Source organism: Sturnira hondurensis, unplaced genomic scaffold, assembly GCF_014824575.4.
Source record: "Sturnira hondurensis isolate 20B ecotype Veracruz unplaced genomic scaffold, ASM1482457v3 Scaffold0008860, whole genome shotgun sequence".
NCBI classification, from domain to species: domain Eukaryota; kingdom Metazoa; phylum Chordata; class Mammalia; order Chiroptera; family Phyllostomidae; genus Sturnira; species Sturnira hondurensis.
The window spans coordinates 2866140-2938228 of NW_028081491.1; the positions used below are offsets into that span (position 1 = coordinate 2866140).

Here is a 72089-nt window from a genome sequence, read left to right on the forward strand (position 1 = left end):
TGAGAAAGAAGAACAAAGTAAGAAGGGTCACAATATCTGATACCAAACTGTATTACAAGGCCACTGTATTCAAAATAGCCTGATACTGGCATAAAAACAGGCACATAGACCAGTGGAACAGAACAGAGAGTCCAGAAATAAACCCAACTCTCTACAGTCAATTAATATTTTATCAAGTCAGCAGCAACATAAAATGAAGTAAAAATAGCCTCTTCAACAAATAGTGTTGGGAGAACTGGACAGTCACATGCAAAAACATGAAACTAGAGCACCAACTTACACCATACACCAAAATAAATTCAAGGTGGATAAAAGACTTAAATATAAGCTGTGACACCATTAAAGTCCTAGAGGAGAACATTGGCAGGAAAATCTCAGATATTTAGCAGCAACATTTTTACTGATATGTCCCCTAGAGCAAGGGACATAAAGAATAAACAAATGTGATCTAATCAAAATAAAAAGCTTTTGCACAGCTAAAGAAAACATTATTAAAATAAAAAGGGATCCAACTGCATATGAAAACATATTTGCCAATGATACCTCAGACAAGGGTTTAATCTCCAAAATATACAAAGAACTTGGACAACGCCAGTCTAAAAAGACAAGCAACCCAATTAAAAAGTGGGCAAAGGACATGAACAGACACTTCTCCGAGGAGGATATACAGAGGACCCAGAGGCAGATGAAAAGATTCTCAATATCTCTAGCTATCAGAAAGTTGCACACTGAAACCACAGTGAAATACTACTTCACACCAGTCATAATGACCATCATAAACAAAGCAACAAACAAGTGTTGGAGAGGTTTTGGAGAGAAGGGGACCCTAGTTCAGTGTTGGTGGGATTGCAGACTGGTACAACCACTATGGAAAACAGTATGGAATTTTCTAAGAAAACTAAAAATGGATTTGCCTTTTGACCCAGCAATTCCACTGCTAGGATTATATTCTAAGAACCCTGAAACACCAATCCAAAAGAACCTATGCACCCCAATATTCATAGCAGCACAATTTACAGTAGCCAAGAGTTGGAAGCAACCTAGGTGCCCATCAGTAAATGAATGGATCAAAAAATTATGGTACATCTACACAATGAAATTCTATGCAACAGAAAGAAAAAAAAGGAGTTCCTACCCTTTGCAACAGCATGGATGGAACTGGAAAGGATTATGCTGAGTAAAATAAGCCAGGCGGTAAAAGATAAATACCATATGATGTCACCTTTAACAGGAGCCTAAAGAACAAAACAAACAAGCAAGCGAAATATAACCAAAGACACTGAAATAGAGAATACGCTGACAGTGGCCAGGGTAGGTGAGGGAATTTCAGTGGAGAAAGGGAAGGGTTTACAGGAACAAGTATAAAGGACACATGGACAAAAACTAAGGGGGGTGGAAATGGGAGGGAGGTGGGGAGCACTGGGGGGTGAGCTGGGATTGGAAAAAAACACAGAAAACTGTACTTGAACAACAATTAAATAAATTTTGAGAAAAAGATATACTGTCTAACTCTTTTATAGTACATGAACTCTTGGTTATTTAGGAAGTGAATATCAAGTTTATGCTTTTTTCCAGTTCTTTTACTTTACTTTTTCTAGAGGACTGTGCCACAAGGCATGAGGAATGTAGCCTAGCCCCTGATTTGAAAAACTGATGGGGAGTGAGGTCAGCACAAAGGACTCATGCTCATGTATATGTTCTCCTGTGGGGAATCAGGCCTTCATTGTACCTAGGCTGCTTTGAGACTTGCCTTTGCTAAAACTCCCTCACCCTGAATTGAGGCAGGAAACATTTACTGCATATCTTTAAAGTAACTTGCTAAAATCAATGCTAAACCTCCCAAGGATGAGTGTAACCAGTTCGACCATTTTTCCCTTTGCATTTGCAAATATCCTTCTTCTTTGATGTAATTAGCAACATCCTCTCCTTTGTTTTCAGTTAAAGGAAACCACCTAAAGTGAACCTGTGTATAGTAAATGAGGACCATCCTCAATCTAATGTGCCCAGAAAAGCAATAAAAGCCTGTCCAGGCAAGGGTTGGGGCCCTCTCTCACTAAGAGAATGGCCATGCCATCCCTTTTTCTCCACAGGACTTCTGTAGTCTGTGTGAATTTGTTTGTCGCATCTACAACACATGGACTCCACAGATTAGAGTTCACATCAACTTCCTAAATTATTAATAGTGTTTTGGTCTTTTAACAAAATATTCACATTGGCAATGGAAAGGTAAGTTTTTGTTGTTGGTAACATTTTTTAAAGAATTAATTATAGAAATATTTTTCAAACTAATAACTCAGTGAAGGTTTAATATATATAGTTAAGTTTAACTTAAGTATGATGCTGTATCTAGCATCCATTTTCATAAGTAATGTAAAGTTGACTACAAGGATACCAAAAAGCAAACCAAGATACTGGCCTGCTGTGAAATAGAACAACCACTTAAAATGAAAAATATAAATATTTACTTGACAAATTAACAAACTGAGGGAATGAATGAGTATAGTTTCTTACATAGCTCATAAAAAGAATTAATAGTCAACTATTAGAATTGTCTATTGATACAAAATTAGATTTAAAATCAAATATCAAGTGACTCCTTTATTTCTCTTTTTAAAGTTACAAGTCAGAAGACTATAATTCAACAAAGGATCCCTTGCTTGACACACTAACATGTCTGAGAAACCCACATATTGAGACGTTTAAATGTGGACATATTAGAATGCACAGGGGAGGTGAGCTGGAGGAAGGACAGAGCTGAGTCTGCAGATGCAGTCCGGCATCCAGGGAAGCCTCAGCTGATGCAATGTTTGTGAAGGAGTTGGGCTACAGCCCTCACATGGAAGCCTAAAGAGTTAGGAGGGGCAGAAGTAACTGCCTGAGTGACCAATGCCCATTGCAGCTAAAACCCAGTGACAGGGGCAGAGATACAGCAGAGCAGTGTGACAGCTTCAGGCTAGTGAGCACAATTACTAGCAAGAAGGCAAAACCACAGACTAACAAACCTCTCTCGTCACCCCTGTCATACTTGCTCATGGCAGAGTGCATTGAGGACAGAACCTGGTAGAGGCAGCAGTGATGTTTTGGATGGCACAGTGCAGCTGGCATTCTCTGGTTAGGAGAAGGCACCACAGGCCCCGAATCCCATTGCTCATCATATCCTGAAACAGGGGTGGTTCCCTGAGACCGAGGTCACCCACACAGACAGGATGCCTACCACCTTGGGGAATATGGGGCATTTTCCGCAAATTAGGTGACATTGACTCACTGAGGTCTTATAGGTGCTAGTAGGTCTGGTTAGAGAAAATAAAAATTTGCACTATAGCACCATCTACTGGAAAACAAAAGAAAAAATAAAATCTGCTGAATTGGTAAGAGCCAAACAGTACAAAAAAATAAATAAAATAAAAGAGGTTACTATCTCAAATACCTAGACAGAAAAACAATCCATCAAGTGCCATGAATAACCAAGGTGGGACAATAGAGCAGAAAGAAAATAAAATCTTCAGAAACCAAACTCAAAGATATGGAAGACTGTGGTTTAAATGACAGAGAATTCAAGATTACAGTTACAAAAAACCTCAACAAGGTATAAGAAAATTCAAAAAGGCAGTTCAATGTGCTCAGGAATAAAATTAACTAACAAAGGGAGTACTTTACCAAAAAGACTGAAACTATAAAAATGAACAAGACAGAAATTCTGGAGGTAAAGAACTCAGTAAATGCAATAAGGGATGCATTGGAGAGTATTGGAAACAGAGCAGACCAGATGGCAGACATAATTAGTGTTCTCAAAGACAGAAATCTAGAAATGACTCAGGTGGAAAAAAAGAGAGATACTAAAAATTAACAAACGAAAGAATTTTACAAGGACTATCTAATTGCATTAGGCAGAGCAAAATAAGAATAATGAATATGCCAGAAGGAGGAGAGAGGGGGAAAGGAACAGAGAGCCAAACAAACAATCAATGAGAACTTTCCAAATCTGTGGAAAGAGTTGGACCCTCAAGTTCAAGAAGATACAGAACAGCTAATAATTTCAATGCAAAAATACTTCTTCCGAGACAAGTATTTTTGTTTTGTTTTGTTCTCAGCCAGCAGTATTATGAACTGTCATTCCTGGGTGTTTTAAAATACAGCTTTTACTCATTATCTGAAAAAAGGAAATTATAGACTCAGCAATTTCTTGTCACTACCATAAAATTTATTGCATGACAGTAAATAATAGACAACCAGACTGGGACAGTACAATGTGTTCTTATAAAGAGAACCCTTACAAAAAGACATCACACATCCATTATTACCTTCAATTCAAAGTTCCTGCCCATTCAGTCCTCAGGAGCAGTTTGCACAACTGGAATTTTCATGATTACCAGTACTGTAGCACAAAAGTGGGATAATAAACCAAGGCAGATCCCATTCCTTGAACATTCAGTGTTTTAAAAAAGAAAGCAGAAAAGGATATTGTATTATCATTTTTAACTCATGAGTTTGACCCAGTGGAAAGGCTAAGAGGATGACACATTTTCTTTTTATAGAGCACCTGCTCCCAGGAAGCAGACAGGCTGGCTGTTAAGCGCCTGCTGCCCAACATAGTTTGGGAACAGGACCTTCTTCAAGGCAGAGAACCCTGCGACTAACACACTGCTTCATTTCTGTTAGGACAGCACTTCAAGTTTTATCAGAGGAGACTATAAACGAATGATAAATCCTCCAAAGGCTTACATGATTTCAATGACTATTTCTTGAACTTATGTATAGAGCAGTTAGAACATAAATCACAAGATGAACATTTTATATTTAGTGCACTATTTCTAGTGATTAGAAAACACGTAGGGTAGTTGGTATCAGAGGACTCTAAAAGCAATCTCAACTGTGGTCAGGTAGCTCAGTTGGTTAGAACATCGCCCTGACATGCTAAGGTTGCAGGTTCCATCCCCAGTCAGGGCACAGACAAGAATCAACCAATGAATACACAGATAAATGGAACAACAAATTGATGTCTCTATCTCTCTGTCCCTTCCTTTCTCTCTCTAAAATAAATTTTAAAAACTCAAAGTAATCTCAAATTACATGGAACTCAAATTCTGTTGAGTGATTAGGTCTAAATAGAAATGAACTTTCGCCCTGGCTGGTCTAGCTCAGTGGATTGAGCGCGGGCCTGGGAACCACACAATCGAGGTTTGATTCCCAGTCAGGGCACATGCCTGGGTTGCAGGCCAGTTCCCAGGAGGGGACTCACGAGAGGCAACCATACATTGATATTTCTTTCCCTCTCTCCTTCCCTTCCCCTCTAAAGATAAATAAATATTTTTTAAAAAAAAGAAATGAACTTTCCTCATTTAAGGCATATCTGGCTTTATTATTATTAATTACAGATGAGTGANATCACAAGATGAACATTTTATATTTAGTGCACTATTTCTAGTGATTAGAAAACACGTAGGGTAGTTGGTATTAGAGGACTCTAAAAGCAATCTCAACTGTGGTCAGGTAGCTCAGTTGGTTAGAACATCGTCCTGACATGCTAAGGTTGCAGGTTCCATCCCCAGTCAGGGCACAGACAAGAATCAACCAATGAATACACAGATAAATGGAACAACAAATTGATGTCTCCATCTCTCTGTCCCTTCCTTTCTCTCTCTAAAATAAATTTTAAAAACTCAAAGTAATCTCAAATTACATGGAACTCAAATTCCGTTGAGTGATTAGGTCTAAATAGAAATGAACTTTCGCCCTGGCTGGTCTAGCTCAGTGGATTGAGTGCGGGCCTGGGAACCACACAATCGAGGTTTGATTCCTAGTCAGGGCACATGCCTGGGTTGCAGGCCAGTTCCCAGCAGGGGACTCACGAGAGGCAACCACACATTGATATTTCTTTCCCTCTCTCCTTCCCTTCCCCTCTAAAGATAAATAAATATTTTTTAAAAAAAGAAGTGAACTTTCCTCATTTAAGGCATATCTGGCTTTATTATTATTAATTACAGATGAGTGAGAATTAAAAATAGAATAAAACTTCATTCACTAAAGATCCCAAAACAGTAAATAATGGGAAGAAAATAAAAATTAGTGCGAGTAATCAAAGCCTGTGGTTTTTCTTTAAATCATTTATTTAATCACAATCAATGCTTTTTAAATTTGTTTAACAGAGTTTCACCACCTACTATCTGACCCTAGATGCTCTTTAAAACTACTCGTTAACTATAAATTAGTCATTAGCAAAACGAAAACAAAAACCAAAAGAACAAACTAATAGAAGACTAATAGATTAGAAAAAAGCAAGTTAGGTCTTTTCTTTTTCTTCTTTTTTTAAGGGAAAGATCAATTTTGTGCATTCATTGGTTGATTCTTGTACATACCCTGGCTGAAGATCAAACCCACAACCTTGGCACGTAGGAGCAATGCTCCAACTAACTGAGCAACCTGGCCAGAGTAATATGAGTTAGGTCTTAACATCCTTGTATCAGTCTTTATTAAAGCTATTAGTCAGTTTATTTGATAAAATGATTACCAGTGTTTATTTCTGTGCTCAGGTGGGAGAGCCATAAACATAAACATCACATGAAGGAACTTGATAAACCTGTCACAAGTAGCACCTCAGAGGAATGAAAAACAATGAGCCCTTCCTAATTAAACAACTGGGGCCTTAATATTTCAGCATTGTATTTCTCAAATCCCTTCTCATGAGCACTAGACTTATTTTCCTATTTTGGTTGAAATTTGTTTTGAAATTTTTCTTTCCTATGGACACTTAGCAGAAAAGAATTTACTTACTGCCAGTTATTTATAAACAAACAAAAAACTCTTTGATTTGTAGTTTTAAAGAATAACTCCCAAAGTTCTCTTCATAACTGCCATGACATTTTTGTATTATTCTGTTCTGTTAAATTTTTTTGCCTTTTTTGTGTTTTTTGTTTGTTTTTGCTTTTGCATTTAAGATGACTAAATTTGATTTTTTTGTTTGGAAAATCCAGCAACTGAGACCTTACATCTTTGTTATTAATTCTTCTAATGTGAGTAAGACACAGGCCTCATGGCAGAATGGGAAAGCACTGTAAGCATTATCTCAAAGAACAAGAGGGAAGCATGAAAAAATATAAGCCAGTGCTTGGAAAAATGCCACAAATTGTGAAAACCTGAGATCATGGTAAACAATGTGAATTTTATTGGGCAGCACTTGACAAAAAGCTCCCTGGAAGAGAGTCTAAAATTCATTTCCAGTGATATCTTGTAGAGACATCATTTCGAGGAGGAAGTACCATAATTAGCTCAGAAAATTACCTGTCAGGGAAAGAGAGCTAAATACCTCACTTTTCTGTGATGATGTCCAGTAAGGACTGAGTTCTCTTCAGTGTTTGTCTAATCCTCTCAGTGGGCAAAAGGTTCTTGTCACCCTTCTACCCGTGGGAAGTGATTTACTCCTAACTTGCATGCTAGGCAGGAGAGTGGAGGGAATGTAGAAGGCAGTCATAAAAGCATTGCAGGGGCATCTCATAATAAATGTCTAGAGAATTTGTAATTTTTTTAAATTAATTAATTATTTTCTTTTTATCCTCACCCTAGGACTTTTTTTTATTGCCTTTAGAGAGAGAGGAAGGGAGAAAGGAAAACATAGATGTGAGAGAGAAGCATGGATTGTTTGGCTCCTGTATGTGCCCAGACCGGGGACAGTATGGGTCAGGTCTGGGGGTCACACACTCTGAGGACTGGACCTGCAACCCAGATAGGTGCCCTGACTGGGAATAGAACCTGCAACCCTTCACTTAGGGGACGATGCTCCAACTAACTGTGCCATACCAACCAGGGCTAGAGGAGCTGTCATAAAAAAAAAAAAGACTTTGAATTAACTAGAGTCCTGAATTATTTAGAGCCTTCTAAATCCTACCTACCACCTACTTAAATCACTCAATTTTTCTCTCCAACAGAACTTCAGGAAATTAAAGAGCTGAAAGCCAAACTCAAATACTATTGCAGTTCTACTTTTGAAAAAATTCAATCTTTGTGATAAACTTGTATGTTTCATTGAATGATCCAATTAATGATTTAAGACTAATAAGAACAAACAATCCAGTTAAAAATGGGCAAAGGACCTGAACAGACACTTCTCCAAAAGGACATACAGTGGGCCCAGAAACATATGAAAAGATGCTCAACATCACTAATCATCAGAGAAATGCAAATTCAAACCACAGTGAAATATAACTTCATACCTATCAGAATGGTTATCATCAACAAATCAACAAATAAGAAGTGCTGGTTAGGATGTAGAGAAAGGGGAACCCTTTTGTACTGTTGCTGGGAATGCAGATTGGTACAGCCACTGGAAAGCAGTACGGAGTAAAAGAATTTAAAATATAAGTGCCTAATGACTCAGCAATCCTACTTCTGGAATGTATCTGAACAAACTCCAAAGACTAATTCGGAAGACCCATGCACCTCTATGTCCATTACAGTATTACTTACAACAGTCAAGATTTGGAAGCAGCCCATGGGTCCATCAGTAAATGAGTAAATAAAAACAGCTGTGGTACATTTATTCAACAGAATATTAGCCATGAAAAAAAGAAGGAAATTTTACCCTTTGCAATAGTATGGATGGACCTAGAGAACATTATGCTAAGTGAAATCAGCCTGTCAGAGAAAGACAACTATCACATGATTTCACTCATATGTGGAATCTAATGAACAAATGGAACTAACAAGCAGAACAAAGACAGACTTAGACAGCAGGCTGACAGCTCTTGGAGGCGGGTGTTGGGGTTGAAGGAATTGAATGAAAAAGAAAAATAACTCATAGACATGGACAACAGTGTGGTCATTGTGCGGGGTAGGGGATAGGTGGAGGTGGAAGAGGGTATATGGGGCATAAATGGTAATGGGAAAAATATAATACAAAATAAAGTATTTTTTTAAAAAAGAATAATGGTAATAAAAACAACAATCAGCTCTACCTGAACATTCACTATCCAAAAAGTAATGATATGATGCCTTGCTTTGATGCCTTCTGTCCTTGTTTACATAGAAAATGAGACAAACACTAATAGCCTGTATTTGTTCATATTTGACACTGAGTTCATCTGGTGCAAATAGAAAACCTTGGTGCAAACAGAAAAATCTTGAATTTGTGTTCCCTAGAGGCCACCATTTACTATGTAAACCCCAAGAGCCCTTTTGGTGCTCTTGCTGGGACTGTACATCCAGCTGGCATACAGCCTAGCCAGCTGCCCTCCGCCCAGCCCTTCTAATGGTTATGTGGTCACCTCAGAAACCCCACGCTCACTTAGTGACCAGGCTCTTCTGGGCCCTGACACCATTCTCCTCTGGCTAAGCGAGTATCCTAATGTAAATGGGACTGTTGCTCAGAGACCTGAAACATCCCTCACCTGACCGCCACTGTTTGCTTGTCTGGTATCAAAAGCACCCCTTCTTACAGCATCACAGATCACCAACTGCTATGAAAATCAACCCGATGTCCAGATGTGTATGTCTGAGCATCTTTGTGTGTGTGTCTCCATTTGAAAAACAAGGATGATTCCAACATCTACATCAGGCAGTATTAGTAAATTGGGATTTGCTCTCTAAAGTATAAGATAGTCATGGCTGTAAGAACGCCCAAGGCAGGGCCTTGCACATGGTGATGGGAAACAGGTGTAATATTCAGGGCTCTTGCCAAGTTGTATAATTATTCCCTTAACAGCTTTGTCCCATGTTCATACCTTCATACCTGGGAACCTAGAGCATAATTCTTAAAATGTTAAAAAGATACATGTGCTGGAGGAGGAAAAAGAAATAATTTCTCTATTTGTTCATCCAAATGGTTAAATGAACTATGATCAAGAGCTGAGGATATAAAAACATTTGCTTCAATTTACACAAAGCAAGGTAACATCTAAAGTTACATTAAGCAAGAACACACGTGTGGCATCATTTCTGAAAAACATATTACAAGTTCTCAGGCAATCAGTTGCCAACATGGTGTAGTAAGAAGATTTCATGTCTCAAGTCTTAAATCAGGTCCTGGGTGCAGGTTTCCTAGGCTGGGAGATATAAGTCAACAAATGTCTCTATGCTTTAGTGGCTTCATCTGTAAAACATGAATATTAAACCTCACGGGTTGTGAAGAGTGAATGTGACAATGCTTTTGAGAACATACTGTCAGTGCTATTCAAATGCTCTTGTTTAAAAATTTATTTATTTTAGAGCAATGTGAATTGGTTGTTGAGACATTTAAAAATTCTTCACCATGAATGCCAGGGTCCAGAGAGCCTGACTCACATGACACTGATTCACAAATGTTAGCCACACCAGCTCCGGAGTATGAGCGATAAGAACTGTGCTTCCAACATGCTGCTGCTGCTGGTTAGGCTTCCTCTCTTCCTCCTTGCATTTCTCCCCAAAACCCAACTGCCACCCCCACCAGTAACACAGACCATACTTTGGGCATGAGGGTAGATTGAATACATTTTTGTAGTTGATTTATACAGTTAAGCACCAAACACAATTAAGCTTCCATGTGGAGAAGACTTGGAATTTCCAGCTGGAGTTTCCTGAGAACTGTCAAACAAATACAGTTCTGAAGACAGGTATATTTGGAAATTAAGGACTTCCTGGGCAATATTTTTGCATGTGTATATCTGGAACAATTTTTCTTTAAATTAGATTAGGGATATTCACAATTAAAGCAATACCCTGGCTAGTGTTTAAAGCTTTGAGCAAGTAGTAAAATCATGAATGGTGATTCTATTTATATTTTTATTACCAAAGTTTAATCAATTTATGAGCATAGGGGAGCTTTTTCAATCAAATAAGTTATCCATGAAACAACCTACAGAAGAATATAGTGAACTACTGAACATATTCTCCCTAAGTTGAGAACAAAACCAGGATGTACACTCATACCACATCCACTCAACATTGTGCTGGAGGTCCAGACAGTACAGGGTGTCAAAAAATAAATGAAAATTATAAAGATTGAAAAGGAAAAATAGAAGCTAACTTTATTTGTAGATGGTGATTGTGTATAAAGAAGATTCAACAGTCATGGAGCTTGGCCAATGCAGTTGGAGCATTAGTCACTCCACTTGTCCTAAATTCCTATTCTCCCCTCAAATGTGGCAGCCTCAGGCTGGCTGTGCCCCAAGGGCCTGGCTCTCATATACCCTATTCCTGGAATTAGATGATTCTTGACCCCTCCCCATGTCCTCAGAACTCTAACCAAGGGATTCCTACACATTACTCATCCACAGACAGATCAAACAAATTTCAGCTCCAGCCTAGCTAATTACCTGAAATAAACCTAGTGGTTAGTACTATTATTCTGGTTTAGTTTCTTTTTAAAGATAAACTGAAACCAAACAGGGTCAAATAGCTTTTCAGAGATGACATAGATAGCAAAGCAGGAATTCAAATCTAGCTCTTTCTTAAGAGAGCTTAATCATCTTTGTTCTTGCAGGCTGCATCCAAATACATACCTGTTACCCTGTCTGATCTCCCCTCAGACACCTGGGAAAGTCTTACTCTGATTTGTCCAAAGAGTGAGCCCCAGATACTCACTCCCAAATAGAAACACTAGGGTAGGGATGGACAGCCAATCCAAAGTAAGGAAAAGGGCTGAGTAGGGAAGAGAAGGAACCAGTGAGCCTGGCAGCAGGCCCTGGAGGGGTACTGGAGTTGGTGGAGAGATAAACTTGAAAAATCTGCCACTGGGGGCCTGGCCAATTGGTGCACTGGCGTGGGTTGCTGGCTCTCATTGCCAAAGTCAATCCCAGACAAACTATGGAAATGAGAAGAAACAAACAAGAATCAATTACAGGCTTTCACTTTTCAGTCTAGAGTATAAGGAGCTTAGAAGTCTTCACTCCTATCCTCCCCCTCCTACCCTGTTTGTTACAAAAAAAGTAACAAACTGAAAAACAAAAACTTTTCTTAGACCCATAAGAGAATTGAGGTCATAGGTGAAATGCTACCTTTAAAATTAGAAGACAGGCAGGTACAGAGATCACATCTTACCTTAGTAGAGCCAGCTGCCAGAGCCAGTACTGCTGTAAGAGAACTGACTTTGTAATTGATGAAGTGCTACTGTTAAAGACTCCAGGGAGTCCCGTCATGGAGGTGGGGCACACTTCCATGACTTTCCTCTAGGAGCTTTATTAGGTTCTCAGTGTGTAGATTAGAGAAAATGCCCTCCTGCTTCCCATATTGGGAGGGAGAACGTAATCATTTTGAAATATGTCCAGAGCAGTCTGTTCTACTTAACAAAAGCCTATCCTCAAGAGAAATAGGGACATAAAGGAAAGAATAAACAAATGGGACTTCATCAAAATAAAAAGCTTCTGGATGGCTAAAGAAAACGTCAGTAAAATGAAAAGGGAACCAACCATATGGGAAAATATATTTGCCAATGACACCTCAGACAAGGGTTTGATCTCCAAGCTATAGAAAGAACTCACACGACTCTACTCCACCAAGACAAACACTCCAATTAAAAATGGGCAAAGGACCTGAACAGATACTTCTCCAAGGAGGACATACAGAGGCCCAAAGACATATGAAAGTATGCTCAGCATCACTAGCCATCAGGGAGATGCAAATTAAAATCACAGTGAGATACAACTTCACACTAGACAGAGTGGCCATAACAAACAAATCAACAAACAAGTGCTGGGAAGGTTGTGGAGAAAAAAGAACCCTGGTGCACTGTTGGTGGGAATGCAGACTGGTGCAACCACTGTGGAAAACAGTATGGAATTTCCTCAAAAAACTAAAGATGGAACTTCCTTTTGACCTGTCAATTTTACTGCTGGGATTGTACCCTAGGAATCTTGAAACACCACTCCATAAGGACCTATGCACCCCAATGTTCATAGCAGCTCAATTTACAATAGCCAAGTGCTGGAAGCAACCTAAGTGCCCATCAGTAAATGAGTGGATCAAAAAACTGTGGTACATTTACACAATGGAATTCTCTGCAGCAGAAAGAAAGAAGGAGCTCCTATTCTTTGCAACAGCATGGATGGAACTCAAAAGCATTATGCTGAGCGAAATAAGCCAGGCGGTCAAAGATAAATACTATATGATCTCACCTATAAGTGGAACCTAATCAACAAAAGAAACATGGGAGCAAAATAGAAACAGAGACTTGCAAGTAAGAACAAATGGACAGTGACCAGAGGGGAGGGAGGAGAGGGATAACGGGGGAAAGAAGAGGAAGCGTCGTCAAGAAGTATGTACAAAGGAGCCATAGACAAAGACAACAGAGGGGTGGAGGACTGAATGTGGAAGATGGGGAGAGGGTAGGGCAAGGGAGAGTAATGGGGTCGGGGGAATGAGGACAGCTATAACTGAACAACTAATTAAAAAAATGAAATATTATTTATTCACTTCATTCCCCCATTATCTCCCTCCCCCTCTCCTCCGACCACTGTCAGTTTGTTCTTTAGTTCCATGTCTCTGGTCCTATTTGGCTCATTTGTTTGTTTTGTTCATTAGGTTCCACTTATAGATAAGCCTTAGAAAACAAGGAAACCCTGCCTTTTCCTACACCATGGATGAAACTTGGGAACATTGTGCTAAATGAAATATGTCAGTCATGAAGAGACAAATGCATTATTCAATTTTCTTTTTTAAAGTGTATTTTATTGATCATGCTATTACAGTTTTCCCAATTTTCCCCCTTTAGCACCCCCCTCCACCCTGCACCCCCAACCTTCCACTGCTCCCCCTGGCTTAGTTCATGTCCATGGGTTGTACGTATAAGTGCTTTGAATTCTCTGTTTCCTATACCATTCTTGACCTCTCCCTATTTTATGCCTACCAAGTAAGCTTTTTATTCCCTGTACCTTTTCTCCCATTCTTCCCCTCTCCCTCCCCACTGATAACCCTCCATGTGATGTACACTTCTCTAATTCTGTTCCTGTTCTAGTTGTTTGCTTAGTTTTTGTTTTTGTTGTTTTTCCTGTTCTTTTCTTTTTTTTCAGGTTTGATTGTTGATAATTGTGAGTTTGTTGCCATTTTACCGTTCATATTTTTATCTTCTTTTTCTTAGATATATTTGCCAATGATACCTCAGACAGGTAAGGACTTCTTTGAAGTCCCTTTAACATGTCATATAATAAGGGCTTAGTGATGATGGACTCCTTAAACTTCACCTTATCCAGGAAGCACTTTATCTGCCCTTCCATTCTAAATGAAAGCTTTGCTACATAGAGTACTCTTGGATGTAGGTCCTTGCCTTTCATGACTTGGAATACTTCTTCCAAGCCCCTTCTTGCCTGCAAAGTTTCTTTTGAGAAATCAGCTTATGGCCTGATGGACACTCCTTTGTAGGTAACTGTCTCCTTTCCTGTTGCTTCTTTTAGAATTTTCTCCTTATATTTAATATTGGGTAACTTAATGATGATGTGCCTTGGTGTGTCCCTCTTTGGGTCCAACTTCTTTGGGACTCTCTGGGCTTCCTGGACTTCCTGGAAGTCTATTTTCTTTGCCAGATTGGGGAAGTTTTCCTTCATTATTTGTTCAAATAAGTTTTCAACTTCTTGCTGTTGTTCTTCTCCTTCTGGCACCCCTATGATTAGGATATGGAACATTTTAGGTTGTCCTAGAGGTTTGTAAGACTCTCTTCATTTTTTTGAAGTCTTGTTTCTTCATTCTGTTTCCTTTGGATATTTATTTCTTCCTTTTGTTCCAAATCGTTGCTTTGAGTCCAGTTTCCTTCCTTTCACTGTAAGTTCCCTGAATATTTTGCTATACTTCACTTTAGGTATCCCTCATTTGTTCTTTCATTTTGTAACCAAGCTCAATCAGTTCTGTGAGCATGTTGATTACCAGGGCTTTGAACTCTCCATCAGGTAGGTTTGCTATCTCCTCATTGCTTAACTGTCTTTTTGGAGTTTTGCTCTGTTTTTTCATTTGGGCCATATTTCTTTGTCTCCATGTACCTGTTAAGTTATAAGGGGGTGGTGCCTTGGGTATTTACCAGGGCAAGGCAACAATCTTTGCTGTGTTTGGCACTGTCTGTGGGGGAGGGGTCAGAGAGGGAACAATGCAATTTGTTTGCTCAGCTCTAACCCCACTTTCCAATGAACTCTCATGTGAGACTAGGATTTTCTCCCACTGTGGCAACCCCCACCGTAGTCCACAGTCAGCTCTGAGTCTCAGTTTCCCATTCAGACAGCCCCACCCTGGAGGTACATTGAGTCACCCAGGGTCCTTTTAGCCAGCCCTGCCCGTACTCTCTGCTACCTCTCCACAGGTTCTCTCCATCCGCCTGTCTTACCCATGCCATTGGTTGATTGTTTCTTTAAATCCTTGGTTGTGGAGTTCTATGCAGTTTGATTTTCTTCACTTCTGGTTGTTTATTGATTTTAGATTGGCTGTTATCCAGCTTTTGGTTGTGGGAGGAAGTGAAGGGTTTCTACCTACACCTCCATCCTGGCCAGAACTCTTCTTCCACTTCTTTAAAGTTTCAAAAACAATACAGGGCCTGGCAGAAGTAACACCCGCATCAGTGTGGTTGGTAGGGTAATAATACGGGTGTAATAATTTGTAGTTTTAATTTGAACATTCACCTAAAATGTCTTATGGTGTGCTTGAGTGTGATATTGTTATGTTATAGGTAATAAAATATTTTGTAATTAAAGAGGGGTGTTATTTGTGCTGGACCCTGTATAAAAATCAAAAGCAGAATGATGGTTACCAGAGACTGGAGGGAAAGGGAAACAGGAAGTTGTTCAATGGGTAAAGTTTCATTCTTTCATGATAAAAATGTTCTACAGATCTGTTGTACAACAAATTGGATACTGTTAACAATACCATACTGTACATGTAAAAATTGTTAAGAGGGTAAATATATGTTTGTGTTTTACCACAATAAAAACAAAAGAATAAAAGAAGAGGGTCAAATGTGTTACAAAAAAATTCCCTGAACCCTTAGGAAAAGTGATTAAATACCAAAAACAAACAAAAAAGTGTCAAATGATCAATATCAGGATTGAAGGAGGAAGCATCATTACAAATCGTACAAGCATTAAAATGACAATAGAAATTCCAATAAAAAAATAAAGTGTTCACCAAAATTCTAAAAAGTTAGATGAAAGGCAAAAATTCCTTTTAAAAATAAAACTTACCAAAACTACAACATTTCTAATGTGGAATAGCCACATTTCTGCTAAAGATATTAAAATCATAATTTAAAACTTTATAAGAAAAAATATTCAGGACCACTGACAAATTCTATCAAATACTTAAGTAGGAAGAGATGAGAATACTTCCCAAAAGTTCACTTTATGGGGCTTGCATAGCCCAGACACCAAAAACAACCTGAACAAGACATTACAAAAAGGAAAATCACAAGCCAATATCCCTCATGTAAAAATTCTTTAAAAACATTAGCAAGTTGAATTCAGCAATATATTATGAGGATAACATATCACAAACATGTGAGATTTAGTCAAGAAATGCAATGCTAGACTTCCAGCCAAGGTGGAGATGTAGGTAGACATGCTGTGCCTCCTCACACAACCAAAAGAAGGACAAAAACAAATTTAAAAACAAAAACCAACCAGAACTGACATAAAATTGAACTGTATGGAAGTCCAACAACCAAGGAGTTAAGAAGAAAAATTCATCCAGACTGGTAGGAGGGGCAGAGATGGGGAGAAGGGCAGCCAGGCAGAGAGGACTTGTGCAGCAAGGCAGTGGTTGGAGGACCCAGTGAGGCAGCAGCTGGCAAACTGAGGGTCCCACATTTGCATGGAGATAAACTGGAAGGAACAACTGGAAAGTGAGACAGGCTGCACAACTCTGGGTCCCAGCAAAGGGAAATGAAATCTCAAAGCCTCTATGAAAACACCTGCAGGGGGTGAGGCGGTGAGAAAAACTCCTAGCCTCACAGGAGGGTTGGTTGGAGAGACCCGCAGGGTGCTAGAACATACACAAACCCACCCACCTGGAAATCAGCACCAGGAGGGCCCAATTTGCTTGTGGGTAGCAGGGAAAGTGACTGAAAACTGCAGAGAACAGAGTGAGCAGCACTGTTTCCTCTTGGGCCCCTTCCCTACACAGAGCGTCCAATGCAGAGACATGGGTTGCCTTGCCCTGGTGAACACCTAAGGCTCTGCCTCTTACTATGTAACAGGCATGCTGAGACAAAAAAAATGGCCCAAATGAAAGAACAGATCAAAGTTCCAGAAAAAAATACAACTAAGGGATGAAGAGACCTATCAGAGCCAACCTATCAGACGTACAGTTCAAAACACTGGTAATCAGGATACTCACAGAAATGGTTGAAAGTGAAGGCTATGAAAAGTGAAATAAAGGAAAATGTACAGGGAACCAACAGTGACAGGAAGGAAACCAGGACCCAAATTAACAATTTGGAAGAGAAGGAAAAAATAAATGTTCAACCAGAACAGAATGAAGAAACAAAAATTCAAAAAAAAAAAATGAGGACAGGCTTAGGAACCTCCAGAATATCTTTAAATGTTCCAACATCCAAATCATATGGGGGCCAGAAGGAGAAGAACAACAGTAAGAAGTTGAAAACTTATTTGAACAAATACTGGAGGAGAATTTCCCCAATCTGGCAAAGGAAATAGACTTCCAGGAAGCCCAGAGAGTCCCAAAGAAGCTGGGCCCAGGGAGGAATACACCAAGGCACATCATAATTACATTAGCCCAGAATAAAGATAAGAAAAGAATCTTAGAGGCAGCAAGAGAAAAGGAGACAGTTACCTACAAAGGAGTGTCCATCAGACCATAAGCTGATTTCTCAAAAGAAACTTTTCAGGCAAGAACAGGCTGGAAAGAAGTATTTCATGTCATGAAAGGCAAGGACCTACATCCAAGAATACTCTATCCAGCAAAACTTTCATTTAGAATGGAAGGGCAGATAAAGTGCTTCCCAGATAAGGTCAAATTTAAGGAGTCCATCATCACCAAGCTCTTATTATAGGAAATGTTAAAGGGACTTATTTAAGAAAAAGAAGGTAAAAATATGAACAGTAAAATGGCAACAAACTCACAACTATCAACAATTGAACCAAAAAAGAATAAGAAAAAGAAAACCAATGAAAACAAAAACTAAGCAAACAACTACAACAGGAACAGAATCAGAGAAGTGGAGATCACATAGAAGTATTTCAGTGGGTAGTGGGAAGGAAGGAATGGGGGGAAAAGGTACAGGGAAGAAGCAGAATTAGTAGGCACAAAATAGATGGGGAGGAATAAAAAATGGTATAGGAAACAGAATTCAAAGCACTTATATGCACAACCCATGGACATGAACTAAGGCAGGAGGAATGCTGGAAGGTTGATGGGGCAGGGTGGAGGGGGGGTGAAGGGAGAAAAAATGGGAAAACTGTAATAGCATAATCAACAAAAATACTTTAAAATTATACAAAAATAAGAAGTAAAAATGCAAACAGTATGGCTAAATGGCAATTAAATTAATTGAAATAGAATTCCAGAAAGTTATCAATTGACCCAAAGAAGACAGGAGTAGCAACAGAGGAACAAAAAATAAAGGAGGCAAATAGAATACAAACAGTAAATGGAGAGACCTAAATCTAACCATACCAACAATACATGAAATAAACATGCCAGTTAATTAAAAGGAACAGATTGTCAGAGTGGATTTTAAAAAGCAAGCTCTATCATATACTGTCTATAAGAAGCACACTTTAAGTACACACATGCAGGTCAGCTCATAGAAAACAGATCGAAAAAGGCATAGATGCACACAGTAAGCACAGAAGATTGCAGGGGCAGTATATCAAGCTATATTTCAAAAGAAAAAGTATTACTGGAGACACAACATGTTTCATGATAATAAAAGGGCTGATTCATCAAAAATATACCAAAGGTAAATGTATATATATGTTGTAACAGTGCTTCAAAAATACATGAGGAATCATAGGGGAAAAGTGGAGGGACTCACATGAATAAGTATAAAGGACACATGGACAATAATTAAGGTGGGGGGCAGAAATGGGAGGGAGGTGGGGAGCACTGGGGGGGGGGCAGGGCAGGGAATATAAAACAGAAAACTATACTTGAATAAGAATTAAATTAAAAAATTAATTTTAAAAAAATACATGAGGAAAGAAAAACAGGATTAATGGAGAAACAGAAAATTCCACAATCCTTGTTGAAGAATCAAACACACTCACAGTAATTAATAAAATGATGAAACTAGGGCCCTGGCTGGTGTAGCTCAGTGGATTGAGCACAGGCCTGCGAACCAGAGGATGGCGGTTCAATTCCCAGTCAAGGCACATGCCTGGGTTGCAGGTCGGTTCCCTGCAGGCCAGTTCCCAGCAGGGGACGCATGAAAGGCAACCGTACATTGATGTTTCCCTCCCTCTCTCCTTCCCCTCTAAAGATAAATAAATAAAATCTTTAAAAAATGATGAAACTATTGCTAAATAAATTGATAAAAATAAATCATAAGGAAATAAAATATCTGAATGTAACAAGCAACTTGATCTAACAGTATTAGAACAACACTCAACAACTGCAGAATGGATTCCATTCTGGGGACCAAGGCACATTCACCAAGACACTGTATATACTGGGTTCTGAAATAACTGCCAACTTACACAGACTGATAGTGTACATTCTTTGCTGCAAATGGAATTAAATAAGAAATCAGTAACAACAAGTTCTCTAAAAAACAATCCCAAAGTGTCCAGAAATTAAATAGAGATTCAGTGCAGCAAAACTGTATTTATCAAGTGTAGACAACTCTGTCCTGATGACTTTCATTATAAAGCGGAGCAGAGATGAGGGTAAAAAGGAAGGAGTCAAGATCCCCCTCTGGACAAAACTTGCAGTGGGTCTCACTGACCACAGAACAAGATCCACATCTATTATCTGCCACCCATGGCCGTCTCCAGTAACACCCTAACCCCTTCCCACCTGAGATCCCATCACTGCCCCACAAATGTCGCTTTCCAGGAAGAAAGGACAACCCCTGATATCCTCACATCTGGGTGCTAAGCAGTCACCTAGAAAAAGCCAGGAACCAGACAAGGTACCTGTTCCTCAAAAAACAAATCATCACCAGTGATGATGATCAGAGATATTCAGACAGTTGGGATGCACCATGCTAGCCCCAGCATCTTTATGTACAAGTGCTCTGGGACATATTCTGCCAGAGAGCACTCAGAAATCTTTGCACTAGAGAAACATCTAAGCTAGTTAACAAGGATGAATGTGTGAAACATAAAGGTCTGAGGGGAAAAAAACTGCACAGATTAGCATAGATTCCCATGTGCCTGTAAACCAGAGTCCAGTTGGAGTAAAGGATGAAAATTATTCTGGAGAGGTTATTTAGGGGGCAGTTGAGGATGGATAATCATTATCCCCACAAAGTACTCTCCCTGAGCACCCACTTGTGTGTGCCAGGCACCCTCACAACTTCCGAAGATCACATTTCCACTTCACGACCCTGACATCGCTATTAGCCCTATTTTACAGATGAGAAGGGACACAGAAAGCCGGCAAATGCCCAGGGTCACAGAGTCAGTACTAGTGTAGCAGAGCCTCAGAGTCTGACTGCAGAATTTGCAATAAAGAGAGGAGGACCTTTTTGTAAGAGGAAGATGAACTAGAACATGGGGAAGGATTATATGCTGAGCTAACTAACATAAAGGGGAGGAGAAAGGAGGGGAGTAAGAAGAATCGACAAGACTTAACAGCTTATTAGATTAGTGGGAAATCTAGAAAACTCAAAAAGGTACAGCCTGAACTCATGCAGTGTGTGCCAAGAGGGACAATCCTGCCATTCACAAGATCAGCAGGGTCAGAATGGGTGAGAAGAGACAAGGTGGGATTCAAACAGCAGAATTCCCCACATTGTCCTGCACATGCCTGAACCTGGGCTGTTGAGAGCAGGCTTTGAACTGCAGCAAGACAGTTTGTAACAACTAGGAAAATTGAACACAACATTAACATTATGTAGTATTTATAAATCTGGGTTAATTTTGTTGGAAGATTATACACACACATATACATACATATGTTGTTTTCTTTAAAGTCACTATTCAAAAGAGATGCACACTGAAGTATTTACACAGAAGATGATTTCTGAGATTTGCTGCGAGACTCTTCAGTAGAGAAAACTAAAAGGAAGAACAGAATGTTGACACTTGCTGAAGTTGAGCAAGGGCACATGGGTGCTCTTACAGTATTCTCACTACTTTTGGCTGTATTTGTAAAATTTTCATAATTTTAAATTTGATAAGCCATCTCTAGTCACATCCCCAAAGGTAAACAAACAAACAAAACACCTTATGAGGAGAGGGTTTAACCTACAAACACGTTCTGTTGGTGTTATTAATGTCATCCACAAAAGTTCATGTCATTAGGGGCTGGGACAAAGACTCAAAAGAAAGTGAACAAATGTTTTACTAGCATTTGTTCACTTTATCAGCATTAGATGCATGAGACAAATTTGAAACACAGAGCACCTCCTTTTAAATTTTCATTAAAATTTTGAAAGTTAAAGGACAGAGAGCTCCATGGTAAAAGTTACTATACCATTTCCCTACCTATACAGTGGAGATCTACTACATAATGTACAAAAATGGATGAGTAAATAAACTATGGCAGTGCACAGAAAGGCACACTGCCAACACAGTAGTGCTCTTAAAACACTACCTTTACCTCATTACCTTTGTAATTTACTACCTTTGTGTTGCCAGGGCTCAGAGGCCCTGAGAATACAGTTGCATCAATATCAGAGAGGGAGTTCTCTGGAGATGTTGGGAAGCCCCTGGGAAACAATTTGCAGCTCTGAGCCCAGAGGGAAATACTACACTCATGATACCAAGGACAAGCAAAACAATGCACCCTCCATTATGATCAAAGATACCACAGGAACATATGGAAGCGCTGCCCATCTAAGAAGAGGTTGCCAGGTCCCTAGGACAATCCCTCTGTGTGTTGCAGGGAGTATGGGGTGCTCCAGGGCAGACTTGAGCAGAGAGAAGCAGCTCCAAGCTCCGGATTCTTTGCCCATCCAGAAGACAGGCTGGAAACCCCCAAGCCTTCAGCTGGGGTCCTCTTCACTGAAGTACCAGAACCAGAAAGGTTCTATCTCTCTGCAGAGTCAGGGTGTGGGTCTTAGAACCAGCCTTCTGTGAGGTCATGCTGACATCATCTGTATGCCTATGGAGTTTAGTAAAAACACAGAGTAACATTACTGAGCACTCAGCCTGTGCTAGACACAGGTTTTACCTCTTTCCACTCTGATGACACTTCAGTGAGAGAGGGCACACCTGAATGTCAACCCTCCCTACAGAGGCAGAGATTGTGATGTAAGCCTGGCATAAGCCTCTGGGTAGAGATAGTGCCCAAAGAGATGCACTTGCAGATTTAGGGTGGCAGGACAAGTTCTCATTGATAAATGGTGAATCGGAATGATGAATCCATGGAACCCCACAGCTACTTCTAGGCTTGCAATGTTTCCATAATGAAAAATTAAAAGTAAGAACTTAAGTGTAGATGTCTTACACCCCCACCCCCACTTCCAGTAATTCAGGGGGGCAGCCAGCAGCCCCACGGGGCTTGGGAAAAGTTCTCTGCCCATGGGCTATGTTCCACTTAATCTACCTAGGACTCTTGCAAAGGCCCGGACAACAGAGGAAGCCATCTGGACACAGGGACGCCCTACGCACCTGAAATACTGACCTCATCAGGCCTTCCAATATTCCTAAGGCTCTGATCCTAGTTGCTTGGCCAGTTTGCTTGGCTTCAGCCGTCCCTCAGTACCTAAGTCAATGCTTCCCCTACAACTAGAGTTCTAGGGGCCAAGCATCGCAACGGTGGACACCACCTGGGCACGCGCCCCTAGAATACCCAGGAAGGAAACCCGAGCTGCATGCCCACAACTGTGGGGAGGCCTGCTTGGGGCCAAGAGAGCGTGTTTCCCAAAGCACCCGAATTATTCCTTACCCAAACTAGCAGGAGAATCAAACCTCAAGGAACCTGCGGCCTGTGGGAGACTTCCTCCACCTGCCACCATCCTTGATTTAACTGACACTCCCTCCGAGGGAGCCTAGGGCCATCAGGGTTTCGCCCACCAGAAGCGTCAAAGTAGGAAGACCACACACCGAACTACACCCGTCTCAGGCCCTCGGAGAGCGCAACGCAGAGCGCCCCAAGGGCAGGACTACAATACCCACAATGACCCAGGGCGCAGAACTACGCTACCCACAGTGCCTTTAGAGCGCCGATCTGCAATGCGCGCAGGGTCTGGAAGGGGGGGAATACTGTAGTNAACGGTGGACACCACCTGGGCACGCGCCCCTAGAATACCCAGGAAGGAAACCCGAGCTGCATGCCCACAACTGTGGGGAGGCCTGCTTGGGGCCAAGAGAGGTGTTTCCCAAAGCACCCGAATTATTCCTTACCCAAACTAGCAGGAGAATCAAACCTCAAGGAACCTGCGGCCTGTGGGAGACTTCCTCCACCCGCCACCATCCTTGATTTAACTGACACTCCCTCCGAGGGAGCCTAGGGCCATCAGGGTTTCGCCCACCAGAAGCGTCAAAGTAGGAAGACCACACACCGAACTACACGCGTCAGGCCCCCGGAGAGCGCAACGCAGAGTGCCCCAAGGGCAGGACTACAATACCCACAATGACCCAGGGCGCAGAACTACGCTACCCACAGTGCCTTTAGAGCGCCGATCTGCAATGCGCGCACGGTCTGGAAGGGAGGGAATACTGTAGTCAAAATGTTCCAAGGCAGAGTGCAGTATCCCAGAGGCCTTGCGATTCGAGCCTACGTTCTCCGACTGGGCGGAATACGCTCCCCCAACGCCCCAGGGCACGGGTACGCCTACCCACACAGCCCCACTGGACCTGTATCTTCCGCCAAAAGCTCTGGTACTTGTACCTTCAGCCCTGTTGATCCCGTGTGTCAGAATTACAGCCAGCTGGGCTCTGGACGAAATTGAGAAAAATCAGACAACTAAAAACAAACTGACTTTGGAGTACCTGAGAAGGGTGACTCAGGCTTGCACTAAAATCTTTCATTTTTTAAATTTAAAATGTAATTTTTAAAGTTATTTTTTAAATGAAAAGATAGTTACCTGGATGTTTACTTGTCTTCCATCCTGTAGATTCAGCCCTGTGTTATTAAATTTAGATAGCATCACATGATGAATTAACTTCTAACAAATGTCAAAGTTACTGGCGTTTTTCTTTTTTACAGAGAAGATTATGAAGTTTTTTTTTTAAGAGAAAGCACAAAACTAAACATGAAGACATTTAAAGGTACAATAATTAAAATTATTTTACTAAAAGTTATTGATTAGCTATGCCACAGCCGAAAGTTCAGAAACACATCATTCTTTATAAAGAGATACACACTCTTTTTCTAGGAATCTGACGAAAGTGTTTCCAAAATACTCCATATTTGTTCCTGCTCAAAATGAAGTAACAGGAATCAGATTTAGCCTCTTGTCTGAAACAACCTTAAAAGGACAAATATGAAACGACAGTTTTGAAGATACTGTGCATAAGTCAGTGAATGGGTAAGGAACCAGGTGAGCCATTGAACTGCCCCATGGAAATTTCAAGTCACAGGACAGAGAAGGGAAACCCAAGAGGAGGGTCTTTGGCTTCAGGTATCATTTTAGTAACAACCAACACGTACATGTGCAAACCCAGGAAATAAACAATGGAAAGAATTAAAGGGAAATACCTTGAGCTCACATAGAACCTGAAACAGTGCCTGTCCTCAATAGATAGTTATAATCTTCATAATTCACATGGCATGGAGCAAAGTACAGCAGGTCCTCAAAAATGTTTCATTTGGCATCATTTCATTATAATGTTGGTGAAGAAAAAAACTGAATTTTGGTCGCAGGCACTGTGTGTGTAGAGTTTGTAGATTCTCCCCTTGTCATTGTGGGTTTTCTCCAGATACTCTGGTTTCCTCGCACATCCTCCAAATGTGCACATTAGGTTAATTGGTGTGTCAAAATTGGCCCACTCCTAGTAAGAGCATGTGTGTTTGTGTGTGTGAGTGCACCCTGCAATAGAATGACACTTTGCCCAGGGTTGGTTCCTGCCCTGCACCTTGAGCTCCCAGAATAGACTATTGCCTCCCTTAGTCCTGAACTGTAATAAGTGGTTTGGAAAATATCTTATGTGTTTTTATTCATCTTTCTTAAATATATGTATAGCTCAAATTTATTTCAATATTTAATGTAAGAGTTTTGGGGCCTTTACTTAAAAATTTGGTGATGCTTTTGTGACCTGAAATGTAGAATTTAACTCTTGTTTATATCCATTAACATATGGTGAAACTGGTTTCATTATATGTTGTTTTGCTTAAAGTTGCAGTTTTCAAGAACGTATCCATGACATTAAGTGAAGTCTTGTACTCACAAGGGTTAGCCTTAATTATGGAACAAAATTGGGCCTAAATGCTTGATTAAGATTATTTTTATATTAAATTTGAGGGAAAAGTCTGTTGAATACATTTCAGAAGTCTTAAAAGGTGTTTTCATTTTTGCATGAATTACATATGCAAAATTATACATGTTCTTATGTAAATACATTTTTAAAGAAAACTTAATTCAGGATCTCACATAAAATGAGCTGTAAATTTAATATAATCCAATTAAAACAACATTTGCATATTTTCAACACCACAAAGTGATTCTAATATACAGGGTCTGGCAGAAGTAGTGCCTGCTTGAGTGTGGTTGTTCGGGTAATAATATGGGTGTAATAATTTATAGTTTTAATTTGAACATTTCACCTAAAATGTCATTTGGTGTGCTTGAGTATGATATTGTTATGTTACAGAATTACATGTTTATGATTTTGTAATAAAAAATTTTGTAATAAAAAGGGGGCATTATTTGTGCCAGGCCCTGTATACCTGGATGACTATTCATGATATTTATCAAGAAAATGGTGATAAATAATTAAGCTCAATTTGTTCTATTACTAGCATTTTAATATGAAAGTGTATCCATCAGTGGGATGATGATGCAAGTCAGCTAACCAGAACTAAAGGGAAAGTCAGTAAACTAGAAAGGTGGAAGGGAGGGAGAAAGAAAGGGAGAAAAAGTGAGAAATAGGGTTTCCAATCAGTCGGGAATACTTGACAAAACAGATACTTATCTGGGAGAGATTAAGCTAGTTCACAAAACAGATATAAAGACAGAAGTCAGAGGTTTAGCAGGGTGAAATAGAAGTGAGTTTGAAAATATCTTGTGGTGTGGAAGGCCTTTGCATGTGTCAGACCGCCACAGAGGCCATGAAGAAAAGAATGCCTCAAGACGACAGTGCCAAAACCAGTGTGCTCGGGCTGATCAGCAGGTATCTTGGTCTCTCATTTCTCTGGGCTGAAATCCAGCTGAAGAGAAGACAGTTCTATAAACTTTTTTTCTAGGTATAGCAGCTCTAGTGGCTTCCATTTGGCCTGTTCCACCAGGGCAGCCCTTACTGCACAGGTCAGAGGACTGATGTGGGAATTCCTCCAGTGGCTAAGTATATCTATTCTAATTACACATCCCACAAGCAGGAAAATAACCACTGAATGGGTTTTTAGACCACTGGCCACACTCTGAGACACACCTGAGCTACAACTTCATTCATCATGGGACCTCCATAAGCCCCTATTGTGACTGGTGGACCACAGTAACATTTCGAGTCTCCCATAATTAGTGTCAGTTTAGAACCAGTGTCCAGTAGTCCCCAAAGAGTCTCATTATTCCCTTTTCCCCAGTATAGAGTCACTCTGGTGAAGGCCATGGGACCCTTTAGAAGAGGTTGAGAGAGTTTATTACCTTTGGACTTGACAAGCAAGAAATGCTAAAGGGAGTCCTTCAGGTTGAAATGAAAATACTAGAGAGTAATTTGAAGCTGTGTGAGAATATAAAGATCTCAGGTAAAAGTAAATACACTGGTAATTATGAAAGTATAATTATAATTTTGGTTTGAAGCTCTGCTTTTTATTCTCTACATGATTGAAGAGACAAGTGCATAAAAAACTATCATTAACCTGTGCTATTGTACATACCATTTATTAAAATATAAGTTGTATCAACAAAAACATAGAAGTTGTAAAGCTATAGAGGAACAGAGTTTTTGTATGCTATAGAAGTTAAGTTCATATCACTTCAAATTATATTTATATTATTTTAGCATGTTAAATGCAATCCTCATGGTAGCAACAAAAAATGTCTAAAGAATATAGACAAAAGGAGATTATGAGGTAATGAAAACATTTTGCTACAAAAAACTGAACTCAGAGAAGACATTAATAGGGAAAATGAGAGATAAAAAGTCTATAAGGCATATAGAAAACAAATAGTAAAATGGCAGAATTAAATCACTTCATTAGCAATTTCTTTAAACTTAAATGGATTACACTCTTTAACTAAAAGACAGAAGTTAGCAGAATGTATTTAAAGAAAGCATGATCCAACTTTGTATTTTCTACAAAAAATTCGCTTTAGACCCAAAGGCAAAATTGGGTTGAAAGTGAAAGGAATGTAAAAAATATTCCATGCAAATTAAATAGTAACCAAAAAAGACTTTAGGTTAGTAGGCTAGTATCAGACAAAACAGACTTAAAATCAAAATGGTTACAAACATTTTGATAAACATTCCAATAGAGTAAGAAGATATAAAATGATAAGCATTTACGCACCTAACTGGCCTTAGGCTTTATGAGCCAGTGGGTGTACATCAAGATGAGGAGAAGGCAGTGGCTGCTTTTCTCTTTCCATCAGATGAAAGACAAGTACACAATCCTGCAATACTGAAAGTTCAGCTATCAGAACACTAAAATTACAACAAACTACTAGCCAGAGATGTACAAGCCTTCTTCAAGTTGTGAAAATGAGCTACACTAGAACGCATTTGCTGATGAGGTCCACATGGGGGGACTGCTGATGGCCAGACCTATATGACAAGACTGAAAGAATATTCACTTTCATATCTGCCTATCCAGTGAGGTCAGTATTTGTGGGTGGTTACCAAGGCCATTGCACAGGAGCTCACAGATCTGACAGCTACACACATACACAGAGAGTTAGAGAGAACTAAGTTTATTGAATAGTTTGCTGAAAACAAAATGTAAAGTGTTTTAAGTGTTAGGAAGTAATTTCATAGTGGCTATTCTTTTACGTATTGAAAGTTAGCAATTTAGACCAGATGGGGTGAATCAATACTGCAGATCAGGGTTTGAGAAAGAGTTCTCTAAAGAACCAGATAGTAAATATTTTAGGGTATACAAACGTCATGTTCTCTGTTGCAACTACTTAACTTTGTGTGAAAGCTGCCATAGACACTACACGAAAAAATGAGTGTGGCTGCGGTCCAGTAGACTTTTATTTACAAAACAGCTGATAGGTTGTAGTTTGTAGATAATTCATAAGACACATATCATTTTGATTGGTAAAGAAAGAATCTGGTAGGTCTGAAAAGGCCTGGGATACTGAGTTTGTTTAAGCATCATGGTGTTTTTAATCAGTTTCAGATGGACAGAACCAGTATAATGAAACAAGCTATAAAAATTGCTGTCTCCTGTGCATGAGCTATTGCAGGAGGAGCTTTTCCTTTCACAAAAAGTTGTAGAAAAATGAGAAAAATAAATTTTGGATGCCTTGACACACCACTGACCATCTGGCACAAACCTAAATTCCAGGTCTTCCTGGTGGGAAGCTACACAGTGGGAGCTCATTGACGTTGCCTGCCACCCTAGATAAAGACAGTAAATACTGTTGATATCATTTCCAACAGGGGAATTCAGGATTGCAGCCCATAACTCAAAATTTATTAAAGGAAGGAGTCATTAAACATACCATTTTTCCTTTTAATTCCTAACTTTTGGCTGTTGTGATAGCCCACTACTGATGAGAGGTACTTCACAGTCAACTACCAAAATTCAGACACAAAGGTGCCACGACTAAATCTCCCATTCCCAACATTATCTAGTTAGTTAACCAAGGACATTCAAAAGGCTCCAGGAGACTACTCTGCCATTACTGATCTAGCTAACACATTCTGTTCAGTATTGATTGTCCAAAAGTTCCAGCCACGGTTTACTTTCACTTTTATAGACTCCAATACGACTATCTTCACTCAGCTGCCTGTGGCTATCATAACAGCCCAGCTATTGCCTATAATCTTTGCCAACAAGACCTGGATTCCCTTACAGTGCCCTCTTGTACTATCTGGCGGTACATTGATGACATTCTAATTTGAAGCCCTTCATAGGATGTGGTTCGAGGCCTTAACATGGCTCATGATCAATCTACTGCAAAGATGTTAAGATATTGCCTCCCACAGAATTCAAGAGCCAGACACAAGTGTTAAATTTCTGGACATTAATTAGCCCTCTAAAGGCCAGGAGTTTCTACTTATAGTTAAACAACCTTTGACAACTATTTTGTCTTCCCCCAGGCTCTGGTTTATGGCCCCCAAAACATCTGACTATAACATGCAAGGATCATCTCAACCTCTCTCATATATAAGCACAATGCTGCACACCCCCTGACTTCACATGTACAGATCACACCTTTGTACACACAAACACACCCCCAACACACACACACAGTTTCTTTCTTTTTTGTAACAAGCTTAATTCACTTTATTTTCCTTGTACAAAATTATGTGGTGGCCACAGCTGGAGCCTGGGTCCTCTGCACAGAAACTCTGATGTGGGTCTTTACAAGACGGTTAGTGAATTCCTGACAGGGAGACTTGGTGAACACAGTCTCTTTCCACAGGTTGGGGGTAAGACAGCTGTAGGTCTAAGAGATGGCATCAAAAGTGGCCTTGGCAAAGTTGCCCGGGGTAGCAGTGTAGCCCCTGGCTGAGGTGTAGCAGTCATTGATACCAGCCAACATCAGCAGCCTTTGGGGCACAAGGGCTGAAATGACACCAGTGCCCCTGGGTGCAGGGATTAGGTGCACCAGCCACAGAGCCACAGTGCTCAATCACCTTGCAAGGAACAGTGTGGAGCTTGCCAATCTTTTTCCCCCAGTAGCCTCGCTGCAGAGAAACAATAGAGAGCTAGGCTGGGACGATGGCCCTATGGATGGCACAGTCTCTACCCTGAAGACATGATCGCACACTCAGAATCTACTATGTGAAGAAATGGCTGCAAACTGTAATGGGGATGAGTCTGGTGACAATGGCATTGCTACCTAGATTTCTCTTGAAGGAGGGACTGTGTCCTGAGTTGAGAAAAGCTGGATTGGGAGGCAGCATCAGTTCCCCATGCTCTAAGGACTGCCACAAGTACAGAGAGCTGCCTTCTAGCTGATGTCAACCTCTTTCAGGAAGGCACAGATTCCACTGGCTGGAGGCAGAGTGAGAAAGACCTGATTGGGCATTGTGGCAGACAGCAGGGACCCATGAGAGTGCCTGAGCTGCAGGCAACAAGCAGCAGGGCACAGAGAATTGCAGACAGGCGCTTGCTGGTGGCTGGGAGCACAACTGAGTGCACTCTACTTTGGTTGAGCAACTTTGGAGCCAGGCTGTGGGGAGCCCAAGACCACTTGGAGCCCAGGAGCCTGAAGAGCACCAGCTTTGGGGAGGACATTACGGGGAGGGGGCAGCTGTGAGGCTGGGGCCAGGTGAGAGAGACTCAGGACAGAGGCACCAGAATGAGGCCAGCAGCATTTGGGTCCAGAAAGCAGTGCAGAGCAAGTTCCTCTGCTGGTACCAGAGCCTGAGCTGAGCAGGCACTGATTTGCACAGAGAGATGCTCTGAACTTATTCCCATTGGCACCTGCAGAGCTGCTGACCCACTTGCTCCTGGTGTCCCAAGACACAACATGGTAAAGAACTGCCATGCAGACCTATATGATGTGTAAGGTCAAGTGGGTCAGCCAGAATGACCATGTTACACAGGAGGGCCAGAATGAGGTCATGTACCTGTAGTTGTGAGAGGTGCAGACCTAGGTCTTGGCACTTGGTAGATGAGCTGTTTGGACTGGAGAATTACCAGTGCCGGGGTGTGGCCTGGAGCTCTGCAGGGATCACCAACAGTCACCAGACCTATGTCCACTGTACATACTTGTGCAAGAACTTCAACCAGGGGCCTCTGGACAAGGAAATACCCCTAGACCACATGGTTCTCCTGCAATGCCACACACCAAAGAGTGTGCCTGTGGCTGAGGTGGAATGGCTCAAGAATGAGGACATCATGGATGCTACCCAGTACCTACTTCTTGCTCACCAATGATCTCATTATTCATCAGGCTCACCTGTTAGATACAACCAACTATACCTGTGTGGCCAAAAGCACTGTGGCCAAGCACTGCAGTACCACTGCCACAATCTCATCTACATGAATGGGGAATGGTCAGCTGGGCAGATTGGTTGCCCTGCTCCAACTACCATTGCTACAGCTTGCAGAAGTGCACACAGACCTGCAACAACCCCATCCTGCTCAGCAGAGGAAATATCTGGGAAGGCCAGGCCTTCCTGCACTGCAGTGTTCCCAGTGGCTGGAACATGGACAGATAAAAGCAATTTGTCAGCCTGTAGCACTGAGTGTGCCCACTGGCACAACTGAGAGTGCATGGCAGCCCCAGACCAGAATGGAGACCGAGACTGTAGTAGGACTCTTCTTGACTCCATGAACTGCACCAATGAGCTGACATGCAAAATAAGAAAACTCTAAGTGACCCCAAAAGCAACCTCTGGAGCCCTTGGAGGATGTGGCATTGGACGCCGACCTCATGGTGTCCATCCTTGTGGTGGTAGCTATACTCATGGTGGTGGGAGTGGGGGGGGTGTGCTGATGCAAGTGCTGTGATTTGGACACTGACATCACTGACTTGTCTGCTGCCCTCACTGGAGACTTCCACCCAGTCAACTTCAGGTCTGAAGACCCAAACACTTGCAGCTCCTATACCTCTCAGTGCCTCCAAAATTCATAGTCAGTGCTGGCATTTACAGCAGGCTTGTTTTCTCCCTGCAGGACATGGCTGACAAGATGACCATTACCAACTGGCCCCTACTGGAACCCCTATTTAGCCTTAAGATCAAGTTCTACAACTCCAGCATCACTGGGTCTGGGTCAGGCCTTCTGGACTGAGCCAACTTGCTGGGGTCCTGCTGCCCATCACATACCCTGTCGATTTCTCCTGGGATGCCCAATTTCTGTACCTGTGCAGCACCAGCTTTTGCTCCCAGCAGCTCTTGGGCCTGCCATGTGACACCAGGAGCATCATCAGTGGCACCTTTGGCTACCTGGGCTTGAAGCTTAGCATCCCTAGTGTAGGGGTCCCCCTGTTGGTACCCAGTGGGGCCATTCCCCCAGGGCAAGTTCTACAAAACATACATCCTTACCAACAAGGCAGAAAATACACTCCCATTTTGGAAGGGACAGACATAATTGAGTCCTTCTGTATCCTCCAGACCTATTGGCCTACTACTCTGAGCCCCGCAATCCTCATGGTGCCCTATAGCGCTGATTAGTGTCAGCAACTGGATCTTCCAGCTTGATCACTTGGAGGCAGTGGTGATCCTGGATGAGGAGACCCTGGACACCCCTTGCTACCACCAGTTGGAGGCCAGGTCCTGCCACATCCTATTAGACCTACTTGTCCACAGGTCAAGTAGACCACATTTCCATGGTTTCTAAAAATAGGTCTTTTTCTCCTAGCAAATCTGGATGTTCCGTTAAGCAATTCTGGCAAAGAAGTTTAAAACCTGAGAAACACTTGAAGAGATACTGGCCTGAATCCATTCATAGAACGCTTCTACTGTACTAGATAAAATACTTTTTAGTGTATTTATATAGTATATGGAGGTTTTTCAATACATGTTGATTTGCAGATGTTTCCATTGCAAGGTTGTTATTGTAACATTGATGAAGGCACGACTGTCTGGGCCAGTTTTTGTTGACACAGCCAGAAGCATGGGAACAATTTCACCCTTCCCTTTCCTGCTTTTTTGCATTATATTGCAGAATTTCAGTTGGAAGTAACACATACATATATTAGGAGAATCAACTGACTCATTTGAGTCTGTCATACTTTCCAAAGAAACTAAAATCATCTGATTCTCTTTCTGGTCCCTTGCAAGAAGGGAAAGAGGCAGGAGAAAGATTCATCACTGCATATTTCCACATTGCACAATTTAACTGTGAACTATGAAAAGACATTGTTTGTTTGAAACAATAAATTAAAATAATTTAAAACATAAAAACTTAAACATTGGACAACATGAATACTCTGAGAAACAAAAAGAAGTTATTTTTTGTCTGGGCTGTGTAGGCTACAGGACCTTCCACTGAGGGACTTGGGCAGAAGGGGTCGTTGGTAAGGCTGGGCTGGCTGCAGTTCACAGAGCTTCCAACACAAGACAGTACCTGGGGCCACAGGACTGCTTCCTAGAGAATGATGTGCACACAGCAAGTGAATATGCTGGATCTGCTGAGTCAATCCTAATTTCAAACACTGGGTTCCATGTGGCCAAAAGTAGTCATTACTTTCTTCAGGCCATATGTTCTGAATTTTGTTCAGAAAGTGTAGCCTAGCTGAAGAAGCCAAGAGCCAGATAGGGAACACATGGAGGAACTCAAAACTAGGTTGATGGATCAAGAGCTGAAATAAAGTGAACGTCAAGCAAAGCCTTGGAGCTGAGAATCTAAAAAGACCAATGTATAAATTGCCTAAATTGGCACACACCAATTTTGTTGCCACTTAAATTTGAAAGAAACTATTGGTTCTTGCTCACCTGCCAGAGCCCTGCATGGAATATCCCCCCACCCTCACCCACCCGGGGTCACCTGCCCGCTGCCTCTCCCCCACTGCAGACTGTCTGGAGTCCTACACTTCACTTGTTTAAATTCAAACTTCTCCCTCCTTCACTGGATGCTGAGCATCTGTTGGAGCAGGTCACACTCTGGTCCTGGGCTTGAATTTTCTCATTGTGGAGGCAACTAGGCAGTGGTGGTCAGTGCCCAAGCCTGTGGGGGTGGCTTCAGCAGGAGGTAAGCCTATAGATTAGAGGGGGGTGTGTTTTAGAGACCGAGCTGTCCCTCAAAACCTGGCATTAATATATGACCTTTTCACTGGGGAAACATTGTTTGGACAAGAGTGAGGAAGGGGAGAGCAATGGACTTCCAAAGCCCTGTCACCTGGGGAGGCTGGGGGCGAATGGCAGCAGGCACTCAGATTCTTTCTAGAAGAGAGACAAGCCACTTTGACACCTGTGTGTACACACTAGTGGACTGTATTGTGGTGGTGGCAAGGTGGGGGGGGGGTATGAGAAAGCCTAGTTTTGTGTCCTGTTCTTCAGGCTCCTGCAGCTTGCTCCACAATATCTTTCTAAGGGATTGGAAGTGACTATATGAGAGCTAATGGGGGCAGTGAGGAGAGGTGGTCTGGCCAGAAAATTATCTAGCGGGGCTGTCTGTACTCAAGTCCATAACAAAATGTTCTCTTCAAGGGCAAGGCTGGAAGGTACCCCAACAGCTGCAGCCCAGAGCTTCTCCACTCCTTCACCCAGAGCTCACTTCTCCTCAGCCCACAGAGCTGCTTGTTGTCTTGGATTCCATGTGGGCAAGGCAGCCATGTAACTTCCATCGAGATGGGGGTAGGTTCCCCTACTTGTCTTCATCTGTGGCAACACCATTCTTCAGACCTGCATTTTCGGCTCATGTGTCTCAGGGCATCTCCTCTGCCCTGCCTTTTAACTTTGAGATGAGGAGTTCCCTCGTAGTCCATGTTACTGCGTGACGAACACAAAGCACAGGTGGAGCATGGTTCGTTTTCCTGTGAAAGGTCTGTGAAGGTGGTTTCCTTTTTAAAGGGGGTGAGGGGAGTAGCGCAGAAGCAGGGAGGAGATCTTCTGTATCATTAATAAACATCCAAGGACACCTATCCTGAGTAATTAGGGGCACACGGTGTGTTGCTTTTTCTCCTAGGTCTGCACGAGTTCCTCTGGACAGGGATGTGTTCCAGGCAACTTTGTCCCACTGACGCCTGGCTCACAACTAGTTCTTACTGTGTCTTCACTTTCCATTGTTGGGAGTTGGAAGGGGAAGGACCACAGTTTCCAGTCCCATGACCAATCTAACATGACAGTAGCTATGGAACTTTGTGGAAACCTCCACAGACAGCCCCACTGTTCTCCATTCCTGGGCCCTTTCCTATCTCCCTGCAGCCATTGCTGGATATGAAATAATAAAATCTGAGGGACACGACACCTGCTTCACAGAGCCCTCTGCTGGGAACAGAGCTCCTGAGGATGGCCATTAGTCTGAGTGCTCGGCTGCAGTGGCAGAACCTGGGTGTTAACTGTTTCTGCTGGTTCTGACACACATGTGCATGCCAGGCTGGTATGTGAAGGAGTAATATCAGGGTTCTTGGTACCAGTACCAAGGTTCTTGGTACCTTGGTACTCCTTAGCTGAGGAGTTTTTGGAGCAGGACAAAGGACTACTCCTGCCCAGGTGAGCTGAGGGGTGGAAGGAGGGAGGGAACTTAGAAAGATGTGAGGAAGACTCCAGGTGAGCCGTGTGAGAGAGGGACACTAGATGAGTTAGAGGAGGGAGGGGCCCCAAGTGAGTCAGGGAGAGGGGATTCCAGGTAGATTGGGGATGAGGGGACCACAGGTGAGCCACGAGATGGAGCGCCCAGGTAAACCAGGGGAGGGAACAACTCAGAACAGGGATGCACATGATTCTGTCCAGCCCACCCTTGCTTGTACCCATGTCATGGAGCCAGCTCTGGGCTGCGTGCACTGCAGGATGACAAGACAGGGAGGACCATTGAAAGAAGAGGGTGATAGGAAGAAGAGGATGGGACCCCAGAAGGGGAGAGAAGGACACAAAGCTGGGAACGTGACACAGGAGGATGGCAGGAGACCCACATGTCTGTTTTGAATTTGAGTCAGAGTATCTCCTGCTGACTCCTTATCCTCAATTCTGTTGTCCTATCACCCATCCTCCTCCTTCTCTCACACATGTGTGTGGAGCTGGTCACTGTCCTCCTCTTCTTCACAACTGGTAGAGAAGTGACTCTTGGCCTTGAAGGGGGAGGAGGGTGGAGGGTGGGCAGCCACCCCCAAGTCACCATGCACCCCTGTTAGACTCAGGCCCTTCTGAGTCTGTGGCTGGCCAAGATGCCCCGAGGTATGACCACAGCCACTATCTGGGGGTCAGTGACAAAGCCTGCCCACCAGAGGTTAATTTCAAGGGCCATCAAAGGCGCAGTCAAATGGACACCCATCTATCCAGGCCCAAAGCCTTTGCTGTTTCTTTGGGACGTCAGGAGTACCCACCACTCCAGGTTCCTCCCTCTCCTCCCCAGGGTCATGGGCACACTTACTCTGGACTGAGACCCAGGGATGCCCCCAATCCTAGAGAGGCCTCTCCTATTAGGGAGACTCACAGGCCAGTGGACAGGTCCAGAGAGAATGAGGACCTCCCCAGCCTGGCCTCCCTCCGGGCCTCTACTGAAAGCCTGCTGCCCTGTGTGCTCTCTCTGAGTCCTTTCCCTGCTTCAGGCCTTGCTGGTCCTAAAGGTCGGGGGCTTCAGAGATCTGCCCAGCCCCACTCCTTTCAGAGACTAGTCCTTGGACAAACTGTCTCTGCAGCTTCCAAGTCTGGGAAGCAGCTCTGGGTGGGGGCCCAGCGCATGCTGAGAAGACCCCCATCTCTGGAGTTGGCCTCGGTGTCTCAGGGAGGCCAGCATTGGCTCTGTGGTGGTTCACTCTTCACAGCCTCAAGAGAGAAAGTGTGACCAGTCTGTAACAGGGAGTTGGAGGAAGCAGCACTGCAGCCAGTAGGGAGCAGCAGGATGTCCTTTCACCTGCCAACCAACCCAGGGGGCCCAGTTAAGAGGTGATCTGGCTGTTCCCCACAGGAGCCAAGCGCTCCTCCTCATCCCAGAGCTGAGCCTGGCTATTCTACTGACATGGGAGGATGGAGGCAGGGAGGGAAGGCAGGCGCATTTGGGTGGGGTGGCTCTAGGTAAGGGTTTGTAGGATCAGTCCCTCTGAAGCATTGTCTGTTAATTATGAATAAAGATCGTTTTGTTTGAAAATGCTGTGAGGACTACTGTCTCTATATTCAGATGTGCAATGCTTCTTGGAGAGGGAACCTGAGAGGAAAAAGGATGCAGGAGGTCATGGGCACTATGGATACACAGGTGACCTTTCAGTCCCTCCTTCGAGCTTAACAGGGACTCCTTCAGACTGCTCCTGGGAGCACACAGCTCTTTAATTCCCAGGGGCCCCTCACATCACTTTCACTCCCAAGGCCAGACTGAGTGAGGGGCCTACCAAAGTGATGAGACAACAAGGCTGAGCAATTCTCAGCTCTTCCAGGATTTCCTGTCAGGGTGGCCTGATCTGAGAGAAGGTTTATCCTTTTCCTCACAGAGGAGATCTATCCTTTTCCTGTCACAGAGACAGCCTGCCCGTCTCTGTGCCTCATTGAAGGAGAAACATCCTCTAGACTAAGTGGGATGGTTGAAAGTGGAGGGTGGTACAGGTGGTGGGGCTGGAACAAGGAGGTGGGGAGAGAGTAACAGTGAGAAGCCTGTTAAAGGTAAGTGGGAAGTGACAGCAGGTGAGCAGGATACTGAGTCCCCTGTGGGATTTCTGTGTGGGAAAATCTTGTCCAACTGAGGGAGGAGGACTTACTGCTGTGGCTGGGGGACTCAGGGACAGTGGGTCTTCAAGGACATCGCACAACTGTTTCTTCTCTTCTGGTCGTGGCTGTACTCTTGTGTGAATAGATGCGGATGCAGATTTCCATTCACATGGGAAACAGTTCCTACTAACAAACTGTGACCCGGTTTCACAACACAGCACAACCAGCAGGGGCAGTAGGGGTGAGGTGTGTGTGGCCCTAGGGCTGGTGGAAGCTGGGATTTAGGCTAAGGGAGGGCCCTCTGTCACCTGGCCATGGGTGCTGGTACAGACTCCACAGTCAAAGCAGGGGTTTCAAACTCTGGATAAAAGAGTGAGATGAGCAAAAAGTGAGGGTCAGGAGCTGAGCCAGAAAGGGGACACCCTCCAGCCCTCAACTCCAGAACTGCCTTGTACCATGACCAGTCAGAAACTCTCATCCTGTGTGCCATGCCTGGCCTTCACCTCTACCCTTCCAGCCAATACCTATTCCCTATGTTTAAGTTGTCATTTCTTTGCTGGGCTCAGGTTGTGTCAGGACAGCTGAGCCTCCCTGAGCATGACCCCAGCCTCACCAAGCATGCAAAGCTTGCTGTGCTCCTGGGCAGTGGTCCAGCAGCAGTGATGGGATGGGGCTGAAGCTAGCCAGTTCCAAAGGAGGCCTGGCCCTCTCCTGGCCCCCCACAGAAAGCTTAGGCCAGAATGGACTCACATAAGAGCCCTTACCCCTCTCCCACAGAATCCCAGGCCAGCCCACAGGCCCTCTTCTCCTGCCTTCCCTCCTCCTGTGCAGTTGGCAGCTCCCACATCTCCCAGCCTTTCTGCTCACTTTGTGAAGGACACTTCTCACCTTGGCCACATTTTCTGCAGCTGCTGTTCCCTCCCTGTCCAGCTGGGCTTCAACACAAAGAAACAGGCTCAGGGGTTGTGTCATTGTGTGTTGTGCCTGCCAGCCTCATGTGTGAGCATCCTTTTCATGTGTCCCTTGAAAGTGGGACAGTGTGTCCCTGCCTAGGGTGGCAGTCACTGGATGGGAATGTAGGTGGGTGGCTGGACCCTCACCTCACTGATGTGAATTAGTCCTATGACTTCTCTTCTTTGAGAGTCTGTGGTAAAACAGGGTAACACGTCCCTCTCCCAGAGTTGTTAGGAACACTTGAGTGAGTCATGTTTGAAAGGAACTTACTTGCTCCACCGCTGTGTGATGGGACCTCAGTCACGTGACCCTTGCATCCTCTCTTCACTCTCCTGGACATTTTTGCCGTTTGCATCCTTGTTTGGATGAACAGTTTCCATGAGAAGGCGGAACTTGATTGCCCCACCTCAAGCCCTGTGAACCCTGAAATCTCCCTGAAATCTGCAGAGTGGGGCCAACTGGAGGTTCATCACTGCTTCAACCGTGGGGGAGTCCAACTCCACAAGCTACTTGGAACCTCATAGGGATTTGCACATTAGTCTTTGGAAAATAATTGTGTAGGTCTGATGGAAAAATAGGAAGTAATGTTTCATATTTTAATAGAAGCCAACCTTCTTTATTACAAAAAAACAAACTTGACATGACAATTTGCAAAGACAGTGTGTAAGGTAGGGGTCTAGTGACTGAAGTAGAATCTGTAAGAACAACAATGTCATCTCATCCAACCTCCATGGAAATCATAATGCTCATACAGAGAAGATGCCCCCTTTGTGCCCCGTGCTCTCTTGTGCTTCACTTTCTCCTAGGTCACTGGGTGTCCACAGAGAGCCTGGGAGTAAGTCACATTTTACCCATTTTTCTGTGAGGAAAGTGGGCTCAGGGAGGTCAAGGAACTGAGTACAGGTCACACACCTGGAACTGAGACAGCCCTGTGGCACCATGCATGGTTGACTCCAGAGATTTCCTCCTCCTCCACTAGGAATAAATCTGAAGGAAGCCATGGCATCCTGGGGAAATCCCAGCGACATGGGAGCAAGACCTGTCACCACCACCCTAGTGGTTCTGGAGTGGCATCTCGTTGTGGGTTGAGGTTGAGTTTCCCTGACATTGAGCATCTCTTTGTATGTTTATTGGCCATGTGTATATCTTCTTTGGAGCAGTGAGTATTCATCCTTTGTCAGTTTTTAGTTGGTTTGTTTTTTTATTATTGAGTTGTAAGAGATCTTTATATATTCAAGATAAAAGTGTTCTTCCAAAGGTATGATTTACACAAAATTCTTCCATTTTGTGGGTTGTCCATTACTTTCTTGATAGTGTCTTATGAAGGAAAAAAGTCTTTACTTTTGGTGAAGCCAAATTTATTTATTTTGCTCTTGTCTTGCTTTTGGTTTTTTTGCATCATATTTAAAAATCTGTTGACAGTCCTATGTCACAAATGTGTATTCCTATGGTTCTTTCTATTTTTAAAGCATCTTTACTATTTTTAAGTGTACAGTGAAATAGTAACAAGTATATTTGCATTCTTGGGCAACAGTTCTCTAGAAATTTTTCATCTTTCAACACTGACACTCTACACATTACATACTAATTCTCCCACCTCCTCCCCCAGACCTTGAAAACCACCTTTCTACTTTCTGTTTCTATTACTTGGACCACTTTAGATAATTCATATCAGTGGAACCACACAGTATTTCTCCTTTTGTGACTTGCTTGTCCTTTTGTGACTTTAATGTCCTAAAGTTTCATCCACATTGTAGCATGTGACATGGTTTCCTCCTTTACAAGCCTCAGTCTGTATACAGACCATATTTTCTTTATCTGTTCATCTCTTGATAAACATTAGGATTTTTATTGCCTATTGTAAAAAATATTGCAAAGAATGTGGATGTGCAAATATTTGAGTTCCTGCTTTGAATTCTTTTGGAGAGTTGGCTGTGGGATCATGTGGTAGTTATATTTTTAATTTTTTGAAAAATTTCTAGCTTTGTGTATGTCCATCTTATAAAGGTATTTATGTTTTTCTTATAGCTATAGATAATCAATATTATGTATAATGATGATGTTGGGGGCTATATAGAGTATTGTATTGTACTAATACATGTCACCACTCACAACTGACCTCCCTTCTGGCAACCATCATTTTAGTCTCTGTATCTATGAGATTTTTTTCTGTTTTGTTTGTTTACTTTTCTTTTTAGATTCCACATACAAGTGAAATCATATGGCCTTTGTTTTTCCCTGTATGACTTGTTTCACTTAGCATAATACCCTCTAGGTTCATCCATGTTGTCACAAATGGTGAGATTTCACTTTGTTATAGTTGAATAATATTTTATTGTATTGCCTTAGTTTTCTTTGAACATTTTGACTTCAAGGTAATAAAATTGATATATTAAATGTTATTTTACATTCAAACTATTTATAATTTTGCATTGTGTGGATATATTAAAAATAATTTATAAGTATCTGTTGTTGAACTTTTAACAATTATAATGTTACAGAATAATCAATTGTAGATGCAGTTTTTCCTTTAAGGGCTTTGAAAAACCATTCCATCTGGTATACTTTACAATCGGGGGTGTCCAATCTGTTGCCCTGGGTAGCACATGGCCCAGGATGGCTGTGAATGTGGCCCAAAACAAAATAGAAAATTTATTTAAAACATTACAAGATTTTCTTGTTATCACTTATCACAATGAATTTAACGTGTGGCCCAAGACAACTCTTCCTCACTTGTGGCCCATAGACACCAAAAGGATGGACATCCCTGCTGCTATTGAAAAATCATGCCATCATTTTGATAACCCTTCCTTTGTAGGTGATCATATTCCTTGCTCACTGATTTTAACATTGTCTTTTGCCTTTTGAGTTCTACTGTTTCAAGAGGTGTGGTTAGTTTCAAGTTCAGTTTTCTATCCTCCATGTCACTTCTTTTGCTTCATTAACCGATAATACCCTGTCTTCATCAACTCTGGAACACAATGTTACCTTACCAATGTTGCATCTCCTCATCCTCTTTTGTCTCTACTTCTACAACCCCAAATATATTATACCATCCTCTGTATTCTCTAAGTCTTCATCAGCTCAGGTTACTATAAAAAAAACCAACACAGACCAGGTGTTTTAAATATAATTACTTATTTATTTTGTCATTTTAAAATTAAAATTTAAAATTTAAAATTAGAGTTGGTATTTAATATATTAAATATCAAACAGTAAATATTATATTAGTTTAATGTGTATAGTATAGTGGGTAGACATTTGTATAACTTATCAAGTGATTTCCCTGGGAAGTCTTACGCCCACCTGACAATGTATTTAGTTATTACAATATTATCACCTATATTCCCTAAGCTGTACTTTACATCCCTGTGACTGATATATAAGTGCCAATTTGTATTTCTTTTTTAAAATATATTTTATTGATTATGCTATTACAGTTGTCCCACTTCCCCCCTTTATTCCCTTCCACCCTGCATAGCCCATCCCATCCACATTCCCCCCTTTAGTTCATGTCCATGTGTCATAAGTTCTTAAGCTTCTACATTTCCCATGCTATTCTTGCCCTCCCCCTGTCTGTTTTCTACCTACCATCTATGCTACTTATTCTCTGTACCTTTTCCCTCTTTGTCCTCCTCCAACTTCCCTGCTGCTAACCCTCCATTTGATCTCCATTTCTGTGGTTCTGTTCCTGTTCTAGTTGTTTGGGTATTTTTTTAGGTGTAGTTGTTAATAACTGTGAGTTTGCTGTCTTTTTACTGTTCATATTTTTTATCTTTTTTTCTTAGATAAGTCTCTTTAACATTTCATATAATAAGGGATTGGTGATGATGAACTCCTTTAACTTGACCTTATCTGAGAAGCACTTTATCTGCCCTTCCATTCTAAATGCAAGGTTTGCTAGATAGAGCAATCTTGGATGTAGGTTCTTGACTTTCATGACCTGGAATATTTCTTTCCAGCCCCTTCTTGCCTGTAAGGTCTGAGAAACCAGCTGCCAGTCTGATGGGACCTCCTTTGTAGGTGACTGTCTCCTTATCTCTTGCTCTTGCTGCTTCTAGAATTTTCTCCTTCATTTTAATCTTGAGTAATGTAATTATGATGTGCTTTGGTTTGAAGTCAGACTCCTTGGGTCTGACTTCTTTGGGACCCTCTGAGTTTCCTGGACTTCCTAGAAGTTTATTTCCTTTGCCAGATTGAGGAAGTTCTCCCTTATTATTTGTTCAAGTAAGTTTTTCACTTATTGCTCTTCCTCTTCCCCTTCTGGTACCCCTATAATTTGAATGTTGTAACATTTAAAGATGTCCTGGAGGTTCCCAAGCCTCTCCTCATTTTTTTGAATTATTGTTTCTTCATTCTTTTCTGTTTGGTTGTTTCTTTATTCCTTCTGGTTCACTCCATTGACTTGAGTCCCAGCTTTCTTCCCATCACTATTGGTTCCCTGTGCATTTTCTTTCATTTCCCTTAGTGTAGCCTTCATTTTTTCATCCAATTTGTGACCAAAATCAACCAATTCTTTGAGCGTCCTGATCACTAGTGCTTTGAACTGTGCATCTGATAGTCTGACTATCTCTTGGTTCTCATCATTATTTCTGCAAGTTGGTTTTAAATCCCTTGCTCTCTCTCTTCTTCTTTTACCCTTATGGTGCAAATGTTGTAAACCTTGATGTTGTCCCACAAGTCTTTGAAATTACCCACTTTTTTTGGATTCCTCATTCATTTTGCTGTTTTGATTGGGTGTTTTCCACTACCTTGACTTCCAGATCATTGACTCAACCCTCTGTTTCATCCAATCTGCTTTTGATTGAGTCTAATCTATTCATCATTTCAGTCATTGTACTCTTCATGTCTGACTGGTACTCTTTTAGGTTTTCTATCTCCTTTTTTAATATTTACTATCTCTTTATTAAATTTCTTCCTAATATCATCTGTTTCTGCCCTAAGTTCACTGAGCATACTTATGACCAGTGTTTTGTATTCTGCATCCAGTAGATTGCTTGCCTCAATTTTGTTCAGTTATTTTTCTGAAATTTTGTCCTATTCTTTCATTTGGGACCTATTTTTTTGTCTCCTCATTTTGGTTGCCTCCCTGTGTGTTGTGTCTAAGTGTTAAGTAGTTCTGCTATGTTTTCCAGTCTTGGCAGAGTGACCTTATACAGTAGGTTTCTTGTGGAGCACAATCGTACAGTCTCCCTGATTTCCTGGGCAGGTGCCCCAAGAGCTCCTTTCCCATGTGTGAATTGTGTGTGCTATCCTGCTGTAGTTGAGTCCTGATTGCGGTTGGCCCATCAGTTTGTGGGACTGACCCTCAGGCTTACTGGTTGTGAGGACTGGTCATCACCACAGCCGACAGCTGTAGGATGAAGTCTGACCTTACCTAACAGGATTTGTTTTAGCACGCATCTATTGTGTACCAAGTAACCCTTTGCTGTTTTCTTTTTGCCACTAATTGGGTATTACTTTGGTGCGGTCTGAAGAGAGCCACCAGGTATGTTGGTACTTGGGTCCTCTTGGGAGTGGCTCTGGAGCAGGCTTAGGTAAGCCCCTACTTATGCCTGTCCCAGGTCCACATGGTAGAAGCTACAAAATGATCTGTGTTTGGTTGCTGCCTGTACTAGGCTTGGAGGCACCTAGAGTTGTTATGCTGCGAACTGAGGCTGGCTGCCACTAGTACCAAGCTTAGGGCTGCTTAGCAAAAGGTACATGGCCTGCCAAGGCCCTGTGTTGCTTGTTTGGGATTTGTGAACCTTTAATAGGTTTTAGAAAACTCTGTAGAGTGGATCACCTATGTGTATTAACTCCTGAAATAAATCACTTATGTGTATTAGCTCCTGAAATAAATTCTGGCTGGTCAAAGAATTGGATGGGCAGAGGTGTCAAAGAATCACACCAGTGTGGGGTGTGAGCTGCATTATGCAAGTTAATGAAGACTCCAATTGTCACTGGCCTTGAACTGCAGGCTCTGTGTATACCAGGGGCTAGGTGGGGGAGAGGTCTCACAAAGGAACAACAGGTCCTGACATTATTTTAGTCTAGTAGAAATTTGCCACACCAAGCCTTGCCCTGAAGCCAGACAAGTCAGTTCCTCCCCACATTTCCCTGGTGTTTTTCAAGCTCCTTACCCTTTGCAGAAACTTTGGAAGAGTTTTTGTGAACAAGTGTGTTTGTGTTCAGGACTTTTAGGAGGATGCCTGGGCCTATAACTTCATCTCACTAAGACTGAGTTCCTGTTGATTTTCACAACAAGCCATTGTGAGAACTCCTCTTCCTGACACTGGTGCTTTCACAACTGCCTATCTTAACAGAGAACCAGTACTATTGTGCAGCTACAGTTAGGCTTTATTTGAAGGAATTGTTAAGTGGTGAGTAAAGAGCCATGTGTTCCTAGGAGGATTTGGATCTTCTTGTCAGATGAGTTCTGCTAGTAACTTATCTGGAAGATGGCTCGTGTCCTCAGCACTGTCACCATCTCTTGTCTGGCAGGGATACCAGGGACTGAAGGGGAACAGGGACTGGGGAGCCCAGTGTGGGGCTGAAACCTCTCGGGCCTCAGTGAGGACCTTCGCAGCAGAGACATCCCTCCTAGCTCTTAACTGCCATGGATGTGATAGGAATAGTTGTTTTGCATCTCTGCTCCTCCTTCTGTCTCAATGTGGCTGCTTCTTCATATCATTAGTTACAGATCTGTTCAATTAGTCTTCAGGTTATTTCCAAGGGCAATTTTTCTATAATTTAGTTGCAAGTTTGATGTGATCATGGGAAGAGCCAAGTAAAGTGCTTTCCTGTTTGCCTTCATGACCAGAATAACAACATTATTTGTTAAACAGACACATTTCCCACAGTTGTAAAGGCTGAAGACCAAGGTACCACAAGACTCTGTTTATAATTTTTTCTTTCATATTTCATGACTTTCTTTTCTATGCTGCCTTTTACATAATTTGGTACATTGACCTTCCATGTCATGAATTTCTTCTTTCTGCAGTATCTTATCTACACTTCTCCCCATTCACTGTGATATACATATGTGTGGTGTTTGTACATTCAATTTCATTATATGTTATCAAATATATTTCATTTCAGTAGTCAAAATGTAATAACAAATAATTTTACTGCTTCATCCAAAACATTCTTTAATGAAAGTAGCACTTTTAACAGCAATTCCTAGTAGTACATTTTGGTGCCTCTCCTTGATCTGGGTTGAGGAGCCAGTGGTTCTACCACCACTGCTTTTTCACCATCTGTGTATACACCACACAGTTGTTCCGGGATGAATTATGAGGTCAGGAAAATTAACCAACAATTAGAATATTTCAGCACCACTTTTCTTGTTGATCAGTGAAGGTCTTCGATGATTATTTGGTACTGATACTGAACACATGCAAGGAAAACAGCAAGCCCAGCATTTTCTTGGTTGGTCCATTGATTTATGAGACTAAAGTGCTGGTAAGTTTTTGACTCAGTGTCGTGGTTGTATCTTTAACTAGATAACTGGAAAGTGGCAGAACTACCATTTCTTTCACTGTGTATCTTTTGGTTGTTGCCATTTTTGTTTCACTTATTTATGCATTCATTGGTTGATTCTTGTATGTTCCCTGACTGGCATCAAACCCACAACCTTCCCCGCATAAGGAAGACACTCTAACCAACTGACCTACCTGGCCAGAGCTACACTTTCACTGCCTATCTTAACAGAGAACCAGTACTATTGTGCAGCTAAAGTTAGGCTTTATTTGAAGAAATTGTTAAGTGGTGAGTAGGAGCCATGTGTTCCTAGGAGGATTTGGATCTTCTTGTCAGATGAGCAGTTCTGCTAGTAACTTATCTGGAAGATGGCTCGTGTCCTCATCACTGTCACCATTTCTTGCCTGGCAGGGATACCAGGGACTGAAGGGGAACAGGGACGCTGGACAACTTCATTGACGGCACAGAACCATTACCAGTTGCCCCCTCACCTCCACTGCCCATACAGACCAGGAGGGTGACAGCTTCCTGTTTAATAGATTTTATTGATAACATACCTTCCATTTGAGCAGTCTCAAATACTGACGTTTCAATACAAAGCAGCACAATGCAGAAGTGGAGGATGGTCCATGGAAATCACTAAATGTCTTGTTTCTGGGCAAACTTGCTTATTCTACAACATGTGCATCTTAGCGATTGGAGTAAGGATGTCCTTTCCTTTGTAAAATGATGTTGATGATGTTTGAAAATGAAAGATTGACAACCCTGTAAGAAACTGTGTGTTTTTTTTTCCGGGGGGGGGAGAGGGTGGTGAGTAATGAAAATCTGATTGTTGAAATGGTGAAAAAGCAGGTTCACCTTGTGAAAGACTGCTTCCCCATAGGCTGGCCTCCCTCATGGACACTGCCCCTATCCAGGGCTTAAGGCTGCTGAAGCTGGTGTGTGTTGCCTGTTGACTAAGCCATGGGCCTATGAGCAGTACACTCTGCAAACACAAGGTCAGACTCAGACCAGCAGGGGAATGGCTGGTCCTCCCCTCAACCTGAGTGCTTGTTCAATGGAGAAGGGTCTGAGAAGGGTCATTGCAGTTCCTTCCCATGCATGCCTTGGACTTCTCTGTTCATGCAACACAGAGCACCAGAGCCTGAGGTTGGGCCGCTCTCTTGGACCTGGGTCCCTGCCAGAACCCTGTTGTTAGCCCAGGAAGCAATGTGCACTGGGGACTCATACACTTCCCACTCTTCCAGTCTGTGAACTTCCCTGATAAACAAACCTCCAGCAGCCCGAGGTTCTTACTTTTAGGGCATCCCCTTAGGCTTACTCTACAAGTACAAATGACAGAGAAATACCATGTAAAACTAATGGTTGGAAAGTTCACTCCAATGGTATTTGAAGAACCTATATGAAATTATTAAACAAATTCAATTTCATTTTCCTTTACTGTGTCCAAAGTTTAAGCTTTACAATCTGTAAAAATGAGAATGAGAAGAAAGCCTCCAAACATTTGGAAGTTAAGATGCACACTTTTAAACAATTTATGGTTAAAGAGGAATATGATGGAAAAAATTTAAAGTAACAATTCTCAAATTTATTTGTACATTCAATGCAATTCCTGTCAGAGTCCCAGTATAACTTTTTTGGGTAACAATGACAAGCTGATTCTAAAGTTCTTATGGAAATGCAAAGACATAAAATAGCTTATCTAGTTTGGGGAAAAAATGTAAATTTCCTGGCTTTTTCTACCCGATTTCAAAATTTACCACAAGTTGTATTAATCTAGACTGTGAAATTCTGGCACAAAGGTAGACTTGCACATCAAAAGCACAGAATCAGATGTTCGGAAATAAAAACTTTTTATTATCAACTGAATTTAACAAGGTCCTGTGATAATTCAATGGGGTGGGAGATCTAGTTTTTTGTTTTTGTTTTTTAAATGAACACATGGTGCTGGGTCAAATGGAAATCCATAGACAAATAGAAAAAACTTTGTTCATACTACACAAAAAATGAATTCAAAATTGATAACAGACCCAAATATAAACCAACCCTTAAAATTTCTTAAGGTATAGTGGAACCTCTTTATGACATTCTATATATGACATCAAAAGTGTGATCCATATCCCCAAAAACTGATAAACTGGACTTAATAAAAATTAAAAACATTTGCTCTTCAAAAATCACTGTTAAAAAAATGAAAAGTCAAGCCACAGATTGGAGAAAATACTTATATCCAGAATACAATACATAAAGAACTTTAACAACTTAGTGAATAGGCAACACACTTTTTGAAATAGGCAAAAACGATTTGAATAGTCATTTCACTAAAGAAGGTATATAAGTGACCTTTAAACAGATAAAAACATAGTCAATGTCATTAGTCATTAGGGGAATGCAAATTAAAAATACAAGATACTGCTTCACACCCAAGATAGATAATACTTAGTGTTGATAATGATGTAGAAAAAGTGGAAACTTTATTCAATGATATGGGAATGTAAAATGATACAGACTGTTTGGAAAGTGGTTTGGCAGTTTTTAAAACTTCAAAGATAAATTTACCAGCAGTTTCATTCCTGGGAATCTACCCAAGATAAATGAAAACATATATCCACACAAAAACATGCACATGAAAATTTATAGTGGTATTGTTCATAATAATTTCAAAGAGGAAACAATCCAAATGTCCATTAATACATAATCAAAATATGGTACAACCATACAATGGAAAAAATGCTGATATTTACTGCAACCGGAGTGAACTTCAGAAACATTATGCTAAATGAAAAAAGCCAGGCTTGAAGGACTATACATTGTGTGATTCCATTTATGTGAAATTTCCAGAAAACATATCTATGGCCATACCACCCTGAACACACCCAATGGTGTTTGAAATGTCCAGAAAACACAAATTTATAGACATGTAAAGCAGATCAGTTGTTGTCCAGAACTGGGTGGGAGCTTAAATTAGTGCAAATTTGGTGATGGTTGTACATTTCTGAAAATTAACTGGAAGTCATTTCCCTTGTAATAAGTAGATTTCATGGTATATAAGTTATATCTAAATAAAGCCCTTAGGAAGGGGGAGACATCCCTGTAGAGGAGAGCTACAGGGCTCAGGGAGTTAGCCATTCCCAGGAAGACTTAACCTAGGGATGAGGGGGCTGAACTACCCTGAAGAGACTCTGAGAGTCCCTAGCATCTAGGACAGCAAAGAGGGAGAAGGTGGTGTGTGAATTGCCCCTAGTTGGTGCATCTCAAGGACATCACAATGGGGTGGACTGAAGCCATAGGCCAGGTGTAGAAGGACACTGGGGGCCCAGCATCATACTGAGGAACTGGGCTGGAGGCTGGGCAACTGCAAAGAGTTTGGCTCAGGCCTGACTTCCATCCCTGCAAAACCACAGGAAGGGAGAAAAGCTAAACCAATCCCCCATCAGCCTGCTGTAGCCAGGAAGACCAGTAGAACTGACTTGGCTTCTTTAAAGCCAGCAGGAGGCTTCTTTCTTTTTTCCTTCTTCCTTTCTTCCTTCCTTTCTTTTTTTCTTCTCCTTTCTTTTTCTTTTTTTGTTCCTACAAGTGAGACAATAAAACCTGGAGCCATGAAAGTACCACAGTTAGACCCAAACAGGGGTCATCCCAATAACTGAAACAGTAAGAAAAATTTTACTTAATTACTCCAGAGAACTTACAAGTTATTGTACATTTGTATTATAATTATTTTTCAATATTTTTATATCTTTTATTTCATTCGTATGTTTTTATTTCTCTTCTTTCTGTTTAGTCTTCTTCACTTGGTTTGTTGAATTGCACTGTTTCCCTGGTTTCTCTTATTCTCTCTTTCACAGTGTATTTTTAATTTTCCATCTTTCACTTCACTTAAGTTCCAATAGCACACTGCTCTTGGTCCTATACTTCCCATCCTTGTTATTCTGATCACATAGATTCTGTCATATGATTGTTGCTCCATTATTATTGTAAATAATTGCTGTTCCATACGATTGTAAATACTACATAGCACCCCTCCCAGAACTTAGCTCACTAGTTTCCAGAACTTTATTACTGCTGTGGTTAACTCTATTGTCTCACACACTACACCTATTTCCCATCATTTACTCTCACTTTACCTAAAATTCTGACCTCCTACAAGCTCACTACTTTCTAGATACAACTCACAATCCTTCCTCCAATAACAAGAGTCTTATCTTTTTTCCACCCTTTCTAAAAAGTGTATAGTTGAGTCAAATATCAGAGGAACATGGGTACAAGAAAATGGCAATGAATAAGTACCTATCAATAATAACATTTTTGTTACATTTAATCCATTTAAATGTAAATGGATTAGATGCCCCAATAAAAAGACATAGAGTAGCTGAAGGGATAAGAAATCATGACCTACACTTGTGCTGCCTACAAGAGACCCACTTCAGAACAGAATACACACACAGACTGAAAGTGAAGGACAGGAAACAAATATTCCAAGCAAATGGACAAGAAAAAAAAGCCAGGGTAGCAATATTCATATCAGACATAGTAGACTTCAAAATCAGAGCGAGAAAAAAAGACCCAGAAGATCACTTCATAATACTCAAGGGACGAATCCATCAAGAAAACATTAACATTGTAAATATATATGCACGGAACATAGGAACACCCAAATAAATTTTAAAAATCTTAGAGGACTTCAAGAAAGATATTGACAGCAACACAATTATAATAGGGTGTTTTAATGCCCTACTGTCAAAAATGGACAGATCTTCCAAACAAAATATCAACATAGATATTATGGCATTGAACAATGCCCTAGATAAAATGGACTTAACTGATATATATATAGAACCCTTCATCCCAAAGAAACATAATACACATTCTTTTGAAAGCACATGGCACATTTTCAAAGATACACTACATAATAACACACATAACAACCCTCAATAAATTCAAGAAAATTAAAATCATATCAAGCATTTTCTCTGACCACAACAGACTGAAACTAGAAACCAACCTCAAGGACAAACAAACCCCCAAAACACTCAAATTATTGGAGATTGAATAGCATGCTATTAAACAATGAATGGGTCAAGAATGACATTAAGGAAGAAATAAAAAAGTTTCTGGAAACAAATAAAAATGAACTCACAACAACCTAAAACTTATGGGACATAGTGAAGGCAGTCCTGAGAGGGAAGTTTATAGCAATACAGGCCTACCTAAAAAAGATAGAAATATTTCAAATAAACAACCTAACCCTATGCCTACAAGAACTTGAGGGACAACAACAGAGACAGCCCAGAGCAAGTAGAAGAGAAGAAATAACCAAGATCAGAGAAGAATTAAATGACAGTGACTAAACACGATTCTGAGGATTAATGAATCCAGGAGCTGGTTCTTTGAAAAGATAAACAAAATCGATTTGCCTTTAAGCAGGCTCATCAAGAAAAAAAGAGAGATGACCCAAATAAACACAATTAGAAATGAAAGAGGAGAGATTAAAACTGATACCACAGAAATAAAAAGGATTGTAAGAAACTACTATGAAGAACTGTATGCCAAGAAATTTGAAAACCTAAGTGAAATGGGCAAATTTCTAGAAAAATATCATCTTCCAAAACTCAGTGAAGAAGAAGCAGAAAGCCTGAACAGACCAATAACAGCAGATAAAATTGAAGCAGTAATCAAAAAACTCCCATCATACAAAAGCCCTGGACCAGATGGTTTCACAGGAGAATTCTACAAAGCTTTTAAGGAAGAGCTAACCCCTATTCTTCACAGACTATTCCAAAAAATCCAAAATGATGGGAAACTCCCAAACTCTTTTTATGAAGCCAGGATCACCCTAATTTCAAAACCAGACAAAGACACTACAAAGAAAGAAAATTTCAGGCCAATATCGCTGATGAACATAGAAGCTAAAATCCTCAACAAAATATTGGCAAACCACATCCAGTAATACATTAAAAAGACTGTACACCATGATCAAGTAGGATTGATCCCAGGAATACAAGGATGGTACAATATTTACAAATCAATAAATGTAATTTATCACATAAACAAAATGAAAGACAAAAATCACATAATCATATCAATAGATGCAGAAAAATCATTTGATAAGGTACAACACCCAATTATGATTAAAACACTCAGCAAAGTGGAAATAGAGGGAGCATTCCTCAACATAATAAAGGCCATATATGAGAGACCTACAGCCAACCTCAGAGTCAATGGGCAAAAACTTTGAGCTTTCCCACTAAGATCAGGAACAAGACAAGGATGCCCACTATCACTACCTCTATTCAACATAGTATTGGAAGTCCTAGCCAAATCAATTAAACAAACAAAAAACAAACAAACAAAAAAAGAAATAAAAGGTATCCAAATTGGAAAGGAGGAAGCAAAACTGTCATTATTTGCAGATGACATGATAGTCTACATGGAAAATCCTATAGACTTCACCAAAAAACTACTTGACCTAATAAATGAATATGGCAAAATAGTGGGATACAAAGGTGATAATTATCTAACTAACAAAGGCATTTTTGTACACTAACAATAAAATATCAGAAACAGAAATCAGGAAAAAATCCTATTTGTTATCACAACAAGAAAAATAAAGTACCTAGGAATAAACCTAACCAAAGAGGTGAAAGACCTATACTCAGAAAACTATACAACACTGAATAAAGAAATTAAGGAAGACACAAACAAATGGAAGCATGTACCATGTTCATGGATTGGAAGAATTAACATAATCAAAATGGCCATACTACCAAAAACAATCTATAGATTCAATGCAATCCCTATTAAAGTTCCAATGATATATTTCACAGTTATAGAACAAACATTTCAAAAACTTATATGGACCCCTAAATGACCCTGAATAACTGCAACATTTTTGAGAAAGAGAACAAAGTAGAAGGGATCACAATACCTGATGTCAAATTGTATTACATGGCCACTGTAATCAAAACAGCCTGGCAGTGGCATAAGAACAGACATGTAGACCAATGGAATAGAACAGAGAGGCCATAAATAAATCCAAGTCTTTATGGTAAACTAATATTTGACAAAGGGGGGAAATGCATAAAATGGAGTAAAAATAGCCTCTTCAACAAATGGTGTTCGGAGATCTGGAAAGCTACATGCAAAAAACTGAAACTCAATCACCAATTTACACCATACATAAAAATAAATTCAAGGTGGATAAAAGATTTAAATATAAATTGTCACACTATAAAAATCCTAGAGGAAAACATAGGTAGAAAATCTCAGAATTTCCATGCAGCAACATCTTCATAGACATGTCCCCTAGAACAAGGGACATAAAGGAAAGAATAAACAAACAGGACCTAATCAGAGTAAAAAGCTTCTACATGGCTAAAGAAACAGCATTAAAATGAAAAGGAAACCAACTATATGGGAAAACATATTCGTCAATGATACTTGGGACAAAAGTTTGATCTCCAAAATATATAAAGAGCTCACAGGACTCCACTCCAAAAAGATCCCCCCCCCAAAAAAACGATAAAAAATGGGCAAAAGACTTCAACAGACAATTCTCCAAGAAGGACATACAGAGAGCCCAGAGATATATGAAAATATGCTCAGCATCACTAGCCATCAGAGACATGCAAATTCAAACCACAATGAGATACCACTTCACACCAATCAGAATGGCCATCATAAACAAATCAACAAACAAGTATTGGAGAGATGTGGAGAAAAGAGAACCCTAGTGCACTGCTGGTGGGAACACAGACTGGTGGAGCCACTGTGGAAAATAGTATGGAATTGCCTCGGAAAACTCAAAATGTAACTGACTTTTGACCCAGCAATTCCACTTCTGGGATTATACCCTAAGAGCCCTGAAACACCAATCCAAAAGAACCTATGCACCCTAATGTTCATAGCAGCAGAATTTACAATAGGCAAGTGCTGGGAGTAACCTAAGTGCCCACCAGTAAACGAGTGGATCTAAAAACTATGGCACATCTACACAGTGGAATACTACGCAGCAGAGAGAATGAAGGAGCTCCTGCCCTTTGCAACAGCATGGACGGAACTGGAGAGTATTATGCTAAATGAAATACGCCAGGCAGTGAAAGACAAATATATGATCATACCTTTAACTGAAACATACTCAATAAAAGAAAAAAGAAAACAAAATATAATAAAAAACACTGAAATTAAGAACAATCTGACAGTAATCTGAGAGGATGGGCGAGGGGTTTTCTGGAACAACTGTAAAGGACACATGGGGAGAACCACGGGGGAGGGTGGAAGCAAGGGAGAGAGGTGGGTTTGGCTGTGGCAGAGGGGAATGGTGGGGGGAAATGCAGATAAATGTAATTGTACAACAATAAAATAATATAAATGAATGAATGAATGAATGAATGTTTTAAAAAGTTAATAAGAAATCTTATATTTACCTACTTCTGGCCAAGATGGAAGCATAGGTCGATACACTTTGCCTCCTCACACAACCAAAATAAGGATAACAATAAAGTTAAAAGCAAAAAACAACCAGAACTGTCCAAAAATCCAACTGTGTGGAAGTGTGACAATCAGGGAATTAAAGAAACAATCATTCATTCTGGTAGGAGGGGCAGCTGTGGCACAGAGAATGTGCACCAAGGTGGCAGCTGGAAGATCGAACATTTCCACATTTCCATGCATATAAACTGAGAAAACAAATGAGGAGCAACACAGACCATTCAACCCAGGGTTCCAGTGTGGAGAAATACAGCCTCAAAACCTGTGGCTAGAAAAACCTGTGGGAATTGTGGTAGAAGTGGGAGAAATGCCCTGCCTAACAGGAGAGTTCATTGGAGAGACCCACAGGGTCCTAGAACTACAAAAGCTCACACACCCAGGAATCAGCACAAGAAAGGCTCAATTTGCATGTGGAGAGCAGGGGAAGTGACTGAAAGCCAGCAGAGAGACAAGAAAGTGGTATTGTTCCTTCTCAGACACCTGTCCTGCATACAGAGATGTGGATTGCCCTGCCCTGGTGAATACCTAAGGCCCCATCCATTACAATGTAACAGGTGTTCTGAGATCAAAAAAAAAAAAGGCCCAAATGAATGAACAGCAAGGCTCTGAAAATAGAACTGAGTGATGAAGAGATAGCCAACCTATCATATGCAGAATTCAAAACACTGGTTATCAAAATGCTCACAGAAATGGCTGAGTATGATCGCAAAATAGAAGATAAAGCAAAGGCTATGAAAAGTGAAATAAAGAAAAATATACATGGAACCAACAATAAAGGGAAGGAAACCAGGACTTAAATCAACAATTTGGAAGAGAAAGAAGAAATAAATGTTCAACCAGAATAAAGTGAAGAAACAAGAATTCAAAAAAATGAGGAAAATCTTAGGAACCTTCAGGACAACCTTAAATGTTCTAACATCCAAATTATAAGGGTACCAGAAGGAGAAGAGGAAGAGCAAGAAATTGAAAACTTATCTGAAAAAATAATGAAGAATTTCCCCAATCTGGCAAAGGAAATAAACTTTCAGGAAGTCCAGGAAGCTCAGAGAGGCCCAAAGAAGTTGGACCCAAGGAAGCACACACCAAGCAAGGCACATCATCATTAAGTGACCCAAGACTACAAATAAGAACAGAATCTTAAAAGCAGCAAGAGAAAAGGAGACAGTTACCTATAAAGGCATTTCCATTAGACTGTCAGCTGATTTCTCAAAAGAAACCTTGCAAGCAAGAAGGGGCTGGAAAGAAGTATTCCAAGTCATGAAAGGCAATGACCTATATCCAAGATTACTCTATGCAGCAAAGCTATCATTTAAAATGGAAGGGCAGATAAAGTGCTTCCCAGATAAGGTCAAGTTCAAGGAGTTCATCATCACCAAGCCCTTATTACATGAAATGTTAAAGAGGATTATCTAAGAAAAAAGAAGATAACAAATACAAACAGTAAAATGACAAACTTACAACCACCAACAACCGAACCTAAACAAAAATAAAAATGAAAACAAACTAAGCAAGAACTAGAATAGTAATGGAGTCACAGAAATGGAGATCACATGGAGGGTTATCAGTGGGGAGGGGGAAAGGAAGGGGGGAGAATAAGGGAAAAGGTACAGGGAATAAGAAGCATAAATGATTGATACAAAATAGACAGGGGGAGGTGAAGAATAGTATAGAAAATGGGCAAGCCAAAGAAGTTATATGTACAACCCATGGATATGAACTACGGTTGAGGAATGCTGGTGGGAGAGGTGCAGGGCAGAGGAGAATAAAGGGGTGGAAAAAATTTGACAACTAATAGCATAACCAATAACATATATTTTGAAAAAAGATTCCTTATAAAAAAGAATTTTTATATTTAGTCTTTCTATGGTTTAAATTTACCACGTGCAGTCTCGGTCTCTTACTGGCACTTTTTTCTTATTTTTCTCTTTTCTATGTTTTGGTCTATAATTTTGTTTTACATGTTTTTTTAAAATGATTTACCTACTCTTATGACTTCACCTCTAACTCAATTCCTAAGGTACTATATCTCCTACTAAACTGTATCTATATCTGCAACCCAAATATAATTCCTAAATTCTAAAGTGGCAGTTTAAATGTCTATTGAACAAACCCCACTCAACACTGTGTAGATACCTCAAATCTTAATTCATTTGACATGGTCCTCATTACCTTCACTTCACCTACACTGTCAATCCTATTGTTCCTTTTACAATATGAATGCTTTTTCCAGTCTTTGTATTGAAGTATAAATTCTTAACACTAGTATAATTTTATCAAACCCTTAATACTTTTAAAACTTTATTGAAGTTCAAGTTCTTAACCAATGAATAAAACTGTGGTACCCTTGGCTTCTGCTTTCATTAATAAGAGTAGTAGTTATTAACTTCATATTTTACTGTACACTGTGTGCTGTCCTATTTCTATTACTCTCCTATGCCTAGACTCAGTGGTAAAGGAAATAATTTACCTGTAGTCGAGTTTACAGTCTAGTGATATATATAAACACCAAAGGAAATGAATGTGAAATGGCTGAACCTTACCTCTAGTACAACTAATCTAGGACATTACATCCTGGAGTAGACAATAGGTATCATGTCTTTGAAATCTGGACACTTCTCTCACTACATGGCAAAATTTCTGATTAATGGAAGATTGGGGGTCTTTATCAATCCCAGAAAATGTTTAAAATTTGATTATTGAAAATGACGTGTTTTAATTTTCGTTTTCTAGATAAGTAAATGGATTGACCTTTTTTTCTGTTTATGGGTCTTTTTAACTTCCTCTCCCATGAATTACTTTTTTGTACCCTTTCCCATTTTTCCATGCACAATCCACTGTTTTTCTCATTAATTCATAAGGGTACTGATTGAACTGTGGTCCAGGTCATATTTCCACCTGGTCAGGAACTGGTTACTGGAGGAGTCAAGGTTTGGGTCAGGGTTGGGTCAGGGTGGGTCAGAGTTTGGTCAGGGCTAGGTCAGGGTGGGTCAGCCTGTGGTAAGGGAGTGTTGGTGATTGAAGTAGACCCGGAGCTGGATCATGGCCAGGATCTGGATTGGCTTGAAGTGGGAGTAAGGGCAGGGTTAGGCTGGAGTCAGGCCAGGGTCAGGCCAAGGTCAGTGGCTCTGGCGATGGGCATTTGAGGCATAGACCTGACATCTTCCTGATTCAGTCTTGGAAGATTGTGTTTCCAGAAATTTATCCACTTCTAGGTCATCCAATTTTTTTGTATATAATTCTTCATTTTATTCTCTTATGATCTTGAGGTCAGTTGTAACTTCACTTCTTTCATGTATGATTTTATTTATTTAGACCATTTCTATTTATTGATAAGTCTGTGTAAAGGTTTATTAATTTTGCTTAACTTTTCAAAGAACCAGCTCTTAGTTTCATTGATCTTTTTTACTTTTTAGTCTCTATTTCATTTATTTTTTCTTTGCTTTTTATCATTTCCTTCCTTCATATAACTTTGGCCTTTATTCTTTTTCTGTTTCCTTTAGGTGTAATGTTATTGTTTAGTTGATATTTTGTTTCTTGATGTGGGTCTCTCTGTATTGCTATAATCTTCCTTCTTAGAACTGCTTTTGCTGTGTCCCATAGATTTTGGAGTGTTTCCATTTTCATTTGTCTTGAAGTATTTTTTTGTTTCCTCTTTGATTTCTTCATTAATCAGTTGGTCATTTGGTAGCATCTTGTTTAGTCTCCACATGTTTGTGTTTTTTTTCCGGTTTCTTCCTGCAGTTGAGTAGTTGATTTCTAGTTTCATACCACTGTGGTCAGAAAAAAAGACTTAAGCAATGTTATTAAATTTATTGATATTTGTTTTGTGACCTAACATATGATATATCCTGGAAACATTATGTGTGCATTTGAAAAGAATGTGCATTTTGTTGTTTTGGGGTGGAATGTTTGCTTTTTTAAACATATCTATTGCATTAAGTCTATCTAATCTAATATGCCATTTAAGGTGAACATTTCCTAGTTCATTTTCTGTTTTGGATGATCTATCCATTGATGTAAATAGGGCATTAAAATCCCCTACTATTATTGTACTACTGTCAATATCTCTCCTTATGTCTATTAGTATTTGCTCTATGTATATAGGTGCTCCTATGTTGAGTGTAAAGATGTATTCCTGTTTTTAAGGGAATTTATATTCACAACCTTGGCAGGAGAGTTTATCTGTGATGATGTTATTTTTGTGTCATGATGATACAACCTTTTTTTGTCTTGGAGCATCTTAGCATTCATTTACTTACAGATGATGTAATATATGTGTGTTCATTAAGGTACTCATATGTGTGTGGATGTGACTAAACAAGGATGCCCATCTTACACAAGAGATAAAATTTTCAAAATTGCAATCAGAACTTTTGCACTGCTAAAATAGCTCATATTAATTGAGAAAATGGTATTATGACTTGTTTAAAACACAATTAGAATAGCTATAAGGAACAAAGGCACAACTTGGGTAACTGCTATGCCAGAACATTTATTCTACCCAATGCAAGCATATCTTGTTTTACTGTGTTTGTTTTATTGTGCTCTGTGGGTACTGTTATTTCTTCTTTTCCTTTTCTTTCTTTTCTTTTCTTTCTTTCCCTACAAATTGAAGATTGGTAGCAACCCTGTATTGAGCAAGTCTATCAGTGCCATTTTTCCAATAGGCTCAGATGATAGCATTTTTAGCAATAAGTATTTTTAAATTAAGTCATGTACATTGTTAAGACATAATGCAATTGTACACTTAATAGACTACAATACAGAGTAAACATGACTTTCATATTCACCTGGAAGCTAAAAAAGTCGTGTGACTTGCTTTGCTCTGATATTCACTTTATTGCAATGCTCCAGAACTGAATCTGCAAAACCTCTTAGGTATACCTGTAATGGGACATCGGAGGAAGACAACAGGGCAAGTGCTTCAATAGAAGCATCACTGTCTGTTCAAGAGTAGTTGTCCATTTCTCTTAATTACAGTAGATAAATACAGAGAAATGGTAAGCAATGGCTAAGTACATTATTAAGAACAAACAAAAATGGAGATGATGCATGCCATGGGATAAACTGTTTTAAAATCAACTAAAGAATGCAATTGATGGAGGATTGGAACAATCCTCTAACTCATAAAGCAGTCCACTGAGATAGGTCTGATCAATCATTAATTTTCAGAAACTCAAATCTGGAATGCAAAAAAAAGTGTGGATTAAGTACACAAAAATGCTTAAAAAACCCAGCATTTTATTATACCCTATTCACAAACTTTTTATGCCTTAAGAAAAATTCTTTTGAAAGCATCACCAGTCTACAGCCATACCACCCTGAATGCGCCTGATCTCATCTGAAAGCATCACCAAAAATACACTATCACTCATTAAAAATAAGTTTAAAAGAGTTTTCTTGAAAGTGACTCTAATCAGTGGCCCTCGTGGAACTTCAGAATATAGCTTGGTTTTTTAATTTCATATGATCCACAATGTTGTCATCTCTCAATACTACTGCTCTCTATTGCAAGCATATTAAGCCTCTCTTGTTCAGAAGTTAATAACTAGACAGGGTTTACTCTGACAGGAATAATTAAATAGCTTCAAAGGTTGATAAAAGGAGTCATTTTTCTGATAAATGATGAAGTTGCTAGAGAGAAGAAAATGGCATTTCATCTGCATTACATCATTTGAACAGTATTCCATATGTGATAATCTTCCCACAATGATACTTTACTCTAGAGTGGCAGTGAAAGTAGAGGAGTTATATGTAAGCATTTGAGATCTATTTGACTTTTGCCATCAGAAAATTTGTCTACCCTAAAATTCATGAGTTTACTCATTAAGAAAGAACAACCCAGACTCACAGGAATTAATTTAATTCATATCTAACTCTCCAAATCATTTCCTTTATCAGCATTTTTATTAGAAAGCCAGCATTACTTGGTAAGAAATGAAAAGGTGCTTAAAATCAGGGTTTATATGTAATGACTTATTCCTTCATTTTTAAAAATAATACAGCTTTGATTTCAAGGGATCAAATATAGAGTGCACTGACTCAAGCCAAGCTTCTGCACACATATCAGAGTCTCTTTGGGGGAGGATAGAGTAGAGGGAGATCTAACCATTCCTCCTTCACCAGGTCATTTAATGACATCTCTGTGTTGTGGATGATGCAAGTTGATACTCACTATTCCCATTCCATTCTCTTTGTGGTTGGAGTTGTAGAAGCTACTTTGAAGCTGTGTTCTTAGTGTAAATTATGGTCATGAGATTTGAAAGGTGAGAGTGAGATAAGGTCTCTTCTATCTTCCCTATTCAGCTCTTTCTACTGGAAAGCAAAGTCTTGGAAATGTCAAGTTTTTCTTTCCAGTTCTCCAGTATCCCTTCTCTATTATAGAAGATTTTAGGTTATTAGAGCAACTGCAGCAGCACCTACTATCAATTCTTGCTTCCTATCTCTGGATCATGGCTACTACGCATGTCTTGAAATCACACTACTTAATGTGCTGGAGGTGGAAGCTCTCCTAGGCAATCAATTCTGTTTCATTCTGGGTGGGAGGATACAACAGTTTAAGCCCTTAGGAATTTAGAAAACTAAAGAATTCATGTATAAAATAAATAACACAGTAATCATTTTCACATTGGAAAACTTGTTATAGGACTGAAACTTCAAAAAGGTTGTTATGTGAATGCCACATAAGAGTAAAATTGGGTAGGGTTTTTGCTCATATTACTAGAAAATGTTTTTTAATAGAACACCCTAACCAAACTGTAATAGACAAGTAATTTCTATATAGTCTGAATTTTCCATAACAGTGCTGATTCAAAACACTAAGTATTTCATTTTTGGTTAGAAAATATGATTACAATAACTACAGAGTACATTTTTCCCAGGGAGTAAACTACAGTATGTATATCCAGTTGTGAGATATGAAAATGAAGTAATAAGAATCCAGACTATAAGAAATCACACATAACTGCTACCATCGGTTCTACTCTTCATCCAATCCCATAATCTTTTCATGACTCAAAGAAACCTCCAGCACTTCCTCTCTAGTGGAGATGCTTCAACATCCTCCTTAACTCCCCATCTAACTACTTTACCTCTCACACTTGGTGGTGTTCAAATTGGCCTATCCATCAGCTGAGGGAGCAGAGGATGTCTAAATTAAGAATGCCATGACTGCACACAAGGTGAAGTAACTCCTCTCAAAGCATGGAGGGAATGGATGCTAGAGGCCAAAGGATACAAACTTCTTGGCACGGCACACATGGCCCATCATAACAAAGGACTACATAACTCTTTTTTAAAAACGTTTTAAATATTTTATTGTTGTTCTATTATAGTTGTCCCAATATTGGCCCCTTTGCTCTCCTCCCCCCAGCTCACATCTTGCTCCCAGTCAATCCCCACCATGTTGTCCATGTCCATGGGTCATTCTTACATATTCCTTGACTAATCTCTCCCTCTTCTTTCCAACCTTATCCCCCTCCTCCCTCCCCTCTGGTCACTGTCAGTCTGTCCCTTGTTTCTCTGCCCCTGCTTCCATTTTGCTCATTGGTTTGTTTTGTTCATTAGGTTTCTCTTATAGGTGAGATCATATGGTATTTGTCTTTCACTGTCTGACTTATTTCAGTTAGCATAATATTCTCCAGTTCCATTCATTCTGTTGTGAGAGGAGGAGCTCCTTCGTTCTTTCTGCTGTGTAGTATTCCATTGTGTAAATGTACCACTGTTTTCTGATCCACTCAGTTGCTAATGGGCACCAGAGCTGTTTGCAGAACTTGGCTATTATATATTGTGCTGCTTTGAACATAGGGGTGCATAAGTTCCTTTGAACTGATCTTTTAGGATTCTTAGGGTATAATCCCAGTAGTGGGATCACTGGGTCAAAAGGCAGTTCCATTTTCAGTTTTTTGAGGAAATTCCATACTATATTTCACAGTGGCTGCACCAGTCTGCATTCCCACCAACAGTGCACTAGGGTTCCCTTTTCTCCACACCCTCACCAGTTCTTGCTGTTTGTTGATTTATTAATGATGGTCATTCTGACTGGTATGAGGTGGTATCTCATTGTAATTTTAATTTGCATCTCTCTGATGGCTGGTGATGTTGAGCATTCTTTCATATGTCTATAGATAATTCATATGTTCTCCTTGGTGAAGTATCTATTCAGGTCCCTTGCCCATTTTTTAAATTGGATTGTTTGTCTTACTGGTGTTGAATCATATTAGTTCTTTATATAATTTGGAGATCAAACGCTTGTCCAAGGTATCACTGGCAGGTATATTTTCCCATATAATTGGCTCCCTTTTCATTTTGACGATGTTTTCTTTAGACCTGCAGGAGATTTTAAATTTGATGTAATCCCATTTGTTTATTTTTTTTCTTTATTTCCCTTGCTCTAGGAACTATATTGGCAAAATATTGTTGCATGGGATATCTGAAATTTTCCTGCCTATGATTTCCTCTAAGACTTCTATGGTGTCATGACTTATAAGTCTTTTGTCTATCTTGAGTTTATTTTTGTGTAAAATGTGAGTTGGTGATCTAGTTTCATTTTTTTGCATGTACTCATTCTGATCACCCAACACCACTCGTGGAAGAGATCATTTTTACCCCATTTTATGCTAATGTCCACTTTGTCAATTACTAATTGTCCATAGAGACATGGGACTATTTCTGGGCTCTCTATTCTGCTCCATTAATCTATGTGTCTGTTCTTATGCCAGTACCAGACTGTTTTGATTACACTAGCCTTGTAATATAGTTACTACCAGGTACTGTGATCCTTCCCACTTTGTTCTTCTTTCTCAAGATGGCTGAGGTCATTTGGGGCTATTTGGTTTTTGTTCCATAATAATTTTTGTAGTATTTGTTCTAAATCTGTGAAATATGCCATTGGTATTTTAATAGAGATTGCATTGAATCTATAAATTGCTTTAGGTACTATGGACATTGTAATGATGTTAATTCTTCTATGAACATTGTATATGCTTTCATTTCTTTTGTATCTTCCTTGATTTCTTTCTTCAGTGTTCTATAGTTTTCTAAGTATAGGCCTTTTACCTTCTTAAGTTTATTCGTAGGTACTTTATTTTTCTTTTTATTGTAGTAAATGGGATCCCCCCTCCCCCAGTTTCTGTTTGTAATCTTTCCTTGTTGGTGTACAAAAATGCTTTTGATTTCTTAACATTGACTGTGTGTCCTGATATTTTGCCAAATTCACTGATTAGGTCCAGTAGTTTTTTAGTGAAGACTGTGGGGTTTTCTATGTACATTATCGTGTCATCTATAAATTATGATAGTTTTACTTCCTCCTTTCCAATTAGGATGCCTTTTATTTATTTTTCTTGTGTGATTGCTGTGCCTAAAACTTCCAATACTATGTTGAATAAAAGTGGTAAAAAGTGGACACTATAGTCTTTTTCTTCACCTTAAGGGGAAGGATTTTAGTTATTCTCCATTGAGTATGATATTGGCTGTAGGTTTCTCATATATGGGCTTTATTATGTTGAGGTATATTCTCTCTATTCCTACTTTACTGAATGTTTTTATCATAAATGGGTGTTGGGCTTTATCAAATGCTTTTTCAGCCTCTATTTATATGATCATGAAGTTTTTGTCTTTCCTTTTGCTTATGCGGTGTATTATACTTATTGATTAGCAAATATTGCACAATCCTTGCATTCCTGTGACAAATACCACATGATCAGAGTGTATGATCTTTTTAATATATTGTTGCATCCAGAATGCCTGCATTTTGCTGAGGATTTTAGCATCAATGTTCACCAGTGATACTGGCTGATACTTTTCTTTCTTCATTGTGTCTTTATCTGGTTTTGGAATATAAATAATACTGGCCTTAGAGGCTCAATATCGCTAGCTATCAGAAAGATGCAAATTAAAACCACAATGAGATACCACTTAACACCAGTCAGAATGGTTATCATAAACAAAGAAACAAACAACAAGTGCTGGAGAGGTTGTGGGGAAAAGGGGACTCTAGTTCACTGTTGGTGGGATTGCAGACTGGTACAACCACTATGGAAAACAGTATGGAATTTTCTAAGAAAACTAAAAATGAACGTACCTTTTGACCCAGCAATTCCACTCTTGGGAGTATATCCTAAGAACCCTGAAACACCAATCCAAAAGAACCTATGCACCCCGATGTTCATAGCAGCACAATTTACGATAGCCAAGAGTTGGAAGCAGCCTAGATGCCCATCGGTAAATGACTGGATCAAAAAACTATGGTACATTTACACAATGGAATTCTATGCTGCAGAAAGGAAGAAGGAACTACTACCCTTTGCAACATCATGGATGGAACTGGAAAGCATTATGCTGAGCGAAATAAGCCAGGCGGTGAAAGACAAATACCATATGATATCACTGTTAACAGGGATCTAAACAAAACAAACAAGCAAGCAAAATATGACCAATGACACTCAAATATGGAACAGGCCGACAGGGTCCAGAGGGGAGAGAGGAGAGAATCATAGGGGAAAAGGGGATGGACTCACATGAACAAGTATAAAGGACACATGGACAATAACTAAGGGTGGGGGGTGGAAATGGGGGGGGAGGCAGGGAGCATGGGGCGGGGGGCAGGCAGGGTTGGGAATATAAGACAGAAAGCTGTACTTGAACAAGAATTAAATTAAAAAAATTATTTTTAAAAAATAAAAAAATAAATAAAAAATAAAATAATTTCCTAGAAATAAATAAAGAAATATTAAAAAAATAATACTGGCCTTATAAAAAGAGTTCTGGAGTCTTCCCTCTTCTTGAATTTTTTTGAATAGTTTGAGAAGGATAGGGGCTGGTTCTTCTTTAAGTGTTTAGTAAAGTGTTGGGAATCTCTCTGCCTGGTTTCAAGAGTTGTAACTGCCCCCCATGGCTAAGGTTGAGTCAGTGACCTCCAGAATCTGAGGCACAGGAGACAAAGCTTGTCTCTAGCAGCAAGCACTGCTTCTGCTTCTTCCCCCATCCCCAACGCTCAGTCAGTTAGTGAGAGACGAGTAAGATCCCTCAGAGGGGGGCAACCTAAGCCAGACACAATCACTTGGGAGGCCATCAAGGAAGGACTCTGGGGCTGCAACAAATAGGGAGTGATTGACCCTCGACCCCTGGCTATTCTGACATAGCTGGAGTCCCCATTTCCATCTGGGAGAAGTGCCGCCTGGCTCTAATCCACTTAAGCCTAAAAACCTATGACTGGGAAGGCGGTGCAGCCCCTTGCCGGCTAGAGTGGAATACGCGGTGATTGAGCATGAGAAAAAATTCTTAAAGTCCTCTAAAGCCTGCTTTGCTAAGGGTGCTTTCATTCATATGATAAGGGTCCCAGCAGGAAATGAGTATGCCTCCCAAAGTTTCTGCATCCCTCTTACCTGACAGACACTGACTCAGACTAAGCCCTCAGATTTCTTTGAAATGTTATCTATTGTTTGATCCTTGCTGCCTAACATTGATTGACGAGCTTTACCAGTATTCCAATGTATTACAACCCAATAAAAGCCATTGAAGAAGGGGCTCTTGGTCTTTCTCCTTTCTTCCCCAAGCATATCATGTCTTGGTAGTTTCACTTTCATCCATGGTGGATGGGGGGGACTTGTGGGCAAAGTTGCCCCCACAGTAAAGTTTACCTGTAAAACCATTCAGCTGAGGGCTTTTGTGTTCAGAGAGTTTTTTATTACTGCTTCAATTTCACTAGCTGTTATCAGTCTATTCAGGCTTTCTGCTTTTTCTTCATTCTGTTTTGGAAGATTATATGATTTATAAAAATTTGTCCATTTTGCCCTGATTGTCTGATTTCCTGGCATACAGTTGTTCATAGTAATTTCTTATGATTTTTCATATTTCTGTGCTATCAGTAGTAACTTCTCCTCTTTCATGTCTGATTTTATATATTTGGGTCCTCACTCTTTTTTTCTTGATGAGTCTGGTTAAAGTCTTACCTATTTCATTTATCTTTTTAAAAAATTAGTTCCTTTCCCTGGCTGGTATGGCTCAGTTGATTGAAAGCCAGTCTGAGAACCAGGTCACTGGTTCGATTCCCAGTCAGGGCATATGCCTGGATTGCAGGCCAGATCCCCTGTGGGCAGCACACATGAGAGGCAACCACACACTGATGCTCCTCCCTCTCTCTTTCTTCCCCCCTTCCCCTCTCTCTAAAAATAAAGAAATAAAATATTTTAGGAAATAAATAAATAATGAACTCCTGTATTTATTGATCCTTTGAATTATTTTATTAGTCTCTGTTATTTAATTCTGTTCTAATCTAAATTATTTCCTCCCTTCTACTTGCCCTGGGCTTTGTTTGTTGTTGTTCCTCTAGTTCTTGTAGATGAAGGGTTAGGTTGTTTATTTGAGACTTTTTAATCTTTTTTATGTAGGCCTGTATTGCCATGAACTTCACTCTTAGGACTGCCCTCATTGTGTTCCATAGGTTTGGGGCTGTTTTGTGTTCATTTTCATTCTCCCCATGTTCTTTTTGATTTCTTTCTTGATTTCATTGTTGACCAATTTATTATTTAATACCATGTTAAACAGTATTTGAATGTTTTTGAGTTTTTTTCTTGAGGTTGATTTCTAATTTCAAGCCACTGTAATGCAAGAAGATCTTTGATATGATTTTAATCTTCTTGAATTTGCTGAGGCTTGTTTTGTGTGTTTTCATGTGGTCTATCTTTGAACATGTTCCATGTATCTTTGAAAAGAATGTTTATTTTGATTCTTTGAGGTGAAAGATTCTGTATATAAAAATTAAGTCCACTTGATCTAGAGTGTCATTCAATGCCACAATTTCCTTGTTGATTCTTTTCTTGGAAGATCTATTGTGTGTGTTGATTCTTTTCTTGGAAGATCTAATGAGTGTGTTGCTGTCACTATATTTCTTGATGTCCTCCGAGATTTTCTTTATATATTTAAGTGCTCCTCATTGGGTGTATATATGTTTACAAAGGTTATATCTTCTTGATGTATTACTCCCTTAAATTTTATGTAGTGATCTTCTTAGTCTCTTTTTAGGTCTTCGTTTTAAGTCTATTTTGTCTGATATAAGTATTGCTGCCCAAGCTTTTTTCATGTTCATTTTCTTGGAATATTTTTATCCATCCCTTCACTTTCATCCTGTGTAGATCTTTTGTTCTGAGGTCAGTCTCTTATAGACAGCATATATATGGGTCGTGTTTTCTTATCCATTCAGCTACCCTAAGTCTTTTTTATGGAGCATTTAATGAGTTTACATTTAAGGTTATTATTGATAGGTACTTATTCATTGTCATATTTTTCCCTCTGCACCTGTATTCCTATCTCTCTGTGTCTCTGTCTCTGTCTCTGTCTCTGTCTCTCTCTCTTCATCTTCTTAAAGTGGTCCCTTTAGCATCTCTTACAATGCTGGTTTGATGGAGATGTAGTCTTTTAGCCTTTTCTGTTGGGGAAACTATTTTGCCTTCCATTTCAAATGAGAGCCTTGCTGGGTAGAGTAGTCTTGGTTGCAGGCCTTTGCTTTTCATTACTTTGAATACTTATGGCCATTCCCTTCTGGCTTGAAGGTTTCCTGTTGTGAATTACCTTATAGCCTTATCAGAGCTCCCTTGTATGTTACTAGCTGTTTCTTCCTTGCTGCCTTTAAGATTCCCTCTTCGTCTTTGAATTCTGTCATTTTAATTGTGATGTGAATTGGAGTGGGCCTCTTTGGGTTCATCTTGATTGAGACCTTTGGTGCTTCCTGCACTTGCATGACTTTTCCCCTAATCAAGTTAGAGAAGTTTTCTGTCACTACTTTTTCAAACAGGTTTTCTATTCCTTTCTCTTTTTCTTCTCTTTATGGTATCCCTATGATATCAATGTTATTATGTTTCATATTGCCCAGCAGCTTCCGTAAATCCTCTTCATTCTTTTTGAGTCTTTTTTTGTTTTGTTGCCCAGTCGGAGTTTTTTTCCTATCTGTCCTCCAACTCATTGATGTGATACTCTGCTTCACCTAGCCTGCTTTTAGTTCCTTCTAGTGTATTCTTCATTTCAGACATTGTATTTTTCATTTTCTTCTAGCTCTTATTGAGAGTTTCTATGTCCTTTTTCACGCTGATGTAGTTCCCAAAAAGTTTCTTATATCTTCCACAGAGTTCTTTGTAGTTCTCCCTGAGCTCCTTGAAGTTCCTTATAAGCATTATTTTGAACTCAATGTCTGATAGATTGTTTGCCTCAATTTCATTTAGAACTCTTTCTGGGGCTCCTCCTTTCCTTTTGATTGGAGATTGTTTCTTTGCCTCCTCATTTTAGGTGACTCTTGTTGTTTGTTTCTGTATTTTAGATTGGTCTTATTGACTCCCTATCTTCATGGGTTGTCCTTCTGTTGTAGGAAACCTGTGGGACTAAGTGGTACAATCTCCTTGACCTCCTCAGATGGATGCTCTTGGGATGCCCTTTATGCCATTTTTGTGGGCTTTCTTGCTGTAATTGAATTTTGATTGTTGTTGTATCATTCTTTGGTGGGTTCTTCCCCCTGGCTATCTGTCTCAGAGTCTTACCACTCATCACGTCTTATATTCTGTTGTACAGGTGCTGCCAGAAAATAAAACAAACCAGGAAACAAAACCCACTACCTCAGTAATAATTGTCCCTACAACCACACAATAAATAGCAAATAAGCTAATAAAGGTGTGAAGATATTAAGACTATTATAAGAAAGGAAAAATGAATATGAGATGACTAACTGAAAGAAAAATGATTTTGAGAGGGTAGCAGAAGGAGAAATAATAAGAGTAGGGAATACAAGCAAGGTCAAGGAAGAAATAAAATAGAATTTACATTCTAAATTTAAAAAAGACAGGGCATAAGAAGGTGCTATGGAATAAGAAAAGGGAAGAATATAGTATGAACTTTAAAAACATTAAAAACAATAGTGAAAAAAATAGGAACCAAATTGGAGAAGATCCACCACAACAATATCAACAACAAATGAGCAATGATTAATAACAGTGGAATGTGAATAAGATGGAAAAAAAGAAAGTATATGAGATATCTAGAGGAAGAAGAGTGATTTTGAGAGGATAGAGGGAGAAGAAATGCTAAGAGTAAAGAATGAAAATCAGGCTAAAACAGGGAAAAAGTAAAATTTGCAAGGAAAAAAAAAGAAAGGGCAGGAGGAAGGCAAAATGGATTAAAACAGGGGAACAGTAAAATTTGAGATTTGAAATACAAAAATAGTGTAGACCTTGGAATAAAAGTAATAAACACAACAACAACCACTATATCAACAACCAATGAGCAAAGACTGGTAAAAGTGGAGAGAGAATAAAAGAGACCATGATAATGGTCTCTTTTCCCACTTCAATGGGAAAAGGAATGTCAGATGACTAATGTTAAGAAAAAATTGTTTTGAGAGGGTAGAGAGAGGAGAAATAGTAAGAGTACAGAACAGAAACAAGTCACAGCAAGAGAAAAACCAAATTTAAAACAAAATTAAGAAGAGGAAGGAAGAAGGTAAAATGGAGTAAGAAAAAGGAGGAGCAAAATATGAGATTTGAAATAAACTATTTTTTTAAAAAAACTAATGTTATAACAGGCCCAAACTTGAAGGGAAAGAAATGAATGTTAAAAAGCTGTGCAGGAGAGAAAATAACACAAATAATGAAGATTGTGGTGGAATTTGTCTCCGTAGAATCCATTGTTTACCACTGTATTCTCTTTCTGTATCGGTATCCTGGTGATGTGAGATGGTATACTAGTCTGGCCCTAGGCATCCTGTTTGAGACTACAAGTAATCCACTGTCTGTGGTTATATCCTTCAGATTTGGCTAATCCCCACTGTTTTGCCCTCCTGGCTTTCCATCAGCTCAGGGTCCAGGAGCAGTTCCTTTGATGACCCAAGAAGACTACAAATACCTGTCTCCAAAGGGATACTCTGGTGCAATCATGGAGGTGGGAACCCAGGGTCATCCCTGGGGAAAGGGCACTGTTCAGACTTCAGGGAAGATGGTGGGAGTGTTTCTCCACCTCCTCACCACATATCTTGATCTGTCCCAGATTCTTTGCTGTAATATATGGTTTCTGGTGAATTAGTTGTCCATTTCCTGTTAGGGGCCAATCTGTGTAAAAGGAGGAGCTCTTTCCTGCTTCACCACAGACAGCAGCTCTGTCTAGGTGTGGAGGCTAGGTGCAGCCATGAATACGCCTTGTTGAACCTGTCTCTAACTTCTCTTTTCTTCTGGGTTCAGTGGATCAGGGCCTGAGGAACAGTGTAGTTTATAATGCCTAATAGAAAGGGGTCTTTGGGAGCTTTTCCTTCCTTCCTTTGGATATGTGTCCAGCAGGGGGCTCCTCAGCCTGGCCTCACTGATCTGTGGAGCCTGTAATCCTGCAGGTGGGGGTTGGACACACCTGCCTGTGAGGGGACCTGCCTGGCTGGAGTGAATCTCAGGAGTGCAGCTCCTGGCAATCCAGACCGCAGCCTGCTGCTCTTGCAGGAGACCTGAGTTGGAGCCATACACTCTGCACAGTCCCCTGCTTGCCAGCTATGCTTGGTCAAGTCCCACAGTCCCTTCAGCAAATGATTATCACTCTCAGTTCTTTGTTGGCAGAGTCGCTGCCAGTGCACACACCCACACGCTAGCACAGAGTCTCTAGTGTTGCTTCATCTCCTCTTTTAAAAGAGTTTCCACCCTGGCTGGTGTGGCTCAGTGGATTTAGTGCCAGCCCGTGAACCAAAGGGTCGCTGGTCCCATTCCCAGTCAGGGCACATGCCTGGGTTGTGGACCAGGTACCCAATAGGGGGGCATGTGAGAGGCAACCACTCATTGACGTTTCCTCCTTCTCCCTCCCTTACCCTCTCTTTAACCTCTCTCTAAAAATAATTAAAATCTTTAAAACAATGTTAAAAATTCCCGTGCACCCCCCCACACTTTTAGAACCAAGTTCTGAGGGGGCCTGTTCTGCACACACACCCCTCCCCACATAAGGAGTCTCTCTCTCTCTCTGTCTCTCTCTCTCTCTGTCTCTCTCTCTCTCTGTCTCTCTCTCTCTCTCGGTTGCCCACAGCCTGCCAGAGTCTCTGACACCATAAAGGATCTCTCCTGGATAGCGCTGAATATAGTCCTACAGTGAAACTGTAATACCTGGCAGTGGCAGGGTACCCTCACCACTCCCTCCAGTGATTCTCAGCTTCAGGCACACTCCCACCATTCTGTTTCTGCAGCCAGCACCGCCCTAGCCGCCTCTCTCCACCCCTGGAGCTGAAGGCTCAAGAGCCAATTTTCAGCCTCCTCAGTCAGATTCTGTCCCATATTCAGTTCTCATGGTGCCCAGGGTCAGGGAGGCGCTAGCCCCTTCTGGAGTCAGTAGTGCAGTCCCTGGATCCTAGCTCCTGGTGGTGGTGGGGTGCATGGCCGTGCCCAGGGTAGAGAGTGCAGAGACAGGTCTGGGTGGCGAGGTGCAGGCACTCTGGAGGCTTCTTCCTCAGGAGGATATTTTAAATTCCTCAAAATGTCTCCCACCTAAAAGCTGTGTGGCTTCTGGCTGCTTCACTAGAAGAGCCGGGCCTCCTGCTCCCAAATGCCCTGCAGGCAAGCCAGCTCTTGCCCACTCACGCACATGCCCTACACA

At 40.5% G+C, this 72089-nt stretch overlaps 1 pseudogene; it reads left to right on the forward strand.

Moving 5' to 3' along the window:
- Nucleotides 1-30824: 30824 nt before the first annotated feature.
- LOC118993689 (netrin receptor UNC5B-like) lies at nt 30825-36743 on the forward strand (annotated as a pseudogene).
- The last annotated feature ends 35346 nt before the right edge of the window (nt 36744-72089 follow it).